The sequence below is a fragment of the Neophocaena asiaeorientalis genome, unplaced genomic scaffold (genome assembly GCF_003031525.2).
Source record: "Neophocaena asiaeorientalis asiaeorientalis breed wild unplaced genomic scaffold, Neophocaena_asiaeorientalis_V1.1 scaffold173, whole genome shotgun sequence".
NCBI lineage: Eukaryota > Metazoa > Chordata > Mammalia > Artiodactyla > Phocoenidae > Neophocaena > Neophocaena asiaeorientalis.
The window spans coordinates 1-65,774 of NW_020174289.1; the positions used below are offsets into that span (position 1 = coordinate 1).

The following is a 65,774-nucleotide window of genomic DNA, read 5'->3' on the forward strand; positions in this document are numbered from 1 at the left end:
AAAGCAATTATACTCCAATAAAGATGTAAAAAAAAAAGATGGAAGATTTAAAATCAATCATAACAAAACTTTATTAAGTGTAAAAGTCTATAAATATTGATTTTTTTATACTGACCACATATCTAATCATCTTTTTTTATACTGACCACATGTATAACCATCAATTAAATTTATACATTAATTCTAATAGTTCAATAGCAGATTCTTATATTTTACACATATATTATAATGTAATATGTAAATTGTGACAAATTTTTACTTTATTTTGAAGCTCTACGCCATTTATTTCTTTTTCTTGCCTTACTGCAAGAAAACTCAGAGCTGCAGTGGAACTGAACAAGTTTTGAAAGTGGGTATCTTTGTTCAACATTCACCATTACGTGAAGTTTGATGTATTCATCCTCATTTTCAAGTTACAAAAGTATTTATTTTTACTGTTTCAAGTAGTTTTAACCAGAATGAAGGCTGGCTATTTTCAGAATTTTTCTGCATGTATTGAGATTGTCATGTAATTATTTTTTATTAATGTTGTAAATTAAATGGATAGATTTTTTTTTTAATGTCAAACCATTGTACTTCTGAAATAAACTAAAATATGCCATGAAAAAAAATACTAAAACGCAACAATAAGATTACAGGACAAAAGACACATTAAATGTCCGAAACTAGAAGATAACAGTATTGCTAAAATCTAAAGTAAAAAGAAAGCAAACCTTGCCGAATCATGCTTTCATTAGCTTAATGCTTATTTGCATGTCTAATAAATACTTAAGAAAACTGAGGATTACTTTAGAAAATAAATATAATGGAGGAAATCTGCCCCAAAAGACAACTACAATATCAAGTAAATTGAGAAGACATTCGACATGCCCGACTTTCCACAAGGAACCTGGTTAACATTAGTTTCAAAGATGGAGAAGAGAGTGAGCATAGTCTGCAAATTGTAATGAGAACAAGCCAGGAAGACACTTATTCCCTAGGCCCCCTTCCAGGCTCGATGGTATAACAGGCTGAAGGAGTCATCACTTAAGAGGTCTGCAGGGGAAGCAGTACCATTGGGAAGAGTCAGGTATCCATTAGAGTAAGAAAATAAAAGGAATATTCAGCAAAGAGGTTGAGGACTGGGGGATTATTTTGCTTATGAACTCCAAATAGGGCACAGTGGAAGGATTTTACGAGTTGGGGATGGGTGGTGGGTAACGGGACAGAAGATACTGACAACTTCAAGGAGATTAGATGTGGGAAATGAAAGGTAATCTAGGAGTCTGGGCCTTTTGATGGCACCCTGTATCAACAGGAACAAATAATGAGAGAAGTCCCAGCAGATTCAAGGCAGATGGTGGTCAGACTGTGAGTGCTGGCAGGGAAGGAAGAATGGGTGCTTGAGGTTTCCTTTTGACCACTTTTGATTAATGGGAGCAAGGACATCTCCAGCAGATCCTTACTTTTTAGTCTTTTTCTTAATTGACATTTCTATGACATTTGAAATTGTTGACCGGCATCATTCTTGAAACCATCCTCCCTTCTCATTTTGTTAAGTTTCTCATACTTCCTCTCTTATCATTCCTTCTCTTCCATTGGCTCTTTTCTTCTACTAACTCTTAATATTCTGTGGTTCAGTCCTGCTTTTCTTTTCACTCTGCACAAAACCTCATGCTCCCTGGTTAGGTTCATCTGTACACATAGTTTTAGCCACTGCCTATATTCAGCTTCCTAACAGACATCCTCCTCTAGACAAGCAGTGGGTACTTCCATGACAAACATCTCCAAGAACTAAACAATATCTCTTTGCCTAAACCACCCATTCCTACTGTATTTCCTCTCTAGTATAAAAGGATAATGGGATGTTTTCTCCGATCTTAAAATTTGGCTCTAGTGAAACCCCCAAAGCTGAGAACTACAAATGATAAACTCCCCTACACTCTAAAAAGAACGAAACATCCATGCCAGAGTTGCTAAAAGACAGCATCTCTATCACCCACCTCCCGCCTATTGAAAATGAAACAAAACAAGATTAGAAACAGAAGTGAATTCATAAACATAGAGAATGCTAGGGCTTTACAACCTTAGTGAGAACAAAAGCAGGGGTTCTCCAAGAAAACCTCTGGGACAGACTGGTGATAACTACAAGAAGGGAATTGACATCTGAATCTGTGGCTGGCAACATACTGAGATAAAGAAACTCTTAAAAGCCCAAAAGAACCCGACATATCCCCAGGAGTTTAGGCCATATGTGAACACAGAAACTGGTCCCAGCCTGGAGAATTCTGAAAGCAAGAAGTTGGATGGAGCTTCAAAACGGCAGAGCAAGGACTCAGAGGACAGCAGTTAGATGAGCTACATTTCTACCACTGGGTTCCATAGGCTTCCCATTAGCTAAATACAACAGATGCTGCAGAAGGGCTAAAGCATCTCGGTAGGCCAAAGACATGTGCCTTCTTGAGGAAGGAGACTCAGCAGTAACAGGCTGTAGGTAGACTACAGGAGGGAAGAGATAGTTAGAGGCCTGCCAACGGTAGCTGGAGTGTGCACCATAAAAGGGACCTGGGCAATGTGGGCATACCACGGGGGCCTCCAAAAACCATCCTAAATGCACAACTGTAAAAGGCCACACTTGGACACCTGTCACACAGAGAACATTGGCAGTTGGATTACAACAGTCCCAGTCACATAAAACTTTGTCCTTTCTCTTCTAATTTTCCTTCCAATCAGAAGCCAAAAGCAGAAAGAGGGAAGAAGTAGAAGAGTGAAGAAACAGATAATACTCCTCTACTGCATGGTCCCTGAGTCATGATTAGGTCTGAGTTACATCCATTCAACTAGATGTAAGGTTTGGAGTAGACTTTTCATACCTTTGAACTTAATCATCAAAATAAGGCTTGTTCTTATAGTAAAAACGACGTCTTGTCAAGAGCCAGAGAAGGTAAAGTCAAGGATAAGAGAAAAATAAAGCTAGTTCTTATTTGTATGCCATCAGATATAGCCCACATACCAGCCCACAGTGCCACCACTACTGTGTTCTTCAGGTTAGGAGTCTAGGAGTCATCCCTTAGGTTCTCCCCTCCCTATACCCTGACATCCAGTCATTATGTCTTACACCTCTTTCAACACATCTCTTCTTCCTAGCCCCTTAGCTACTAGTCTAGCTCAAATGTGAAGTACTAAAAAAATCTAATTTAGTGATTCTCTACCCTGGCTTATACTTTAACATTTTTACATATTAAATCTAATACTTAGGCCCCAGCCTAGAGACTGATTTAAGTCGGATCAGGTGGAGGTCAGCCATGAGTCTTTTTCGAAAGGTCTCCACGTGCTTCCGAAGTGTAGCCAAGGTTGAGAATAACTAACCTAACTGGTCTCTTCTAGAATCCAGGCTTACCTTCCTCCAAACTATCTTTCATTATGCTACAGAGTCATCTTTTTTGAAATGCAAATCTCATATTATCCTAGAGCAGTTGTCTTTAATCTAGGCTACTTTAATCTATTAGAATCACTTAGCCTTAAAAAATCCTGATACCAAGCCAAACTCCAGGCCAATTAAAACAGTCTTCAGGGATAAGAACCAGGCATTGGTATTTATTAGAGCTCCCCAGGTGATTCCAATGTGCAGACAAGGTTGAGAACCACTGTCCTAGAAGCAATGGGAAGTCACAGAAAGTCTTTAAGAACAATAAAATCCAAACTCCCCTGAGGGTAACGAAACCTTCCATCTAACTTTAGCACCCTTGGCTCTCACACTACCAAAGCAAGGTAGCTCCCTACACTACCCTTTTACACGGGGCCACGCTTTTACACTTTTGTGTAAAGTATTATCTCAATTTGGAAACCTCCTATGCTCACCCATAGCTAAGGCGTGAACCACCTTTAAGGTTAAGACCTTTCAGGAATAGCACCCTTTGTATAAACCTTCTCTGACAGACACAACAGGGCTCTTCAATCCACCTGTGACCGCTATGATTCTGTAGGGCAATTCTTAATGTTTAACTCTAACTTCCCTACTGAACTACCTGAAATTTAAAATTTATCTTATTCATGCTTTTATCCCCAGTGCCTACCACTATGCAGAGCACATAGTGAGCACTCAAATGTCTGTTGAATTCATTCCATTTAAGTAGATGATTATCTGTATTATCATGCAGGTAGAATCCCATTTTAACAAACTGTAACAGACATCGTATTTATATACTATAGTCAAGTCTCATTAAAACAGAAACCAACAGTTAGACTTTTAAAAAATGTAAGGCAAACGTTTAATGTTTGTTCTACTCATGAATAGTAGCGAATTAAGGAATAAGGCAGGTACAAAGGGCAGTGTGTTTCCAGAATCGCAAGGGTGGCACCTTACAGAATAATGATGCTTGGCTTTCCACCTGAATATGTCCTTTAAAGCATACTTGCTCCAAAATGTTATGCTGGTATAATGACATCTGTATGTTTTAGGAAAGTGAGCTAAGACTACTTAACTTGACCTAAAATGATAGGTACTTTGCCCCCTTAAAAAGAAAATAAATTAAGACAAGCTTTCAGATGCTCTGAATGAGCTGTGTTAAGCCTAAAAAACCCGAATTAATATGATCACCAGCATTTGATGGCAATTTCTAGTACTCTGGCTACTCTGTTACTCAGCAAAAGCTCAGCTCTCCATAAAATCAAGGACAGCTTAAGCAGAAGGCACCAAATATTTTATTTTTAAAAAAGTTACATTTAACATTTTATATTTATAGAGTCACTATATATGTGACTGACCCAAAGACAATAATTTTGCACAAGTATTAACTGAAGAGGAACCAAACACCTACATAATGCACCTCGTTCAGAAGATTTATGTTGTACCCACATTCACAAGGGCCATTAAAATAATCTTAGCATGCAAAATGATAACTGTGTAACTATGCGTTCAGGGTAAGTTTTTAATCTGTCGTACATCCTTGATTACTAAATTAATCCGATATTCACCAAATACCTATTAACTCTTTGGGAATATATTAAAACTGAAGTATCTGAAGTGACTAGTAAGAAAATAAAGTCATTAACCACAATACTTGGCCTTTGTGGCTAATTGTTTTTTTTACCTTATTTGGCGATTTCAAAGGTGAGATGGCTATTTTATTTGGTGTCTGTGTTGTAGAATTTAAAGTTGATCCAATAACACCACTTTCAGATATTGTTATGGTCTTTGATGGAGTCCCGGGAGTAGACTGTGAAAGAACCCTACCTGCAAATGAGAGGCAGCACATCAGTTTGACTCTTTTCAATAATCGTATAAAAATGTATTTGATGATGATTTATACCCACAAGGACTGTAGTATATATATGTTCAATATTTCATATGCAGCCACTTATGAACTGAAACACTTAAGTAGGTCTAATGAACTATGGTGAACCTAGGCAGAAGGAAACAAAACAATGCTTCTTAGTAACACTTAGTATCTTAATACCACCTTATGAAAGTCCACAAAAACACTTCTGCTCACATTCTCATCAATACTGCTTTGTGTTTTGTCTGTTTTCTTGGCCACACCGCTCGGCTTGTGGGATCTTAGTTTCCCAACCAGGGACTGAACCCGAGCCCCTCGGCAGTGAGAGTGCGGAGTCCTAACCATTGGACTGCCAGAATTCCCTCATCTATACTGTTAGGTTATATCTATAAGAAAATAGGCTCAGGACAACTAAGGAACAAGTCCTGTGTAACACAGCTCCTCAAAGTTAGGACTTGAATCCAAGTCTTAAAACTTCAGTCTCTGTTCTCTACTATACCTCAGCTTCTTCTCTTTGAACTGAAACCATTCAGGATACAATTTAAGTCCACATCTATAAAACAGATAGTCACTGAACTAACTTGAACACTGGTTTAATACTGTCTCATTTTAGTCTGCCAAAAAGGGGAAAAAAAAATTCTTCTAGCTGTCCTGGCCAGATTCCAACAAGAATGCTGTGTTCCCTTCTGGAAATATCCTTCAGGAACAAAACAGAAAAACTATAGTGTGTCTGGATGGCTTACAGAATTGGAAACCATATCACAAGGAGTAGAAATATTAGGAATTTTTGTCCTAGGTGAGAGAGGAATACAAAGACATGACACAGCTCCAAATTCCTGAAAGACTGTGTGATGCTGCCATTCAGCATTCTGGCGCCGACCTCCTCCCCTTCCATTCTGGGCACACGGCAGGACTGCCCTTCCTACCCGTCCCTGCGGCTCCCTGTGGTTAGATTAGGGCCATATGACTAGTTCTGACCAACAAATTATGAGTAGAAGTGATGTGTGTCATTTCTGGGTCAGAACATTTACTGCCTATGCAAGACCTTCCAAAGCTCTCTTTTCCTCACTGCGTCTGGATGGTGGCTCCTCCATCAGCCAGGGTCCTTGAGTGACCATGATGAGAATAGCCCCCTTTCTAACCCACAGTAGACATGTAGATAACCATGAAGTATGAATATAAAATAAAATTTGTGTTTTCTTAAATTTCTGAGATTTAAAGACTGTTTATTATGGCAGAGAACCAAGACTGTCCTGATTGATCCACGCTGTCAAGTTGAAGGATTAGAACCACTCTGTATCCATCAGATGCACACACTAATATAAACAGAAAATTTTCAGTTAAGCAGTAAGAAAGAACTTCTAACAAAAATTTCCAATTGAAACGACTGTTTCTATGAGTGAGTTTCTACTCACTGAAGGTGTTCAAAACAGATGCTGGATAATCAAATCCACTGGCTGAAGAGGAACTCCAAGCACTCAAGAAATAGAGAGGGTAGATAACTAAATTATCTCTAAAATCCCTTTAGATGCTATGATTTAACTTACAGATACAGTCAGAGATGAAAGAGAGAGGGAGAGAGGAAGAGAAAAAGGGAAAAAGAGAAAAAAAAGAAGGGTCTTACCCTTCAAACAAAAATAGAGAACTAGCATGTAAGAGTTTCAGGGCTGTTTTTTTTTCTAATAACAATGTGACAGTATACGTTTTTTTTTTTAAAGATGAATCAAGTTTTGTCTGACACATGAATTTTTAAAATATTTTAAATATATCTTTTCAATTTCTTTTAGTACACGATTACATTTTATATTATTGACATATTCCTTAATGAATTTCAGTTGAGAGTTTTGCTAGGGTTTTTGTAGGCTGAATTACATCATAACTAAATAAGTCAATTCTATATAAACTAAATGAATCTATATCAAATATTTTTAGAAGGGCACCCTCAAATGTGGAGCCTGCCTGAAGTAGCATGTTTGTCTGTTCTGGTTTCCAAAACTAATACCTCTGGGATAAGCCTAAAGCCCCAACAACCATTATTTTAAGAAAAGAAACTACCAATAAAGACACATTTTCATAAAATGCTCATCATTTACAGTTATTACTATAATTTCTTATTTGTTAAGCATTACATACATTTCAGAAAACATACATATAAAAATCCTCTATTCCTGAGTGAGGATAACTGATACCAGAAAAAGGCCAGTTAAAGTGAATTACATTTAAAACAAGGACAAAAATTTCACTGTAAATAACAACAACAAAAACCCCTAAAACTAAAACTTTTTTTGCTTATATTTAACAAAAATTCAGTTTATAATTACAACTATACTATCTCTTAGAATGAACTGTTTGAGGGGGAGAGGATTCTTCTGAAAATTAGTAATGACATTACAATGACAGACTCTGTTTGATGGGTGCAACAGGATGATACAGAAGATTATTTCTGCCAAAATATTTTAGGATTTCATCAGTTTTCCCAAGAACCCTCTATATCCTTTAAAATTCAAATTATTCTTCTTTGAAGGGCCACTTGTTTTTCAACCAGATAGCATTTCTCCTGATTAATCTCCAAATCCCTGTTTATCCTTGACTCTGCAGACAGATTCAAGAAAGTATACAAGTTATACAATTTCACCTTGAAATCAATTTGCAAAGCATTTTACACTCCACTGTCAGGTATTCTCCAAGAATCAAAAGAGACATAACCAAAAAGCTACAGATGGGACAGGCTGGGGGCAGAGAGCTAGCTTATCTGAGCCAGGACTAATTCTATAAGAGATTAATTCATTAGTGAATATTTTCACATTGATGGAGTTTGCTCTGCTATAGCAGCAACCTTGTACCTTGGGAGCTCTGATAATGAGGACCTGATAATGAGGACCTCTGTACCTCATTTAACCATCTCAAAAGTCATGTGAAGTGATTGTTATCAACATTTTACAGAAAGGAGTAAGATGAACAGAAAATATATTTACCCAAGATCACAGAGAAAATAAATAGAAGACCCATAACTAAAACCCAAGTCTCCTAATAGCTCCTCCCATACACCACACTGCCTCCTTGATACACATATTCACTCAACAATACACATTCACCGAACTACATCTATGTGCTAGAAACTGTGCTAGCTATTGGAGAGTCATAAAAAGCCAGTCATAAAAGGACAAATACTGTACAATTCCAGTTATACAAGATACATGGAAAAGTCAAATTGATAGAGACAGTCTCTGCTAGCGGCTGGGGGAAGGAAGGAATTGGGAAGTTATTGTTTAATGCGTACAAAGATTTAGCTTTGCAATGCGAAAAAAGTCCTAGAGACAGACAGTGGTGATGGTTGCACAACAACATGAATGTACTTAATGCCACCAGTGGTTAAAATGGTCAACTTTATGTTATGTGTATTTATCATAATTTTTAAAAAAATAATCTTTAAAAACTAGATGGCAAACAAAATCCAAAATTACTATTAAGAAAAAATTTAAGTGTAATAGGGGAGACAGACAGACAATAGGGGAGACAGACAAGGAAACCAAGTATTACTATATACCATGACTAATGGAAACATTAAAAGCCAGTGTGAAATTTAACAGAAGTCTGATTTAAGTATTTGGTAGGTATAACCAAGTTTTATGGAAATATATAGGAGATGGTGAGAGAAAAGAGAAACTAACTAAACCTAGGATCAAAAACTTCCAAGACAGGTGGAGATAATCCAAAGATAAAATGGATGAGTCAGCCATAAGGAAAGCAAAAAAAGTCATTTCAGGTAAAAGCAACAGTGCCAAGGGCCTAAGTTCTGAGAGAACATGGGCCATTTGGTGATCTCTTGAAATAAGTTACATCAGTAGGTCTGGAGCTAATACAAGGTGAAAATGAAAAAGGTATATGTTATATAATAAATGACTTTAATGCTAAGAAAGCTCTGGCATCTGAACTTATTCCTGAAGGATTAAGGTCAAGAAATGGATATGGCCAAGAAAATTTAAGCAAGGGTGTGACAAAATCATATTTGCATTTTAGAAAAATTGATTTTATACAAACACTAAGTTCATCTTGATCAAAAGACAGAAAAAGATATCCATCTTCCATGAAAAGCCCAAAGGTCATTAAAAAGCAGTCTAAATGTAATTTGAAAGATCCTTAGCTATAATATAAAGATAATGGAACCTCCTTGTGATAAGACAATTCAGCAGGAGAGCTACTTTGGTGGTTTAAAATTTGGCTTACATGAATTTAAAAAGCTACAAACTATTAGTTAACAGTAGAAATTATCCCTCCAAACTGAACTTAATGCCAACAATTCTAGTGAAATTTAACAGAAGTCTATCTCTATGTATTTTGGGAGGGCTAATAAGTCTGTCTGTAATTAAAAGGTAGTCAAAGTCTACCACCCAGAGGTGCTTCCATAAGCTATGATTAGTGTGCAACACACTGTAAATCACCCAAAGACCCAGCAATGACATCCATTACAGTCAAATGTAAGAGAGGTGAAATCTTGACATTACCAAATATTCACTCAGACACTTCTGCAAAACCACAATTCTTTAGCATACAGCTCCCCTTCGCCCCTACATAATTAAAAGTTTTAAGGAATTCTCTCAAACTCAAAAGCAGTAGAGAACATGGCACTGAGACACCCCTCCTCGTAAACCACCTCTACTCACCCACCTCCTAAGGGTCTGGTGGTCCCTTTATCATCAACATATCCAAGCCTTCCTCACTTTCAGCCAACTAAAGCCCACTTCCTGAAGCAGCTCGAAATCCAAACCCTTTCCAGTTTTTCCTCTGGGGCCACACCTATCTCCCATGACAGCCCTCTAGATACGAGCATCCTATACCATCCCAAATCTCTACTGAAGGCCAAAAGAAAAAGAGAACATTCACTCACCCAACACTGCCCTCAAACTACAATCTCCCCATTCTTTCCCTCACTTGCTAAGCAGAGAAGCCTCCCTATATATTATAATTCAAAGCCTAGGAAAATGATCATTTCACTGCCACTGATTTCAGAGTTGCCTACTGCTATACTGTCTGTAAATTTATCAAAGACAGTAGGAGATGGTTTTAATACATATCCCAGGGATGGTTAATTAACATGTGAAGTACCTTCATCAAGAATACACATTCTAGAAATGGGTAATTAGCATTTGAAAGTCTCTAGTCAAAGTCTACCACCCAGAGGTGCTTCCATAAGCTATTAGAACAATGGAAATTTAAAATGAGCTCCTAAATGGTGAAAGGAGTAATGTTAGTATAGCTCTGAATTAAAGACCAGTCACCACAGCTGTGTGATTTTCTCCAGAAGTACTGAGGTGCTTGCCAGGCAAGAAGAAATAAGAGAGGTGGACTTAACCAAGCCATTATAGAAAGAGAGAGTGAAAAGAGAATCAATGGTGTTTTCAGGGAGCAATAGTGATGGGTCATGAACTCCATGCTGAGTAAGGAAGAATCTGAGGACTGGAAAGGGATTATTAATGAGAAAGTGGAAGAGTTAATGGATCAGAGATTTCAAAGTGAAAGAATTACTAGATTGGAAGTACAAAGGCAGATCAACTAGAATAACAAGGAGTGAAATACTCAAAGTCAAGATTTCTGAGGTGTTATTAGTGATGACATATCTTAAAAGTATATAATAAAATAATTGGGCCACGCTGAGGAATTTGCTGGTAAAAGTAATATAACTAAAATTCTGTTCTCACTTAAGTAATTATCATTGTGATAATTTTCTGTTTCATAGAGAACTGCATACAGAGAATATTAAAATACGGAAACCAAAAATTCAAACAGAAACCATGAAATACTATACTCTCACATATATTACTTTAAACCTAACAGACTTATTAACATGTGCTCTAGCATTAGCTGGATTCAAATTCCAACTTGGCCATTTACTAGCTGAGTGCCTCTGTTTCCACACTGGCAAAATGGGGATGTTATTAGTACCTACCGCATAGGATTGCCAGAGGATTATATATGTCACTCTATGTAAAGAGCTAAGAATAGTGTGGAGGCCATAGCAAACACTATGTAAATGTTAGCTAGTATTATCAGAGTCTGAGACTTCACTACTTTCAAGGTATACCAAAAACCAAAGAGGCTAAAGTAATGGACTGATTTTGAGATAAGGCATTTTGCTTGAAGGACACATTTAATAGGTGTAACATTTCTTACTAACCAGTCTGATTTACAGTAATAAGCACTAAAACATTTCAAGGTAGTAGAACAGCCTTTTTTAAACCTAAAAGGAAGGTAAATATTTAGCTAAACAAACTATAAAGAAATATAACCTGCAATGACTGGTGGTGATACTTGAGTTGTCTGTCCTGTAACTGCTTTACTATTAATTGGTTTTGCAAAGATCAGCTTCGTGATTACTGGACCAGAGGTTGGAGTTCGAGGTTTCTTCGCAATCTGAAATATATAAATAACTATAAAGACCATTGTTTCTATAAAACACCTATTCAATCAAAATTAGACAAGATTGATATACAGAAGTACATGTGAAACCAGCTCATTTAACAAAACATATCTAAGTACTGACGTTAAAAACATTTAAAATGCAGCCATTCACCAAAATACTAATATGATCACATCCTTAGGCCATTATACAACAATACCTTTGGATTTTATTGCAAATCCTTATTTTAGTCTCTGGGACATATGCATATAATGAAAAACAAATTAATTTGTAAAAATAATGTTTAATGTTCAATAGTAATGTTTAAAATAACCATTTAATAATAATAATGAAACACAAATATGGCACAGCAATATCCTTTTCCAAATAGCTAATTATTCAATAATAAAAAGATGGAGTAGAGTACGTTAAGAAAGCATAGTGCAAATGATAAATATAATTTCATTGGCCCCTGGACGCAAAATATAAATACACATAAAAGATAGGCTCATGATTATATCTTCAACTTTAGATCTATATATCAGGGGCAGATAAATAAGGAACTGCACAAGTTAACACCCTAGGATACAAAGAGACATGTTTGGCAAAACACAGACTATTCTAAAGGTGAAGCCTCTGAAATATTATTTACTAAAATACACTTTACTAGACTATAAATTGTTTGAAGGGAGGGTCTATGTTTTATTCATCTCTGCTTTTACATTATACACGGTACACTGTTGCCCTAAACTAAAATTCTCCACAAGTCAAGGAAGGTAGAGTTACCAATGTCCTTATACTGAAATTGCAATGTATGCAAGGCACAGCTTTTTCTAAAAGTCAGAAGCAGAAATTTAGCAATGATAAAAAATCATAGCCTTTAGCAATAATAAAAATCATAGACTTTTTTACCAGTTTATGATAAAAATCATGGACTTTCAGAGCAGGAAGGACATTAAATACTAATTTTATCTTTGGCAGATTGAAAATTGAGGCCCTGAAAGTACTATTATTGGAAATAATAACTCAAAATGAACACACATGACCAACTTCAACGACAAAACATACCAGAAGCTGTAACTGATTACAGAACTAAGTAAATACCAGCTTTGTGCTCAAACTATAAATTAAACTTAATAACATTTTCTTACACTTAGAATATATTACTTTCTTACACTCAGAACATATTACTGACAAAACAAAATGTAAAGGAAACACAAATCACCTTTTAAAAAAACGAACCAAAGAGATTCCCTACTATATTAAAAAATATCCAGCTTGTAAAACTCTGATATACCCAAATAAATCCATAATTGTAGTTTTAAAAACTGATGCAATTTGGGAGACACACACAGAAAATATTTCCCAAGTGTATTTACAGGCCTAAAACTCTAAAATAACTTAGAATATGTTGTCTATTGACTTAGTATTAAGAATCTCAAGAGGTAGAGGTATTGATATTCTTGGAAATCTGTGTCTCGAAATAGATAATCTTAGCTATAGAGTTTGGGAACTTAAAGTGTTTCCCCATTTTTAACTAATTTTCACAATCATAAAACTATATGACTACTTACCAACCAGGAAAAAAAATGTAAATACGACCAAGAGCACATTAATTATTCAAAGGAACAATCTCAACTTGTCCTTGTGGTTTTGTTTCTTTAGTGTAGCATTACTGAAAATAAGGATTTCCAATTCTGTCAAGGAACCAGGCTTTTTGCATTATGAATTCTAAACTACCCTAGAAAAAATTTACTTTATTAAATAAAACAGAGCATAAAGGATCTTCTTTTTTTTTTTTGCAGTATGCGGGCCTCTCACTGTTGTGGCCTCTCCCGTTGCGGAGCACAGGCTCCAGACGCGCAGGCTTAGCGGCCATGACTCACGGACCCAGCCGCTCTGTGGCATGTGGGATCTTCCCGGACCGGGCACGAACCCGTGTCCCCTGCATCGGCAGGCGGACCCTCAACCACTGCGCCACCAGGGAAGCCCAAAGGATCATTTTTTAACAAATGTATCTAATTAGCAGATTAAGACAAAAATGAATCAAAGAAGGAAATTTACAAATAAGACTGCCAAATATGTGATCAAATAATACATGCAGGTAATTTTGGGCACTGTGTTATACAGATTCAGGAACTAATAAGGAGTTATGTTGTTCCATACGGCTAATTATCTATTATTCTTATATACTATGCACAAGAAACACAGGAAAGTGTTTATGTATCTGTAACTAAGTGTAACTATACCTCTTTGTTACTGCCTCTGGCCTCAACTGTCACCTTTGGAGATGGGTCTCCTTCCACCCTTTCCTATTGTCCACACCCTAATAAGTTTCAATACTCTGATTAAACTTAAGACAATGCTGAGAACCGTCTGGGAAAAAAATCAGGGGATCATACACACCATGTAAAAGTAAACCAAATATTCTGTTGCCCAAAACGGATACAGATAGATGTGTAGCTTTTTGTTTGTTTTTTCTGTGCTTCAGTGCTTCAGAGCTTTATAGGCTACTCTTGAGTTGAAAAGATTTGAGTTGCCTAAAAATAACTGGACAAGTAGAACAATATTCTAAATGGGGTTTCTTTTGTTTCTGTTTTTATTTTATTTATTTATTTATTTTGCGGTACGCGGGCCTCTCACTGTTGTGGCCTCTCCCTTTGCGGAGCACAGGCTCCGGACATGCAGCCTCAGCGGCCATGGCTCACGGGCCCTGCCGCTCCGCGGCATGTGGGATCCTCCCGGACCGGGGCACGAACCCGTGTCCCCTGGATCGGCAGGTGGACTCTCAACCACTGCGCCACCAGGTAAGCCCTTGTTTTTGTTTTTAAATAGCAGTCTTTTTAAATAAATAGAATCAGATTTTATAAAAGTAAGGACAAGAAGAGAAGTTATAAGAATTAGACCCCAGTCTTTGTTTTTATTGTTGGTACTTAGGGGATTATAGTAGAAAACTAGTGGATACAAGTAAACTGGTCTTACAAATAGTATGTATACATTGCTCTTGTAAATGAAAAAAAAAATGACATTCTGATTTACATTTACAGTATCTTGCGAACATGGTTATGATCCATATCCCCAAAGCCAGATAAACTCTGGTAAACCAATAAAAACAAGTTTTAAAACTGATTAAAAAACAAGCTGAGGACAAGGTGCTTGATGGTGATAGGATATCTCATTCAAGAGATCCTCACCAAAAAAAGTAAAAGGAAGTCAGAATTAAGTGAGAGATGATAATGAACAAGAAAGAGCACTAAATGTTTAACAGTGGCAGAAAGGACATGGACAAATTATAAAGTTTGAGAAACCTTATGAAGTTCTTAAATAAAAAGCCTGTGAAAAATAAGTTTCTAACTATTTTGCCAACATAATAACCAAAACAATATTTCTAATATCAGCTGAGAGTGGACAGTTCCCCAAACCTTCCTCCTTCCTTATACACCTGCTTTATTTCTCTAACTCATGCCTTCTTTCTAAAAGCCAACTCTTTCAAACAGGAAATGCATTTGTGGTCTTAAGTGGATCATTGTATTTCTAAGAGCAGTGGTGACCTAAAAAGGCCTACTGGGCATGAAAAAATACTTAACATATGCTCTTATAACCTTCTATCTTAGGGTTCTATTCATACTAACAATGGGTACCATTTTGAAGGATTCTCAATGTTTTGAGAACCATACCAAAGAGTTATCTTTTCTTACGTGTTTCATCACGATCAAATAGCCATCTTACAGCTAAAATCAAAAACTCAGAGAAAATAAGTAGCCTATCCAAAGTTCCGCAGCTGGGAGGGCAGCAGAGAAGAGACTGAAATCCAGTTGGTCCAATTCTAAACCCTCCATCACATGGCACTGCCTTTCTACATTGCAAACATGAGCGATACAATGGACAGTAAATTCCAAAGAAGAGGCACACACTGGCTGGTATGCACTACTGCTGGCTTGAAGGGTTTCTCAGAGCAGCAAGTTTTCCTAGACTCTGGCCATCTGTTAGCTGAAAATATCATGTCTGAATGATTTTTTGACAGCCTGACATCAACTCTGGCATCTTTATACCAGCAGAACATCCTTGTACTCAAACTACTACTGAGAATAAAATTGTTTTAAAATGAGTAAAAAGCTATAAATACACTAAATTGGAATTTAACCAAAATTAAGTTCTAAGTTCCCTGGCAGAAATTTTCAAAAGCATTAGACATATCAAACTTTACAAAAAAAACCACACAATTACTAAAAGCAACATTCAAAAGAATTCAGTAACAACTATGCATTTAATCACCCTACACACGCAACTATGAATCAATTTAATATTTAACATGCATTTTAACTAGTAAGCGCCCTTTTTTTTTTTTTTTTTTTTTTTTTTTTTCTTTTTTTTTAAAAAACCCTTTTTTTTTTTTTTTTTTTTTTTTTTTTACCTGTACTGTTTTTAACTGTTGGGTCTGTAACACAGAGGGCTGAGTTGTAGTATTAATCAGTTGACTTCCTGGGGTCAATGCTGAGACACCAATGACAGGTTTCACCTCTGGCCTCCCTCCAATGGTAACTACTTTAATTTGCTGCGGTGGTAACTTAGCATCTCCTGACTGGGCCTGAGTTGTAACTTTCTGAGCCTGGGGTTGGCTATGGGGTAGTGCTAAAACAATTGGTGAACCAGACTTGCCCAAAGTTGTTAAAATTAACTTCTGTCCATCTGGTTTAAGGGTCTGATTGCCAAGTTTAAGATCAGATGTCTGTGATACTTTGTTTAAAATAATCTGATTGGCTGATATAGTCACAGGAGTCTGAGCACCAAGTTTTTGAAGGCCACTTGGAAAAGCTGGTTTCACCGTGGTATTACAATCTGCTTTAGTAATTGTGGTATTCACTGCAACTTGGTTAGTGTGGTTACTGTACACTGTTATTGGTTCCGTGGAAATGGGCGTGGCTGTAGAGTCACCAGTAGAATTTATGTTGACAATTTCTTCCAGTTCTGTCTCCATGGGAATTGGGGATGAAACAATAACAGCCTCAATACTATCATCATCCACTAAAGTTATACCAGTGTCCATTATCTCCTCTGGAAGCAAACTATTCACCTCAGCTGGCACCACCTCCATGATCGTTCTCCTGCTAGAAAGTTGATCAGGCACTGCAATAAAATTTGAAAAATGAATAAATTACTAGGTTTCAAAACAGATTTAAGAGAAGAAAAAAAATTATTCAAGAAAAATGCAAATGACAAAACAAAAATTTTTACTGATGTATAACTGAATGAAGGACATTCCTGATGCATATTTGGGTTAAACCATTTTAACAAATCCTCAACCTTCAAGAATCTGAAATATAAGTCATATGGGACACAAAACTAAAAGCAAACATTCTCATTCGCCATGTCTCAACCCAAAAGTATACTGCATTCAGGCAACACTAAGTCACATAATTACAGGAAACTCCTTTCCAGTTCCTGCTCATAAATAAAACCTTTTAATCTTTGACATGTCTGATCATCTTATTTCTTCCCAGTTATGGGTTTTGTTTTTCTTTTTCCTACCGACAAACTTGAAAACTGCTGATTTGCACAAGGAAATAAAGATTTAAATATAAACAGATCTTAGAAAAGATATTCAAATCTCCAGTGAGCGAGGTCCTAAAATGAGGTTACTAAACCATTTATAAAAATCCATTAAGATGGGGAGGCAGAAGGGTGAGCTGTGACAAAGCGAGAGAGAGGCCTGGACATATATACACTACCAAACGTAAGGTAGATAGCTTGTGGGAAGCAGCCACATAGCACAGGGATACTAGCTCCGTGCTTTGTGACTGCCTGGAGGGGTGGGATACGGAGGGGGGGAGGGAGGGAGATGCAAGAGGGAAGAGATATGGGAACATATGTATAACTTATTCACTTTGTTATAAAGCAGAAACTAACACACCATTGTAAAGCAATTATACCCCAATAAAGATGTGAAGAAAAAAAAATCCATTAAGGACTCAAATTAATGTTAAAGGAGTTTCTAGAGTAATCCATCTCAGCAACTGTAGGTCAAATGGCTTATCTGGCCCAAGTTTGATCAATTTGCTTCATACTAAAGAAAGCTTTATTTGGAAAGAAGATTCTCAGATCCTCCTCAGCCATTCAAAATGTCACAAAGGGAACCATTTAAGAGGTATACAGCTAGGCCCCATAAAGAAAAAAAAATGGTCATAATAATAAAGCAGATTACGAACAAATCAGAACTCCAATGCTTTCAGCCAAAGGTCATGCAGAACTTCCAATAAAGGAGTCAGTACCATTATCTTCACATATTAAAGAGTTCATCATATTTATGACTGACTAAATAAGTTATCTGCCCAGAGAACATCTAAGATCTATAGGAACCTAATCAGTAATTCTTTCTTTTCCTTTTTAAAAATATAAACATGCAATACCCATCTAAGATTAAGAGTAACAGACATGAACAGCAAATTATAATTATTAGCATTGACAAATACTATTACTGCCAAAATTAATCTTCATTATTGAGCACTTACTATCTACCAGTGATGGCATAATTTAATTTAATCTATCCTGACATAACTTAATCTATCCTGACAACTCTAATATGGTATAATTATCACCCCCATTTTACATACGAGGAAACTTAGAAAGGTTAAACTATTTGCCCAAGGTCACACAGCTACCCAGTAAATGATAGAGCCAGAACTCAAACTCGGGATACGTTTTATGACACAAAGTTCATAATTTTAATCACAAAATTTACTGCCTTAAATTTTTACCACTGGTATTTTTAAATTGAGGAAAAAAAAAGTCTACTCCTTTACAGTCAACCTCCTACCCCAAAATCCTACTCTACACAACCACGGGTCTGTTCTATCACCTCACTAGATTAGTGTTGCCTTTTTGCCCATTCTAGAACTTCATATAAATGGAATCATATATTATGTACTCATGACATAAAGGAATATACAGTATAAGCCTTTTCCTTCAGTATGTTTTTTAAGATTTATCTTTATTCTTACCCTTATTAGCAGCTCAGTTCCTTTTCATTGCTGAGTAACATTCCATTGGATGAATCTACCACAAGTTGTTTATCCATTCATCTGTGGATGGACATTTGGACTGTTTCCATTTTGGGACTATTATGAATAATACTGCTATGAACATTCAAGTTTTTTATGGATAGATATTTTCATTTCTTTTGAATAAATACCTAGAAGTGGACTTGCTAGGTCATAAGGTAAGTTTATTTTTAACTTTGCATGAAACTGTCAAACTACTTCCCAGCTCAGCTGTACCATTTTGTACACCCACCAACGATGCATGAGGCTCCCAGCTGCCCCACATCCTCGCCAGCAACTGGTTTTGTTGGTCTTTTTAACTTTAGCCATTCTAGTGGGTGTGAAGTGGTATCTCATTGTGGGTTTTTTTTTAGCGGTACGTGGGCCTCTCACTGTTGTGGCCTCTCCTGTTGCGGAGCACAGGCTCCGGACGCGCAGGCTCAGCGGCCATGGCTCACGGGCCCAGCCACTCCGTGGCATGTGGGATCCTCCCGGACCAGGGCACGAACTCGTGTCCCCTGCGTTGGCAGGCGGACTCTCAACCACTGCGCCACCAGGGAAGCCCTCATTGTGGTTTTAATTTGCAATTCCCAGATGATTAAAGACATTGAGCATCTTTTCATATGAATGTTATCTATTTGTGTATCTTCTTTTAAAAAGTGCCTGTGTTAAAGCCTTTTGCCAAATTTTTAAAATATTGGGTTTTTTATCTTCTTGTTGACTTGGATGAGTTCTTTACATATATTGCAAAACCATCAGTCACAGTAACTTGTAGCTCAGAGGAATCACTAAGGTTTCCAAAGTATGAGCACTTCTCTAGATGCGGCTCTTCCTAATCAGGAGAATCCCCTCTGGCACTTACAGAACAGGGCATTTACAGACAGGCTCTTTAAAACATCAACACCAATTATACCTTCTGCAGTGGAAGCCAGATAACAGTACACAACAATAAACGGCCTCACCCACAGTGCCACATTAGCTTCCCTTCCCTACCGTGGACCTTGCCCAAGGCCTGTCAGTTGTCTCTGAACATTCCATCCCCCATAGAACAAGGAAGGATGATGACTTGGGTGTCAGCATCCAACACAACCATAGAAGTTTGACTCCCTCTTCTCCCTGAAGTTCCCCCAGCACGTTTAGACAGATGGGTGTGGCCTCTGGTCTCCCTTAAGGATATGGAGACCTCAGCCCAACACTTATTCATCTTTCTCCTTAAAACACCTGAAGTCAAGGTGTAAGAGGAGGAGAGGTCACCCCACGGAAGGAGACAGTGGTCAGACGGTGCATTTACTTTCAGTTTCAAGCCCCCACACTTGCAGCTCAACCAAACAAACTTCTAATGTTTTCGATCCACCCAGATCCTCATTTCTAACATCATTTTCTCAGCTTTGGGGACTCCTTGACTCAGCAGCTACAGCCCCGCCGCCCTTCTGCTAGGGCCATGGAGTTGAGTGTACAACAACCAAGGTAACCATTCAGGCTATCTCTCAGCTCAGCCCCTAAATATTCATTAAGAGGTAGAACACCGAAGGGCTCCTACTTCCCTTGCCTCTGCCACCCTTGCCCACCACTTGGGTGAGAGCATTCGCTGCCAGATGCCAGAGAGTCTTTCAATATCCCCCTAGCCCAGCCCTCAAGGTCCTCATCCCTCTTTCAAAAAGCCATGTCTCTGTCAGCACTCCATTCTTATGGCTAAAACTGTCAAGTACTGGGAGGGGGCTGAGATTTTAGCCTCTCCTTGCAAGCTAACAAAGTAGCCTGTCACTGTTTCGTGGATACTGGCGGACAACACAGTAGGCCTAGGTCAGAGACACAGGACTTACTACTCCAAGCACAGCAAGGAACATAAGTATCATGCATGTATCAGTTCCCCTGTTGCCCCCAAGTCCTACAGGGCAGATGTGGAGAGGAGCCCAGGTAGACACTGTGTAGGCAGGTTTGCATCACAACTGACGGACCCTGAGCTTAAGGAACCTTAATCATTTATAACCTGAAGCACACCTGCCCTTTGTCCAAAGGGAGATATTATCTTTACTATACTGGACAATAAGCAAATCTGCCCTCTGCAACAGCAGGAGTCGCTATCATCCAAGGCTTTATGCTATACAAACATCCTGGAAAAAATTGTTTAAAAGGGCTGTCACACTACTGAGCCTGCGCTCTAGAGCCTGCAAGCCACAACTACTGAAGCCCACGTGCCACAACTACTGAAGCCCTCGTGCCTATAGCCTGTGCTCTGCAACAACAGCTCAGTTTGAAGTGAGAAGCCCGCACACCACAGCGAGAAGCCTGCGCACCAAAGCTAAGAGTAGCCCTCGCTCGCTGCAACTAGAGAAAGCCCGTGCGCAGCAACAAAGACCCAATGCAGACAAAAATAAAGTTTTTTAAATAAAAAAAAAGTAGATAAAAGGGCTGTCACCGCCTCACTTGTAAGAAGTACAGAAATGCAAAGACCCAGGGAGAACTGTTTCCCAAAAGTATCTCTCTCTACTTATTTATTTTAGCAATGTTTTTTGTACTTCTAGTGTATAGGTCTTCTTTCTATATATATTTTGGTAAATTTATCCCTAAGTGTTTCACGCTTTTTTGATGCATTGCAAATGGTCTTTTTTTTTTTTTCCATTTTCCAACTGTTTGTTGCTAGTATACAGAGATTCAACTGATTATTTTATATTGTCCATGTACCTAACAATTAGCTAAACTCACTAAATCTCGATGTAGAGCCCTTAGGATTTTTTAGAAAGATAATCCATGGTGTCTGAGAATAAGATCAGTATTTCTTCCTTTCCAATCTGCATGTCTTTTGTTTCTTTTCCTTACCTTACCGCCCGCACTGGCTAGGACCTACAGTAAAATGTTGAATAAAAGTGGTAAGAACAGACATCTTTACCTTGTTCCCAGACTTACCCTTAGCTGTAGGTTTTTCATAAATTCCCTCTATTAGGTTGAGAAAGCTAACTTATAGTACCAGTTTGTAGTTGTTTCTTTTTTCAATCATAATCATAAATGGATATCTAATCATATGTTTTTTTCTACAACTAGTAAGATAATCATATGGCTTTCCTCTTTTAGTCTGGGACTTATATTGATTTTTTATTAAGCCAATTCTGCATTCCTGAAATAAACTCCACTCAAAATTATATAAAATTGTATAAAATCATATTTTCTACATACTGCCAAATTCTACTGGCTAATATTTTGTTAATCAATTTTGTCTATACTCATGAGGACTACTGGTCTGTAGTTTTTTTGTAGTGGCTCTCTGGGGATAATGCTAGTCTAATAAAATGAGTTGGGAGGTCTTCACTCCTCTTCAATTTTCAGGAAGAGTCTTCATGGAATTGTTACAATTTCTTCCTAAAATGTTTGTTAGAATTCACCAGTAAAGCCATCTAGACATAAAGCTTTCTTGTGAGGTTTTTAACTATAAATTCAATTTCTTGAATATGTGTAGGGTTACTCGGGTTATCTTTCTTTCTGAGTGACTTGATATTTGATAGTTTGTATCTTTTAAGGAATGTGTCTATTCCTCTAAGTTGCCAAATTTATTAGCATAAAGTTATACAAAATATTCTTTTATTTTAATGTCTGTAGAGATAGCAACTCTTCCATCCTCATTTTGGTAGTTTCTGTCTTTTCTCCTTTTTTTTCTCTGATCAGTCTAGTTGGAGATTTTTCAATTTTACTGATCTTTTCAAGAACGATTTTGGCTTCATTGATTTTTCCCAACAGTTTGTCCATTTTTTACTTAACTATTACCTTTATCTCCTTCCTTCTGCTTACTTTAGATTTGTTTTTTTCTAGAAACTTCAGATGGAAGCACAGATCAGGATTCGACAAACCATAGCCTACAGACCAAATTAAGCCCACGGTCTGTTTATGTATTTCTCTGCAGCTAAGAATGATTTTTACATTTGTAAATAGTTGGGCGAGAGTGAGTATATGTGTGTGTGTGTATATATATATATATATATATGTATATATATATATACAGACGTATATATACACATACATATATATATATACACTGTGTATATATATATATACACACACACACATACACACTACCCTACAAAGCCTAAAATATTTGCCATCTGGCCCTTTATAGAAAAAATCTGTCAACACTTGGTTTAGATCACTGATTTTAAACCTTTGATATTTGATAGTTTGTATCTTTTAAGATATTTGTCTATTCCTCTCAGTTGCCAAATTTATTACCATAAAGATTTTAAACCTTCTTTTCTGAAATAAACATTTAATGTTAAAAATTCCCCCAATGCTGCTTTAACTGCATTCTACTAATCTCAATATGTTTTTATTATCATTCGCTTCAAATGTTTTCTAATAGTCCTTGTGATTTCATCTTTGATACACGGAAAATAAAGAAGTGTGCTATTTAATTCGCAAATATTTGGGGATTTTCTACCTTTTATTATTGATTTCTAATTTGCTCCTATTATTGTCAGAGACTGTAATTACCATTTCCATCATGTGTAGATGGAATTTAGAGACTAGTTTAAGGCTCAGTGTATGGTCCATCTTGGTGAACACTGCACGTGCACCTGAAGAGAACATGTATTCTATGGTTGCTGAGGGTAGCACCCTATAAAAGTCAATTAGGTCAAGTTGGTTGATAGTGTTGTTCATATCTTCCATAGTCTTTCTTTTTCCTTTTCTATCAATTACTGAGAAAGGCTGTTAAAATTCCCAAATACGATTGTGGCTTTGTCATCTTCTCTTCTATGCATTTTTGCTTCTTCATATATTTTAAAGCTCTGTTATTAGGCAGAACATGTCTTCCTATTTGTCCTATTAAAAGGGACCAGGAGCTATAGACCTAGGAGTCTCCCTTGGAAGTAGGAGTAAAGTTCAAACTTGTAACAAGAAAAGGTCTGATTCGTTTGGCCAGTCTCTAAGCAGTATGGGCTGTGCAGAGTTCAGGAGCCAGCACACCTCACAGGCCACTGAGCAGACTGTGATAACTGCTTTATGATTAAACATCCATATCTGTTTCAGTCAGGGTCACATGCAGGGCATGGTGGCCTATGCTAAAAGAAACTCTCAAAAGGAGCTTGTGGGCATGGCAGGAAAGGGTTTGGCCATGTAGTTACATGAATCATCACTCTAATTTTATCCCTTAGGAATGGAAGATATGTACTAGCACATGCAACCTCATCATCTCTGTGTTGAGGACCACTCCAAGAAAAGAGAGGATCTTCACAAGCCAATGGGACTGAGGAGCTTTAGTTTACCACATCTGTATGAAAGGTTACCTTTCAAGGTATGGAGAGAAAAGAATATTGAACATACAATGCATTCTCCATGCCTCCAACATTTCTGCTCATAAAATCAACTTCTAAAAGCCTTAGTTTTAAACTTATTTATGTTTTTTATCAGCATTTAATATGTATTGCTTCCCAACTTTGTGGAGGGAAATTAACCAAAGGCCTTACCCAGACAGACCTCAGAAATCAACAGAAGAGTGGCATGATCACAGCTGTACTTTGGGAGGATTAACTTCATCTCAGTATTTTATTGGACTGGAGGCAGGGAAACCAGTTAGAAGGCTATTACAGTAATTAGTTCAAGACAGAGATAAATGGAGGGACGGATTTAGGGCAGTAAAAGAAATGAGCTAAATATAATATAAAAAATAATGTAAGATAGAAATGATAAATGCTCTATGCTTTCACATTTTTAAATGGTTTCTTAGAGAATATTACCAGTGCTGAAACACTCTTCTTTCCCTTAGTTACAGATGGAGGACAACCTGGTAAACAACTGTTTTCATTCTTGCACATACTAATATAAAATGGTGACGACCTATCATCATATTATAGGTGAGTAATTGGTCAGATGTTGGGACAGAAACATTTGAATGTTTAAGAATTACACTTTTGTACCTAGAGCTTACCACCAGCACTATCTGGTTAACTATACTACTTGGATTTTAGCTTTCATTTCTAAGATCAAACATCAACAACTCAAAAACTAGGTACAGAACTACATTTCTCAAACTAAGCTGGGAGCAGTGAACTGTAAAACATGAGTCTTGAAGAAATTTTGAGAAGTTCATATTTTCATTTCAATAATATATATTTTTTAAAAGTATATTCTGGATCACCTTGATAACCACCTCATATCTACCATCAATGGTACCAGAATTAGAGTGGGCATATAAGGGTCTTACAAGGTAAATGATATATTTATGCCAAGTGAAAGCCAAACCACCTAACCAGTGATTTAAGGAGGAAAGCTCTGCAGCATTCAAACATAGAAAAGTAGTGTAGGAGTTGAGTTATCATAGGATATACAGCATATAGAAAACTGCACACCTAGCCAAGGCCCACAATAGTATATTCACTATGCAAAGAAAGATTTCATTTCAGCAAAACAACATTATCCATCACCCTAAATTTAATTGGTTTTACTGGCTTTATAGTTTTGTTTATATTTCATTTATAAATTTACTTTTCTTTTATACTTCCATATAAGCAATAAGCATAAGGAATTTATATACATCTAAAAATTAAATATTTTAATAAAATAAAACTATTTAGGCCAATACTGAGGATCCACAATATTTTTTTCCCTTTAAAGGGAGATTGTATATTATTCATGCTCAAGATTAACCTGGTGGAAAAAACATGGGGATTCACATCAGAAAGATCTGCTTCCAAATCTTGACTCTCCTAGTTGCTTATCATGTAACCCTAAGCAATAATCTCTCTAGCCCTAGTTTTTTGGGGTTTTTTTTTGCGGTACACGGGCCTCTCACTGTTGTGGCCTCTCCCGTTGCGGAGCACAGGCTCCGGACGCACAGGCTCAGCGGCCATGGCTCACAGGCCCAGCCGCTCCGCAGCATGTGGGATCCGCCCAGACCGGGGCACGAACCTGTGTCCTCTGCATCGGCAGGCGGACTCTCAACCACTGCGCCACCAGGGAAGCCCTAAGCCCTAGTTTACTTGCAGGGTTACTGTGAAGACAGTTATGTGGTACAGTAAAGCTCAAATGAAAATTCTTCTCTTCTTTTTCTATCTAAATTAGCTTCTCCTGATTTCTCCCTTTTTTAAAAATTTTATTTACTTACTTACTTACTTTATTTATTTATTTATTGGCAGCTCCACGTGGCATCTCAGTTCCCTGACCAGGGATTGAACCTGGGCACTGGACAGTGACAGCATGGAGTCCCTACCACTGGACCACCAGGGAATTCCCTCTCCATAGAACTTTTAATCTGTCATATATCATGCAGATTACACCTTCACAATGTCTCCTTCCCACTGTAACCAAGAGTTTCCAAATCTCCAAAGCTCAGAGCCAACTACGTATTTTTACCTTTATCTCCTCTCATCTGCAGTACCTCCTACAGAAAAAGCTACAGGACTTATCTCCCTCAAGTGCATCTCTGAGGCTGTCACTCTCCTACTCAAAAATTTTCTGTAAGTCTCAAGGCCTTCTGTATTAAGGTTCTACCCAACCTAGCAACTTTATCTCCAATTCCTAAAGTGAAAGTTTCCTGAGGCAAAGATACTGAGGTATCGCCCATCTCTAGCATAGTATGCGACACATAATAAACACCCAATAGTAATATTTGAAAAAAGTAACAGGAATCTGTAATGCTCCTCTCCACCAAAACAGACGACCGACTACCTCCACTGGCATAACTCTTCATTTCTTTCTAACACACTTCCAATTATTAATTGTTTTAACCACAATAATCTAACAGCTGGTCTTGAAAGACAATCACAAGGAATCACAAAAAGGCAATAGCACTCGGTGATTTAAAAAAAAAAAAAGAAAGCCAGTGAAAAAGCATTAAATCTCCCTCTTTTTTTTAATTATTTTAAAAATACTTAGTTTTACTATTAACTTAGCAGCTGGGTTGGCATGGCCCAAATAACTGCAACATAAAAGTTATAAGAAAAAACAACAACAACAAAGACAACCAAATTCCTACTGGATAAAACGAGAATATCAGGAAAAAAATGATTTAGAAAATTCATTAACTAAAACCTCTGAGTACCTCTCATTTATTTCCCCTAAAAATTTTTTTTGGTCTCTTATTCTTCTAGTGAATGAATTCGGCCACTCAAATGTCCAAGCTATACACACAAATATTTCCTCTCTGAATAAAATACTCAATGAATAATATTGTATGACATACTATGACATCATCTCTTTGTAGGAAACTTGGATAAGGAAAATCACTGCTATCATAAACATTACCAGGGGCCATTTCTTAAACATTCACCTCTCTGTTCACTCATATATTCAACCTTCCAGTGACCCAACCTTCCACTACAAAAGCTGGAAAAAAACAGAGGGCCCTAAATTAATGTATAAAAATTTGATTCACATGTAACTTTTCAGTAACACTACTGTTGGGGATCTGCAGCACAATCTAAAACATACATGAATCTTTAGGTAACCTAACGAAATTAGACAATGGCTGTCACAGAGTCAATCAAGCCAATTCTCCAGCTCTTTAAACAAAGGGCTAACAAGTCAAGTATGTAAAATAAAACAGAGGTCTCAATTTATCTTTAACCAACTTAAAATTTGACTCGTATCAAGTGCGAGCATCAAGCCATCACAACTTCCTTAACAATGAAGGTAAAACTTGTGAACAAAAATAGAGCGCCCAGAGCTGCACTTCACTTGGATCATAAAATCTACTGTGAAATTTTCCATAACTTTACTCTCTGAATTCATGAAATGGATGAGAGGCAGGGAAAAACATGGATATCAAATATGACTGACAGTATCTCAATTGTTATTTGCCAAATGGCAGGGCCCAAGGGGTCCTCTATAGATGACAGAGCCATAAAATAAAACGGCAACAGTTTTAATGATTACAAAACTGGTCCATATGCTCAAAAAATGTGAACATCCACACCCCAACAAGTAACAGACTATGATCTAAGACACAGAGCTTAAATGCAGAATAAAATGTCAATGCTCTGCCTCCCTAAAGAAACATACAACCCCATAAACTGCTGAACATCATCAAACCAACACCCGCCAGAGTGGATATTTTAAATATTAAATCAGGTAATCATGATAACTGCTAGCGGTTCATCTAGGCCTCAGCAGCAGCCTTAGGTGTAAGAGCAAACTCAAGCCCTCTTAACACTCAAAGAATAATGTTGATGTCATTATGAGGCTACTGATTCTTTGCCCTCTGAACTAGTCATTCCCTGACCCACGACGCAATTCTTCTCCCACCCACCCCCTCCCCCAAATAAAGAGAGCTCAAAACAGAGCAGCCCTCGGGTATCCCCTTCTCCTCTACCTCCGGCGGCTGCCAATGTCTCCTCCCTCCGGCTCCGAGGTGGGGACTCCAGAAGGTCCCGGGCAATTCCGAGCCCGGGCGGTGCTTGTTTTGCCTGTGCACGGTAGCTCCGGCCAGCCGCTTCCTTCCCCAGTCTGCACGAACTGGAGCGCTACAGGGATCCCGGGGGCCAAGGAGGGAGCCCGGGTGGCGACGCCGCCGCGGCCGCCGCCTCTGGTATGTCAGGGGCCGGGATTGTATTTCGAAAGATCCGCCATTTTCACCTCGTCATCACCATCACAGCTCAGCAGCTTCCCCGACAGCCGGAGCCCGGGCCGCCGCCGCCGCCGCCGCCGCCGCCAGTAACCTCCCCCTTCCTCCTCCTCCCCTCCCCGGCCCTCCCCTCCGGAGAGGCGCACACCCACATATCCGGGGAAACCTCCCGCCGGCCCCGCCAACCTTCAAACGCTCAGGGAGATACTAATGCACACACAGCCCACGCTGAGACCTTTCACCCTGCCACGAAGGATGGTGCTCCGGCGGGCCCGGTAGCAACGCGAAAGCAAGTCGTGCAACCTGCGGGGCCCCAAGTCCGGCACATTTTTGTTTTGAAGAGCAAAAAACATGCGGAAGGGGGCAGAAGGGCAATAAAGAGCCCAAACTCTCTCATTTTCAGGAAAGCAACTTGAGAGAGATGACGGAATGCCTTTTATTCACTGTGTCCCTCTCAGACACTAAAAACAGGATCAAGACCTTTAATGTCATTCACCAGCTCTGACATTTTCCTCCACCGTCAGCACTACTTTTGACAGAATGGGCTACTTCCAACTGCACGTCCGACCTCTCTGATACATTTGTAAATTACAGGCATTGATTCTCACGCAGATACTGTAGTCAAAAGGTCTAGTTTTCAAATAAATTTCTTAACTATTTTCCACTTAATTTCGTCTGATCATTTCTGTCCATAAACACTGTGACTTCCAGTTCGTTTGTCATTGGTTTAAGACGTCAAAGTGCCACTAGGTTTAAAATGTACTGAACCTATTCATAAGTGAACAATTTCTAAAATACAGAAAATATACCTCTAAGTTAAAATTCTTTGCCAAATGCTTTTAGAATCTAAGTCACCAAATTAAAAAAAAAATCTGCCGCTGATATGTTTATTTGATAGTGTGAAAATAAGCAGCTTGCTTCAGAGCAAGACCCTAGAGTTACCCACCCAGCTCCACCAGCTCCTCTCATCATGCAGCTTAATAAATAACTAAAAGAGAATATACGCAAATTTTAATCATCAAAGAAATATCAGGAAAACATAAGATGCAAGGCTTCTGATGGGAGCAGAATTAAAAAAAAAAAAAAACTAAGTTGACTACCTTTGTTAATTTCAGATTTGATAACCACCCATTGAAAAGCTGAATTCTATACCTACCATTCAACTACAGCATAAGCTCTAAAAGACCTGTCTGAAATGAGCAAACTGAATTTCAAGGTTTCGAACAGAGCCACTCTACCGCCTTTTTTAAAAGTTAGTTTAAAAAGAGAAAGGCAGAAGTTGAAAAAAGGCATTTAATTTCCTTACCTTGCTTGAATGACAACTCCATATAAAAGTCGGTAGCTTCAGGCTTAAACAAGTACTATCCCCCAGCTCAGTCGCCGTTTCTATATGCAGCCTGCTAGACTCTGAGAGTATCAGGTCTTCCCAATTTCTTATCTTTAAACTTTATTTCCCCACGGCCAGCCCTGTTCACCCCCACTCTGCTTGGTGTTTACCGTTGGCTGGCCAAGCTAAGTCTTGGCCCGCTCCCTTCCCCCGTGCACCTCGGGAACACTGTGACATTTGACTGGTGGGCTTCGCGAGGAAAACGGACATACACGAAGAAGATACCATACAAAGGGGCATAGGAAGAACGGGGCGGCGGGCAGTAGGGAAAGGAGGAGCTGGTACAAAATGACACAGCAGCAAAACCAGTTCCCAGAAACCCGGGGCCGACACGGGGGCTCCTCGGGCCGCGCAGTGTGCGTGTCAACAGCCGCGGGAGCCCTTCCTCCAGACCGCCGGGAAGGGCGGGCTGCCGGCAGAGCGCCGGCCCCGCTGGGTGACAGCCGCCCTCCCGAGTGCCGGCGGGAAGGGGCCGAGCCCGGAGGATCCTCCCTCCCCCTGCGGCCCAGGGATGCGGCGCGGCGTCCCCCAGACTGCAGGTTCCCGCTCTCCGCCACTACTCACTAGCCCGGGCTCCCGGAGGGGGCGGTCCGGCGCCCTCCGCCCGCGCCACCACCCGCAGCGCCCCCTTTCCCGCCCGCCTGCCCAGAGGCCCCCACCCCGGGGGCTGACACTCACCAAAGCCGGCGGCGCCGCCGCCTCCTTCTCACGCCGCGATCTCTGGGCTCCCCGCAGCCGCGGCGGCGGCGGCGCCTCCAAGACACAGACCCGGGTTTGTTCAAAATCACGCGCCCAGCGCCATTCCACCGCCGCATCCCATAATACGCTGGGCCCTCCCCTCCCGCGCGCCCCTCTCCGCCCGCCCCTCCACTCTGCCCGCCCCGCCTCCACGGCTTCCTTCTCCCCGCCCTTTCCGCGGCGCCTTGCCCCGCCCCTTGGCAACCTAGCTAGCGTCATCCCGCAAGGCGGCCGCGAGTACGCTCCTGCTCCACGTGACTCCGAGTGTGCGCTCTGTCAAAGCTTTCGCACGGAATGTTCCATCCAGCTGAAGCTGGGAGGGGGAAGGCGGGGTCGCGCCCGAGCTTGGGAGGGAGTGTGTTATCTTCTAGCTTTCCTTGTTAGGAAGTCTGTGCTGTAGGTACGATTTCCAGCATCTTGCCGTTGTTTGATGTTCTTGGGTGGGGAAGTGATCAGTAATCACAAATGCCAAATCTCTTTGTTTTTTAGACACTGATTTTGCGGGGGTCGCTAAAAAAGCCCCTGGAAGACCACGCAGAGTTAAACTTATTTTGAAAGGGACTTTTTTTTGCGGTATACAGTCAAGACTAACACAATCAAAATTCTTTGTATTTGGTAATCTTTTACGTTTATTTTTCCCGGTATTCTTTTTATAAGGTAAGAAAAGATGCCCAAATTTGGAGTCGGATAAGCAAGCAGAGATTCAGTGAGTAACTGCCCTGTATGAGAAGACTACAGAGGAAACAATAGAAAATACAAAAGAGTATATACGTAGTATAAAATGGTGTGGTACAGTTTGTAATTGCTAGTGAAGCACGGAGGACGTGCAGGTCAACGTGAGAGACTGTAACCTGGGAACACAAAGGAGGAGGTGAGACATGCTGTAGTGGAAGCAACAATCATTTTGGAGTTAAGCAGTCCTAGTTTTAAATTCTGGCACCTCCACTAAAGTGTATAACATTTATCAAGTTTCCTTTCCCATCTACAAAAGAAAAATAACATAGCTTTCCAAGATCCTGAGGATCATATAAAGTGAGAGGTGTCAAGCAGCTACACACAGTCTCTGCCTCAAATGTTAGTTCTATTTTACCATAATCAACAGCACCCCATACCTTCCACCTCAAACTCTATGGTTGGGATTTAGATAGACAAGTGGCATGAAATTAGCAAAGGCTTGGTAGCGGGAAGGTCTGGAGCCTGTGCAAGGACCGTGAGAAACCTGCATGATACACAGGCTTTATTGAAGATCATTAGGTGAGTCCAGTTTATGAGGAGCTTTGAGAGCTGGTGTAAGAAAACATCCTGGTGGTGGGAATTCCCTGGTGGTCCAGTGGTTAGGCCTCTATGCTTGCACCCCAGGGGGCCTGGGTTCCATCCCTACTCGGGGAACTAGGATCCCACAAGCCACCCGGCCAAAAATTAAAGGAAGAAAGAAAGAAAAGAAAAGGGCCTAGGCAGTTAAAAAAAAAAAAGTGGTTAAATGATGGGTGGTACTTGTGGGGCACCTCTGGAAGGAAGAAGAGAGTGAGATGGGGTACCCAAATCCAGCTGGAATCTAGGGAAACAAAGAATCACCTTCAGAAGGAGAAAATTTCTCAATTTATTCCACAAGGCTAGCATAAAACGGTTACCAAAACCCAAGGCAAAGAGCACCAAAAAAAAAAAAAAAAGGAAAATTCTTCTATTCTCACTATGACTTTGTTAAAAAGACAAAATTGAGTATTAAGACATAAAATCCAGTAACGTGGTAGTAAAAAGAATTCACACCATAACAAAGAATGGTGGTTTAACATTAAGAAATCTACTCATGACATTTATTAAAGTAAAGGAGAAAAGCCAAATGATATTCTCTAGAGATGTACCATATAACATTCAACAGCCATTTCTGAATTTTAAAAATTTCTTAGTAAACTAGAAATAAAAGAACAGTTCCTTAATTGGGTCAAGATAATTATTTTAAAAAATGACAGTAATATCATACATTAGAGTAAAATGGCAGAAGTACTCTCATTAAAATCACAGATCCAGGGACTAACCTGGTGGTTCTGCGGTAAAGACTCTGCCCTCCCAATGCAGGGGGCCCGGGTTCGATCACTGGTCAGGGAACTAGATCCCGCATGCCCCCGAGTGCTGCATAAGACCCGGTGCAGCCAAATAAATGAATATTCTTTTTAAAAAAATCAGGGACCCACAAGGATGCAGGGCTATAGTAGCTATTTAACATTTTTCAGGGCATCCTAGCTAAATGCAATTAAATAAGAACGTTAAAAATAAAGCTTGAAATAGTGGAAAGAAGAGACAAAATTGTCCTTATTAAAAATAATCACAAAGAGCTCAGTGTTGTGGTTAACTGTTTGGCCTCTGGAGCCAGACTGCCTGGATCCAAATTCTGGCCCTGCCACTTAATAGCTGTGTGAACCTAAGCAAGTTACTTTCCTCTTGAACCTCTGTTTCCTCATGTGTAAATTGGGAATAAAGTATCATCATAAGGTTGTTGTGAAGATTAATGAGGTACTATGTGTAAAGCACTTTGAATAGTGCCTGGTATATGGTAAGAGCTCATGACTGAAAACTAATAATAATCTAAGCTACAATACAGTCTAAAATATAATGTAATTTTTTACTTTTTCAAGGAGAGCATTTTTAGCCCCTAAGAACCGCTGCTGTTCAAACAAAACAGAATCTGTTTATATTTGCAAGACAGCTTTCCTAGATGAACTAAAAGCATTTATTCAGCAAGTATTTGTTGATCATCTACCAAATCCTAAGCACTGACAAGACACTGGTAATAAAGTGGTAAACAAGACAGAGCAGCTCTATCCAATGGAATGTTCCGCCATGGTAGAACTGTTCTATATCTACACTGTCTGATATAGTAGCCGCTAGTCACTTGTGCCTGTCAAGCAACTGAAATGTGGCTAGTGTGAATAAGGATCATTTCATTTCATCGTCATTAATTTAAATTTAAATAGCCACATGTCGGGGCTTCCCTGGTGGTGCAGCACAGTGGTTAAGAATCTGCCTGCCAACGCAGGGGACACGTGTTGGAGCCCTGGTCCGGGAAGATCCCACATGCCGCAGAGCAACAAAGCCCATGCGCCACAACTACTGAAGCCTGTGCTCTGGAGCCCGCAAGCTACAACTACTGAGCCCGTGTGTCACAACTACTGAAGCCCGCGCACCTAGAGCCCGTGCTCCGCAACAAGGAAGCCAACGCAGTGAGAAGCCCGCGCACCGCAACGAAGACCCAACGCAGCCAAAAATAAATAAAATAAAATAAAATTAATTAATTAAAAATAAATAAATAGCCACATGTCGCCAATGACTACAGCATTGGACAGCACAGTTCTATAGGAAGTGACAGTCAAAAACTAGTAGAAAAAATTAGAGATTTTAAATAAATAGAGTTTCTGAAGAAGATATCAATACAAAAAATAAAAAAATTGTATAGAGGTATGAGTTGCATAGAAGAAAAAACAAAATGTACTATGGGGCACCTATTATGTGCCAGATATACTGCTAGATACAAAGTACACACTAGTTAATAAAATTTTCTTAAAATATATTAGTTTCCAAAAGATTATTTAGACGTTCCTTTGCTCTTTAGTTCATTTGTCATAAATCCAGGATGTCTCTGTAAAGCAACTATCATGTATAAATCTATACAAGTGTAATTATCACCTTTATTTATTTTTCATCATCACATAACTCTTTTGTAAAAGATCCATAACCCCTTATCAACAATTTTAAAATACAAAATGTTTTGAAAACTGAAAAATTTCTGGAAGCTTATGACAAACTCATTCAATAGGAAAATCAATATGACATAAGGTATTAATAGTCTCTAGAACATTTAGTGTGAATATATGTCAGTGCATAAACATGAGTGTGTTTCACTATGGAGCTTGTTAAAGGCTAAAGGGGTTGGAAGGAGCTTTCCAAGGTGATAGGAATTTTTTCTTTTTACAAGTTAAACATTTTTATTTTGATAAAGGTTACACATCAATATGGCAAAACAAACAAACAAAAAAAGTACCTTACATAGCCAAAGTAATCTCCCACTCAGCCTTGCTCCCCAGCAGGTACCCTTCCCAGAATGTGTATATATTTAATTTAACATTATTTACACACATTCTTTTGATCCTAACTTTCGTGTTGGGAATGTTTTTGACCTTGATTGTGGTATTGGTTACATAAGGGTATATACATTTAAAAAATTAATTAAAAAAAAACTATTCCACCCTGAAAAAATAATAAGGGTATATACAATGGCCTAAACTCATTGGGTACACTTAAAACGGATGTGTTTTATTGTATGTAAATTATACGCCATTAAAGTTTTTGTTTTTGTTTTTTTGGCTGCATTGGGTCTTTGTTGCTGAGCACAGGCTTTCTCTAGTTGCAGCGAGCGGGGGCTACTCTTCGTTGTGGTGCATGGCCTTCTCATTGCGGTGGCTTCTCTTGTTACAGAGCATGGGCTCTAGAGCGCAGGCTCAGTAGTTGTGGCACAGGGGCTTAGTTGCTCTGCAGCATGCAGGATCTTCCCGGATCAGGGATCGAACCTGTGGCCCCTGCATTGGCAGGCAGACTCCTAACCACTGAGCCAACAGGGAGGTCCCTAAAGTTGGTTTTAAAAGAAAAAAAAATGACAATTCTTAAAATTTGTGCATGTGCCATCTAAAATCCAAAATATCCTCAATTCCAAAACACATTGGTACCCAAGGGTTTGGAATAAGGAAATGTAGATCGGTATCACTTTGAACACACTCCAGGTTTTTTCACTTATGGTGCAGGATGTGATTAATAACGTCAAACCACCTAAAAAAATAAAATTAACCACAAAAATCATCTGTTGGTGTCAGGCAGCATTCATTTACTTTTCCTCTGGCTTTATGATTTCTTGGCCTCCTTAATAGTCATTTTTGTCTTTCTAATTAAAAGGATAGAAATACGGGCTCCTCTGTAACGTTCTGATGTACTTGTCCTGCTAGGGGTATAACCATCCCTGTGGTTAAGAGCAGGGTTTTCCCTTGAAAGAAGTAGATATTGCCAGTATCAGTCATCCTAGGAGGCACATCTTGAGACAGCATATGGGAACTTGCAAGAAGGGCTCACACGGAGAGAGGGAGGTACTTCCTTTCTCTCAGCCTTACTTATTTGCACTTGGACACGAAGAGTTTAATGTGTTTGAAGGAATGTGCCCACCTTTCCACCTAGTCGGGGAAAGAAAAGTCTGCCTCCAGAGGGACTAAAAACTAGGTAGAGTTTTTTCGTTGATGTTCTGTTTTTTGTTTTAATTGTAAAACATCTTAAAATTCTTCATGGCTTATAACCACAAGCATTTATTTTTCTCATGATTTGTATGAATTGATCTAGGCTGGGCTCAGGTAGGCCAGGTTGGAACCCAGGCTTTTGGTTGGGTTCCCATCTATTCCATATATCTTAATTCTGGGCCCAAGCTGATAGGGCATGCTCTTCTAGTGGATCACAGGAACACAACAAAAAATTAGTGGAAACATGATATCCTTCTTAAGGCTACCCCTCCCCCTCAACCAACTGGCACACTGTCACTTCTGCGTATGTTTCATTGGCCAAAACAAGTCTTACTGCCAAGCCCAGCACCAATGAGATGGAGGATATGTGTTCCTTGGTACTCTAGTGAGAGGTACTGCAAAGGTACATGGCACAGGGTGTAGATGTAGTACAAGTTCTAGTACAAAGAGGGAATAAAGAATTGGGAGTATTGATCCAAACCAGCACAAGAGGTAAATGTGAAAACACCTTGCACATCGGCCTAAACAGGTGTTTAGGGAGGAGATCAGAATGCTTTAATACTTTACAATCCCCATGAAAACACCCTTTTTAAAAACAAATACAAATGACTCTTCAGTCCTTTGTAAATTGCTACGCCTATACAGCATTAACCTCCTTATTCCAGTTAAACTGCTATTCTTTTTTCTTCCAATGTAAAAATTCTAGAGTTGGCTCTGGCCTGGGACCTGTGAACTCACAAAGCTACCCACAAAGCTATCTGCTACATAGTTGTAACTTACTAGCTACAGTTAACTAGGCTGCTTTCAGCTGCAAGTAAAAGTAGCTTATATATTTCATAACTGTCTGCACAGCTCATAAAATAAATAGTATAGAAATAGGCTTTCCCAGGATAATTCAGCAGAGAAAAGATATTATCAAAGATCCTGGCTCATTCCTCCTTTCCACATCACCAGTCTCAGGATGTTGTCTTAGATCATAGGCTTGCCTTCCAGTGGCTGTCACTTAGTACCATACATAGACATAATACACACCACACACAAATATTAGCCATAGAGGAAGGGTATTTCTTCCCATGCACCATTTTTTATCTGCAAGGTAAGTCCCCCAGAAGACTTCCTATCATGATGCACTGGTCAGACCCGGACCATATATGTCTTCTTAAACCATTCACTTGCAAAAGGAAATGGAATTACCGTAAATGGCCTAGAGTAGGGGTCAGCAAATTAAGACTCACAGGCTGAATGCAGCCCATGGCCTGTTTTTGTTAGGCCTACAAGCTAAGAATGTTTTTGTGTCTTTTACATTTTTAAATGCAAAAAGAAGGAGAAGGAGAAGAAGAAGCAAAGAGACCATATGTGGCCCACGATATCTAAAATACTATTTGGCTCATAACAGAAAATGTTTGCAGACTCCTGCCTAGATCAACCATGATATACCTTGGGGGATGAAGAAAGGCCTACCTTCCCTGAGCACCATACCAGTGTTAGGTCCACCATATCACATATGTGTAATTTCCTTCTGCTCTCCCCAAGCCTTGAGTAAGATCTTATTAACCATTACTGAATAGTTCCATTATTCACCACTCCTGAGGTAAATTAAAGGCAAAGTCAGTGTCCACATGGGTGTCAGAATGTTATGGGGGAGCAGTGGCTTTTCATTTCTCTTTTATGGGAATGATAGTGTTTAGTGAATTATCCCCAAAGGGAAGATACACCTCAAGGGAAAACCATTAAAATGTAAAGTCCAGACTCCTTAACATTACCAACATGTCACTCCATTGTCTTCTGAATCACATAATTTGTGTTTTAATTCCTCTGCATGTAATGTGCCCCCCCCAGAAAACTTTAAGATTTTTCTCTTTATTTTTGGCTTTCAGTAGTTTGAATATTGTGTGTCTAGGAGTGTGTGTGTGTGTGTGTGTGTGTATAAGTGTTTTATCCTTTGGGGAGCTCTCTGAGATTCTCTGGATGTACGGTTTGATATGTTTGATACCTTTCATAGTTTTGGGAAAAGTCTCAGCTGTTATCTCTTCAAATTTTTCTTCTGCCTTATCCTTTCTCTCTTCTGCTTCTTGGATTCCAGTTATACATACTTTGGATCGCTTTGTCCCACAGTCCTTGGATGCTCTACCCACCCCACACTCTTCCACCTACACATTCTTTTTACTCTTTGATTCTTAATTTGGGTTCTTTCTATTGACCTATCTTCAAGTTCCCTGATTCTTTCCTTGGGCTGTGTTAAGTCTACTCATGAGCTCATTAAAGGCATTCTTCATCTTTGTTGACATGTCTTTTTATTTCTAGCATTTCCTTTTTATATTTTCTTTTACTTTCCACCTCTCTGTTCATTCTTCATCTGTTCATTCATGTTACCTACATTTTATATTAGAGACTTTAACATATTGATCATAATTATTTTAAACTCCCTGTCAGATAGTTTCAACATCTCTAGATTGTTTTGTCTCTTGAAAGTGGTGTGTGTTTGTGTGAGTGTGTGTGAGTGTGTGTTTCTCATAATTACTGATTGGATCCTGGACCTTGTGTGCAGACAGGAGAGGTGGAGATAAATATTATTTATGTTTTAAAATGGGCATGCATCTTTTTCTGCTAAGCTGTTAGTGTAAGAGGTTTAGTTATTCTAGTCAGGAGCTGAAGTGGACTTGGGTTTTATTGTTGCTATGGTTACCTTCAGTGCATCATCATTTTCAAATTCCTCTAAAGTTATTTTGTGCTTAGAGTTGGGGCGGGTTTGCTAAAGTTTTTTCTCAGTGCTGATATTCCACTTTCAGCTTTAGGCTTTCTATGCTCTTACCACTCAGAGGGGGTCACACTAAGCTCATGCCTTTCTCCCAGCAGTAACCTGCTTGTTACTTGGTGCTTACTAAAATGGTTGTAGTGATGGGGAAGGAAGACAGTGTCTCTGTGGTCCTGTTCCAACTTCATTCTTAGGCAGGCTCTGTGTCCCTGGGTCTGGGTAATCCAGACCCTCCCAGAGCATTATGACCTCTAAGAGTAGACAGTTTCCAGTCTCTTCCCTGGGATTAGAGGTTTGGGTTTTTTTTTCTTTTCTTTTCATTTTTCCTATTCTTCCAGCTGCAATGGGTCTTTACTGGTCCCTTGGGGAACAACAGGGCTTGCTGCCTTCTCCCATCAATTTAAGTCTTTTGTTCCTTGAGGGAGAAGTGTCTGGGTCTCTTCCTGCCTTTCCTGCAATGGCAGCCACTCCTCTCCTCTAGGCTTGAAGGACCCAGGAGTCTTTTCCTTACCTACCACCCTGCCCCCAGTCTTTGTCCTGGCTTCCCAGTGGTGGACTCTGGAGAAGAGCCTGTGAATGGTTGTGAACTCCTTTTATGACTGTGGCTTCTATGGTGTTCTACAAGCATGCCAGCCCACACTCAGTCTTTGGCAATTTATTTAAAAATTTAGCAGAGGGCTTCCCTGGTGGCGCAGTGGTTGAGAGTCCGCCTGCCGATGCAGGGGACATGGGTTCGTGCCCCGGTCCGGGAAGATCCCACATGCCGCGGCAGCGGCTGGGCCCGCGAGCCATGGCCGCTGAGCCTGCGCGTCCGGAGCCTGTGCTCCACAACGGGAGAGGCCACAGCAGTGAGAGGCCCGAGTATGGCAAAAAAAAAAAAAAAAAAATTTAGCAGAATTCTTCCTTCCTGTTTGTATGGCTGCCCCATCTTCCTTCCCATGCTCTGCCATAGATGACACAGTGCCTGCATCTCATCTGTGTTTAGAAGCACCTGTCTTTCCTTAGATTTCAAGTTAGTGGGTTGCCCTATGACCTCAGATCTTTGATTGGCTTAATAAAAAATTATGATTTTATAGATTACCTAGATTATTGTTGTGTGGAGGGAGTAATGCTTTTTTGCAGCTCTCTCCAGCTAGGCAGAAGCTGGAAGTCCTCCAGGTGTTATTTTATTAAGAGAGTCAGACGGTCTCTATTGTTGGACCACAGTGCTTATCACAGGTTTTACCCAGGATAGTCCTTCTACTTACTCTCTTAACCCACCCCTTCCTATTTGTCTTACTAGCTCTCAGAACTCTTGCTTTATGACTCGAGTTTAATATCTGCTTCTCGTTGTTGCCACAGTTGGTGGCAGATTTGGATCATCTTCTCCACCTTACCCGCATTAGTTCCTACTCAGCCTTTGGATTTATATACTCCTTGATTTTAGTGCCACCTCCAGAGAAGGGAGATTTAGATGGAAACACCAGCACATTCAATGATGCTGGGATTTTCTAGGTCTCCTATTTATCCAACTATGTTCTTTACTCAATTTAACAAGTATTTTTTGAGTGATTACTTAATACAAAGAACATAGTTCTGGGTACTGGGTGGTTTATAGAAGTCAATCAAGCTAGCACATCTCTTTCACTCACTTTCAACTATATGAGCCCACTTGAAATATGAACACAAGGGAACAAGCAGAAAGACATGGTGGGCACTAGATGGCACAAATGAAGCCTCAGGTTACAGGGAATCTAGAGATAGCAAGGTAAGAGGATCAGAACACACTAGATAGTGAAGAGAGTGTAGCCTGTGAAGATGCATGGACCTCCAAGTGGAGGGATAAGACCTACCTGGACACTATTATTAAGAGGATCTGTTGGTCATCTTGATACCAGAGGGAGCTTTGGGGAAGCATAACAGTTGTGTTCGAGCATCTCTTCCTCTGAGGCTGGAAGAGCACTACTAGCCTTTGAAGCTAGTAGAGAAGACAGAAGACACTTTAACTGTAAATAAATACAAAAAATACATAAATAAAAGCATTCAAGAAGACTAAATTCAAAACATACACACAACACAAGACTATGGAACAAAAAGCATGATTTTGTTCCCTTTTTAAATTAAGGTTTTACACTCAGTGAAATGCATAGATCGTAAATGTATACTTTGATAAACTTTGATAAATCCATACACCCCATGTAACCCACACGCCTACCAACATATGGCACATTTCCATCACCTCCACTTCCTGCTACTTCCCAGTAAATTCCTACCTTTCTCCATTTCCTCCTCCTCAAGCACTTTCTGATTTTCTATCATCATAGATTAGTTTTTTCTAATTCATAACGTCATGAGATGAAACCTTATTACATGTATTTTTTTAACGTCTGGTTTCTTTCACTCAACATATTGTTTTTGAGATTCATTCACATTGTTGCATGTATCTGTAGTTTTTCTTTTTGATGCTGAGTAGTGTTCTATTGAATGAATATATCACACTTTGTCTACCCACTTTCCTGACAACTTTTTTTGTTTTCACTTGGGGCTATTATAAATAAAGCAGCTATAACATTTTTACACAAGTACACATATGAAAATCATGATTTTTAAAATACAACATTGCAGATATATTGAAGGAGAACTGAATCTTGCTAAGTGGCCTGAAAAGTGGAAAAGATATCTCAAAACAGAGTGAAAATATAAAGAGAGAAATTATGATGAAAAAGGCAAGTCACTTTGAAGATAAACCCAAGAGACCTGATATACGACTAGTTGGAGTTCCAGAAGGAAACAAAGGAAACGATAAAAGGAAGATAATATTAAACAAATAATACTAGAAAATTTCCCTGACCTGAAGATAGACTTGCATTTGCAGATAAAAGGGGTCACTGAATTTCAGGTAAGATCAATGGAAAAAGACACACCTAGGCACATTTGAGGGAAATTCCTGTAAAGAAAAGATCTTAAAAACTTCCAGGTGGAAAGAACAAGTTTCCTACAAAAAGAATAGGAAAAACAAGAAGAACAATGGGGAGGACACGGAGGTGGGGGAGGGGAAGAAGAGGGAGAGGAGGGGCAGGGGAGAAAAAGGAGGAAGAAAGTTGGAAATAGATAGGAAGACCAACCAGATGACAACAAGTAAAAGCTATTTATTCAGAACTTTCTATAGCAAGGGAATTGGTCACCATCACTTGTGTTTGACAGCGAGTCAGAGGCAGGCAGAGAAAGATTTATAGTGGAAAAAAAGGAATTTAAATGTTCCCTGATTGGAGGCTGTGGACCTGAGGGGGTTGTAATCAGCCTAGCTTGAAGTGGGGTATCCCATGTAAGGCGGCATATTTGTCCTTCTCTGGTTAGTCATAAATTAGAAGTTAATTAGAAATTAAATTAGAAATTAAATTACTAAACTAAATTAAATTAGAAATTAAATTACTCGGGAATCTGGTAGTTATTGATCAGGTAGTGGCTGTTTTGGGCTGATGGCTACAGGAGTTGTTGTTTGGATCCTAGAAGGGTTGCTGCAGATAGTGAGTTGATTTTTTGGACTGGTTGCTACAGATTGTGGGTCAGAGTTTTATTTTCATATATGGTCTTGCCATTGCCTGTTTGCATATTTAGTCTCTCAAAGAGAAGAAAGAAAGAGAGAGAAGGGAAAAACAGGGAGAGAGAGAATGGAGGAGGGAGGGCGGGAAGGAGGGAGGGAGAAAGGAAGGAAAAAAGAGGAAGGGGAAGAGAGAGAGGGAGAGAGAGAAATCACTGGCACTGAACTTATCGAAATCCTGCAAGCTAGAAAACTGTGGAATAACATTTGCAGGTCACTGAGGGAAAAGGACGGCAGCTCAGACAAAATCCCAGGATGACAGAAAGATATTTGTGAATGTACACAGATTCACAAGTTTGTTAGCCATGCACAGCATCTGAGTGACTACTTAAGAGTAAATACGAACAGGAAATTCCCTGGCGGTCCAATGGTTAGGACTCCGTGCTTTCGCTGCCGAGTGGAGTGCGCGGGTTCAATCCCTGGTCAGGGAACTAAGATCCCACAAGCCGCGCAGGTGCAGCAAAAAAAAAAAAAAGAAAAGAAAAGAAAAGAAAAGAAAAAATAGTAAATACTACCAAACAATAAAACAATCAGAACAGACACCTCATATCAAGATAGGGAAGATGAAGAGAAAGGAAATTTGTGGTGAGTAATTCACCTTGAATTTATTATATAGTAATGTAAGTGAATAATGACAATGTGGGAATTATAACACAAGTGGTAAATTAAGGATTCCTAAAATAGAAAAGACATACTGCAAAGGAAAACAAAAAACTTGGTGAAATGGAAAGAAAGTACCAACTTTTCTCAGCGAAACCTAGGAATTAAGTGGAGGTAGAAGGGGCAGAAGTAAATACTATAGGTTCTGAAAGTCTCCACTAGGAGTGAAGGGTATAGAAGAGAAAATATTCTAAAAGTCTCATTTATTGAGGTATAATAAAGAGGTAACAGGGAGCTAAAGTGTCTAGAAGGAAGGAAATGGCTGAAAACTTGTTCTCATATATTATTAAAGAAAAAGTGTTTGATAGTGAATGTCAGAAAAGGGAAGGTAATTACTAAATAAAAAAGAATATGATATAGGACATGACAGGATACCATAATAAAATCAGATATACCCAGAATGAGCGGTGGAATTCAGGAACGAATTAGAAGTAAAAATATTACTTTCAAAATGAAAACTAGACTAGAAGGAAACCAGGAGTAAATAAAAAGGAAAAATAATGCCTTAAGAGAAATAGAGAATGAAAAGGAGGAAATTTTTAAAAATAAAAATGATGTGAAAAAAGGAATGAAAAGATTTTGAGGAAGGGTGACTAATACTAAAGATAGGTAGATCTTCTGTTTTAACATATAGATAATAGTAGTTTCTGAAGAAAGAAACCAAAGGAATAGAGCAGGTACAAGAGATTATAATGAAAGACAATGTTGTTGAAAAAAATTAAAACTACATATTAAAAGAACACACTGTGTACCTGAGAATATTGACCCAGAATGACCAATACCAACACATAGTCTAGTAAAATTACTCGGTGTTAGAGGAAAATAAATTTGGGGCATCTAGGCAAAAAGAGTAGGTCATTTATAAGAAAAGAAAATTAGACTCTCATGAGATATTTTTCAGCAATGCTTTATGCCCCAAGAAAATAGAGTACCACATTCAAGATTCTCAAGAAAAGTGAGCCAAGGTTGATTATATCTAACAAAACTGACTTTCAAACATAAAAGGCAGAAGATGTTACTGAGAATATGCCTTCTATGAGCCCTTCCTGAGAAACCTGTTAAAGAACTACCTTCAGACAACCAAAATGACTAGAGAGATATCAATATAAGAGCTGACAGTGAGCATTAAATATGTATTATTTATAGAACTAAGACTAAATAAGGATTAAAAGGAAGAAAGTACCATTTGTACTGGCTGTATTTGCCAGTATCATATAGTTAGAGTACAATTATGAAAAATGAAAGGAAATGGGAGAGGATTAGCAGAAGATTGAACTCTTCTCAGCAATCGTATTGAGGGTGTTAGTTTTAGTATTGTTTTTCTGAGACTGTTGTGTGTATAAGGTGGGATGAATTAAATGAATAATTATGGAATTTTCTGATTCTGTAATCCTCTATGTACTTGTGAACCAGGACTTTGGATGCGGAATTAAGGAGATACAGATGTAATACAGAAGAGGTTAAGTAAAATCACCTAAATTGGAATTGGACGTATCACTATGAACTCATGAGTTATTTTATCTTTAATTATGTGTGTGTGTATATATATGTAGGATATATATCTATATCTATATCTATATATCCTAGATCCATCCTATGAAAAGGTTCCCAATGACCAACACAGTAGCAGTAAGCATCCCTAGCACACAGATTGTTATCTGTAACTATCATTCCTAAAAGGAACTAAAGGAACAAAAAAAAAAAGGGCTTCTTGGAGAAATGGCTGATTCAGGGACTAGGCTGGTAAACACACAAGATGACTATAGAACAATTTTGATAACAGCACTAACAACATATGGAACAAATTCAGAGAAGCGATTAGTGCTCAGAAAACAGCACTACATACACTCACTTATACTTTTCTTTTCTATTACTTCTATAGCAAGGCATATTTGAGCTGGGCACATGGGATGCAGAGTGGAAGATGTGCTAGGAAAAAGATGTTAGGATGTCTCCCTTTGCATATTTGTAGGGAAATTGTGAGAGGGTAGAGATCATCTAGTTGATTATGTGAAAATGGGAGATCCCTGGCCAGAGAAATGGCCTTATTAAATAAGCATTTAATGGGAAGAGCTCATATACCAGTGGTGACATCTGCTAGAGCATTGTTACTCAAACTTTAATCTGCAAAATTACTAGAGGTATTTTGTTAACATGACAATTTTGACTCAGTATGTTGGGGCTAGGACCCAAGTTTTTACCTAGTAAAAAAGAACTAGCATCAGTGCACTTCCCTTAACTCGGATGTGCTTAGTAACTTTCCTGCTAAGCAACTGGAGAGAGGGAGAGAATAAGCTTCCAGTGCCATCCAGGTTTGTTTTTCTCAATGCTATGAGCAAAACCTAAAAATATGTAGTATTCTCTTAGAACTTGGGCAGGGGTAATAAAGAGTTTGGAAGGGGGAGGCCTTGTCATGTCAAAAAATTTAGTAAAATTGTTGCCTACAATAACTAGAAAGGCAGACAACCTCCCTCCCTAGCTTGTAGCTCTAGTGGAGATATCTGGAAAGAGCCAGTTTGTGTATGTGGCTGCTTCTTTTTGTCTTTTAGCAAGGTATTACAAGTAAAGTTTGAAGTCAGGGTAAAAAGGGAACAGAATGTCCAGAAATTCTGGAGCTTCACTAAGTTGAAAAAGCCAACTGCTTGTGTAAACCTAAATAACAGAAGTGCAGTGGTTAAGAATCCACCTGCCAATGCAGGGGACACAGGTTTGAGCCCTGGTCTGGGAAGATCCCACATGCCACAGATCAACTAAGCCCGTGCACCACAACTACTGAGCCTGCGCACCACAGCTACTGAAGCCCACGTGTCTAGAGCCTGTGCTCCGCAACGAGAAGCCACCGTAATGAGAAGCCCGCGCATCACAATGAAGAGTAGCCCCAGCTCGCTGCAACTAGAGAAAGCCCGCGCGGCAACAAAGACCCAACGCAGCCATAAATAAATAAATAAATAAATAAATAAATTTAAATAACAGAAGAGAAGACTTGGCTTAAAGATCTCTCAGAGCCCATTATGACTTTTTGGCAAATGCAAGTAAATAAAAAAGCATCAGAAAAGAAAGATAAACTGAAGCAAAAATCAAACTAATAGAGTCCTCTTTTCACCTAATCTTATTGTTTCAGGTGATTTCAAGGATGCCATGATTAAGATGTTAAGAATGGGCTGCATGTGGAAGTCAGGAAATAGGGCATATTTAACGACTACTTCTAGAAAAAACTTTGGGTGTGATTATTGGCCCCTGAAACTGTCTATAAGCAAACAGAGTTTACTGACTATTCAGTTAAATTATGTTAAAAATAAAAAACTGATAAATCTGGCCTACAAATGCCCTCAATTGTTCAAGCTCTAAAACATTTCCCGAAAGAGGGACTACTCTCCAACATCCAGTTAACTTGTATTCAGAGGGCAAAGCTCAGGCTCACAGAATACAATGAACAATGCAATGATCCTCTCAAAATGCACTACTAGGGTCTAACCAGGGTAGTGGGTGTTCATAATTCCTGCCCAGGATTCTCCCATTGCTGTGGACAAGTAACTGCTGTGTTTCCCACTCTTACTTTTTCTGGATTGTAACTGTGGTTATGCTGTTCCTCCTGTTCTTGCTCCACTATTGTTTTGTATTATATGTTTGTGCATGAGGCAGATAATTTGTTTTACAATGTATATGTGTCGGTGCCATGAAAAGTTTCATCCCAACCTGATTGAGAGGGTTGTGCATCATCAGACATCCTGGATTTTAAGCTGCTAGAGAAGCTGAATTGGGAAATTGAACACTCTTCTTTAGAGATGAGTGTTCTATTACAAGAAGGATACACACAGATATTATGGTCAGAGGGACAGATGGCAGTAAAGACTGCCTACTGTCCCTACAAAACCATCCTTTCCTTTTTCCTGGGAAAAGGAAACTAAGTTTCCAGTCTCATTGTTGCCAGGCATGGTGATTTGACTAAGTTCTTAACAATGGAGTGAGATCTGAATTGATGTGGGTAATCACCACATTACTTTCTCAAAGGATTTCCCTGTTCTGGTCTTCTTTTCTTTCCCCTTCCCAAAAGAGGGAACATGCTTCTTTTCACATATAAAGTGGCAAAAATTCAAAAGTTTAACAACTTTGTAGGCAAGGCTATAGAAATTTGCACTCCTATGTATTGCTGCTTGTAATGGTCTCATTCCTATAAAGTGCAATTTGGTAATATCTTTCAAGACTGTAAGTACATCTAAGCTTTGACTGTCTTCTTGAATGTATTCTACCTGTACACATATAAAATGATGTACATACAAGGTTATTCATTGCAGCATTGGTTGATAGATTAAAAACAACTTAAATGTCTAGCTATCCGGATTAAATGAACCATGGCATCCCTTCATTATATGGAATACTCTCCAGCTGTAGAAAATGAGGAAGCTGTCTGGACTTACATGGTAAAATCTTCAAGAAGAGAAAAAAATCAAGAGCAGAATGTGCTATCTTTTGCAAAAGCTAGAAAGGACAAAAAAATTGCAGACAAATTCTACAAGGATACATAAGTAATGAATATAATTACATATCAAGGTAAGGTGATCATATAATTTGTCATCCAAATGGAACAGCTGGTAGAGTGAAAGGGCATGTTATTAATAATTACTCCAGAACAACAGATGGAAAATGGCACTGTCCTGGACAAACTGGGAGGTATGATCAACCTATATAAAGGGGGCAGAGTGGGAAGGGGAATGGGACCTTTTTCATTGTACTTTACAAAAAGTACCGGTCTGTGGTGAATTGTAACCAAAAACAACTCGTTCTTTACCACGGGTAGTTAAGGGCTGCCTTAAAGAACAAGGAACGGTAAACCACAGACGTGAGACACGGAACTTGATGAAAATCCGGTAGTTTTGCGTATCGGGCATTTGTTGGGGTTGCACAAGCGACACAGCCTCTTGGAGTTCATCCGCCAATCCGAAGTGGGAGCGTGCGAGCCTGAGCCTGTGAGAGAAGCCCGGGCCGGCCTCGGACTTGAGGAGTGGAGCTTCGCGTCACTCAACCCTGGGGGCGGGCCTAACGCAGGCTCCCACTCTCGGCGGTCTGGCCCACACAGGCGCTACTCTGTGGCATCTCGGGTTCTCTCTAGCCGCACTCTGGAGGCCTACACTCGTTTTCTTTTGGCCGTGAGAGGCCTCGCAGCCTTCGCTGAGCTGGGAGAAAGATGGCGGCAGCCGTGCGACAGGATTTGGCCCAGCTCATGAATTCGAGCGGCTCTCATAAAGATCTGGCGGGCAAGTGAGTATTTCCCAGGGGCCTGGGAGGTGGAGAGTAAAGCCAGAGACTTGTTCTCCTTGGATTGACAGCGGCTTTCGGATGTGAGGCTAGGAGCGGGCCTGATGACCAAGGGGGCGGGCCTGAGGTCGGTTGTGTAGGCAAATGTTGGGAGCAGCAGAAAACTGGAAGGGACCTTGTGTAAGGAGCCCTCAGGACCGTAGATCTGGGGTGACTGTCAACGTTTGCAGTCCCTGATGGCATCCTTTTCAGTATCTTAAGATTCTAGAAGCGCGGTTTGTGGGAGGACTGCTTCCATGGCCTTCTAAGCCTTCCCTGGTGCCCCTTCCCATCGCCTGCCGGCCTCTCACACTGAATCCTGGCCTCTCTTTGCCCCTGCTCCCCCCTTTTTTCGTTTTGGTTGAAGGGAAATTTATATTCTGGGACCTTGGTGTAGAGTTTTCTGGGGAGATGGCTTCTTGAGGCTGAGGGGGCTGAGGAGGTATGGCCGCTATCATGTCGTTCAGAGCCACTTGAACCATCTTCTGTGGGCTGTGTTTTGGGTACTCTCTCTCCGCCACCAACTCTGAAGAAGGGCACGTAGGCGGCATGTCACCATAACATGGGTCGGGATGTCTAGAGTAGTGATGTTTGCAGGGATCTGGATTGTTTAGGAATTTGGTCGGAATTTATGTGGAAGGCTTAGGTGCACTCCAACTTAAAATTTGTGATACGTGCCTGCCCTGCAAGCAGTGTTAGTTACAGACAGACAGAAAGATGTCAGTTTTCTCTTTGTAGATTTCACAGCACTGTTTTTTGTTTTTTTGGGTTTTTTGTAATGAACATGCATTCTGTTTAAAGTGTGCTTCTCAAGTTGATCCAGTTTACATCCCGACGGCTGAGATCACTTTGATCCATTCAATAGGATACGACTGCTCTAACCTGGCCGCTGAAACCTTGACTTTGTTTTATGTTTTTGTCTGGTGGTAAATGTAATCTGCTTTATCAGTGGGAAATTTAGCTGTGTATCTTGGGCTTAACTACTTTGTGGGGCAATTTCCCTCTCGGGAAAATGGGATGATCATATATATCCTGTCTGAGGACAAAATGAGTATGTGTGTGTATATGCACTTATATCACACTTACATCACTTAGAACAGTACCTGACACTTAGAAACAGCCATAGGATTGTCGTTGTTACTATTATTATTAAGCAGTTAGTAAATACGTATGGACGTAATAATCCCTGGGTTGGAAATAAGTTGAATATGTCTCATAGCTCAATCCGTTTTGCATGTAATTTTAATAGATTTGGATGAAAGTAAAACTAGCTTATATTTTTTTTCCATGCCTGCTCTCCTTTTTGTTTTGGTGAAAAAAGTAAGTGCATTAGGTCTTCCCTAGTGGCGCAGTGGTTGAGAGTCCGCCTGCCGATGCAGGGGAAAGAGATAAAGTTTTCATGTATTTGCAGGATTCTGAAACTTAAGCTAAGCATTTACTTCCTCCGCTCTGAATTGCAGATAAACAATAGTATCCACCTTATTGAGTGCTTTAGTTATTTACTGCTCTGTAAACAAATCAGAAACTTAGTGGTGTAAAACAACTATAATTTCTCAATATGCTTTGGGTCTACTGAGCTATTTTGCTGGTCTTGTCCGGGCCCACTCATACAAGTGCAGTCAACTGGCAGCTCAGCTGGGGTTGGTGGGGCTAAAATGGACTCACATACACATCTAGCTGTTGGCTGGGTCTCTCTCCACACTGCCTCTCATTCAGTAGTTTAGCTGAGGATTCCTTACAGGGCCTTGGGAGTGTTCCAAGAGGGTGAGAGTGGAAGCTGCGAGGTCTCTTAAAGCTACCCTTGGAAGTCTCACAACATCAGTTCTCAAATACTGGTCAAAGTAAGTCACATGACCAGGCCAGATTCAAGGGGAGGGGAAATGGAGTCTACCTCTTTATGGGAAGAGTGGCCAAGTTACACTAGATACCATTACTGTAACAATCTAGTACACAGGATTATTATGAAGATTAAATAAAATAATGTGCTTGATAACTGATAGCCAGTGCTTCCTGAGGAAAGTCTTGGCCTTGCCTGTGGGTACATATCTGGTCCTATCTGGGCAAGAACGTGTCATATTTATTTTCATAAGAAAACAGTTCTGCCAGCTACATGCTTTATGAGAGAAATACTCTTGGAATATATCAGTGGTTTTAGGCTTTATGTTAGGAGCTGAGTAACAAAGGATTCCATATTAAGAAGTAATGGAGTAAATTCCTTTTTAAAATACTGATACTGTGTGTTACCAGGAATTTGCAGAATATTTATAACAGTAGTTATTCAATAAATATTGTTTGACTCAATGAATAGCTGGAAAGGTGCAGAGCATATATTTGAAGCCAGGTTTGTCTACTCTAAAAAGCTCATTTTTAACCCATCAGACTACACTGCTTTTCTTGTCAAAACTTCAATTAGAAATGCTTTCCCATAACTATGAAATAACACAACAGTCTGAAATTGATGTAAGAAATTATCACATGAGAAGCATTTTTGCAAATTATATAGACTGCTTTTGTACATATTATGCATTGTGTTCGTTATCTCATATAAAGTTTTAGAAGAAGCGAAAAGCCTTGAGAGAGGGAGCATTTGTTGTGATAGCTTATCTTATTCACTTGGCTAAAACCTGTATGATTCTTCAAAATTCAGTTCAGATGTTATTTCTTCCAAAAAACCTTCTCTGAACAACCATCAACACATGGAGGACCTGGTTAGTTGCTCTTCCCATGCCCAGTGGCATCCTATGTTTACCTCTATGATAGCAGTTACTTGTTTTGTCTTTTTACTTCTTGCTTTTCCAACTAGAATGTTATCTCTTTGAGGGCAGGTTTGAGGTCATGGATTATAGGTCTTTGTTGAGTCAATCCTATATAAATATGACCTTTTTTTTTTTTTCCTTCCCAGTTCTGTGGTGTGGAGGGTATTCAGAGGAAAATATCAGGCCTTTGAAATCTAAATGCTTCATTTTACAAAAAGCTGTCAATCTGGAGAAAGGAGAGAAAGGGAGACCTTTTAGCTGCCCTTGACTATTAAAAAAGCTGTTTTGCAGAAAAGAAAATAGACTTTTCTACCTCACAGAGGTAGACTTTGGATCACAGCTTTCTAGTAATACAGTGGAATAGAATTGTCAAAAAATGGAGGATACACACACACACACACACACACACACACACACACACACACACACGAAACAGAGGTCAGACCTCAAAGTCCCCTTCTAACGCAGATTCTCTGGTTTTCTGTTATTCCCACACACAAGTTTCAGCGGTTCCCATCTGAAGAGTGGAGTTCCCTAAAATCTAGTGTTTACCATATGCCAAGCACAACTTTACTTACATTTTAAAATCTTAAACAGTAGGTGATAGTATTTACATTACATGTGAGAAAACAGAGGTGAAACCCTTTGCTCTGGGGTCACATAGCTAGTGACAAAGCCAGAATACAGTCTGTCTGCTTGGCTCAGAGCCCTTAACTCGAAACACCTACCTACCTTTTGGTTTTATATTACTTTCAGCAAACTGGACTGCATTTCAGACAAATTTTTTTTGCCTAGAATTTCTGTCTTCTCCTACTCTTTCCCATTTAACACTAACTAAGTCCAAATATTTAGACTGCTTAAAGATCAACCTCATTGGTGGATGAACGTGGAGTCTGTCATACAGAATGAGGCAAGTCAGAAAGAGAAAAACAAATACCATATGCTAACGCATATATATGGAATCTTAAAAAAAAAAAATGGTTCTCATGAACCTAGTGGCAGGACAGAAATAAAGACACAGGCATAGAGAATGGACTTGAGGACAGGGGGAGGGGGAAGGGTAAGCTGGGATGAAGTGAGAGAGTAACATTGACATATATACTCTACCAAATGTGAAATAGATAGCTAGTGGGAAGCAGCTGCATAGCACAGGGAGATCAGCTCGGTGCTTTGTGACCACCTAGAGGGGTGGGATAGGGAGTGTGGAAGTGAGATGTAAGAGGGAGGGATATGGAGATATATGTATGCATATAGCTGATTCACTTTGTTATACAGCAGAAACTAACACAACATTGTAAAGCAATTATACTCCAATAAAGATGTTAAAAAAAAAAGATCAACCTCATTAGGAAATTATTTCTGTCTTCTAAAAAATTATATTAGCACTTAGCTGTAAGATTTTGTCTTTAATATTCTGCAACTTCATTATGATGTGTCTGTGGATTTGATTTTACTTATGTCAATTAGCTTCTGCTGTGAAATAAACCACCCCAGAACTTCACGGCTTAAAACAACAATCATTTATTTAGCTCATAGTTCTGTTGTTTGGTACTTTGGGCTGGGCTCAGCTGGTTGATTCTTCCCTATTCCACGTGGTCTTGGTTCCACAGGGGCTCCAGGTGCACCTGTAGTCAGCTACATGTAGCCAGTCAGGTCAGGTAGGCAGCTCTGCTTCTCTGTTGGCTGGGGCGGTGGCAGGTGACTGGGCTACATACCTCATCATCCAATAGGTCAGCCTGGACCCATTCATGTGGCAAAGCCGCGTTCCAGCAGGTAAAGACAAATTCTCTCAAAGTCCAGGCTTGGAACGGGCACTTTACTTCTATTTCTGTTGCCTTCTATTGGTCAAAACAAGCCCAGATGAAAGGGTAGGGAGATAAACTCTACCTCTTGATGTGAAGAGTTACGAAGTCACATTGCAAAGGGGCATAGATACAGAGAGTAAAAGAAATGTGGGCAATTTTTGTGAGTGCTTTACCGCATGGGTCCCCAGCTCCCCGGGCGTTGGACCGCTAATGGTCCGAGGCCTGTTAGGAACCGGATCGCAGAAGAGAGCAGGAGGTGAGCTGCGGGCGAAGCTTCATCTGCCGCCCCCCATCGCGCCCTGTTGCTCGCGTTACCGCCTAAACCACCGCCACACCCCAGCACACCCCTTCCATGGAAAAATTGTCTTCCACGAAACCCATCCCTGGTGCCAAAAAGGTTGGGAACCACTGCTCTACTGCATTATCCTGGTTAAACTTGTGTTTCTTGAATCAATGGATTGGATCATTCATTGTTCTGAGAGGTTTTTCAGCTCTCTGTCTCTTTATTTTATTTTATTATTATCATTATTTTTTGCGGTACGCGGGCCTCTCACTGTTGTGGCCTCTCCCGTTGCGGAGCACAGGCTCCGGACGCGCAGGCTCAGCGGCCATGGCTCACGGGCCCAGCCGCTCCGCGGCATGTGGGGTTTTCCCGGACCGGAGCACGAACCCGTGTCCCCCTGCATTGGCAGGCGGACTCTCAACCACTGCGCCACCAGGGAAGCCCGTTCTCTCTTTAAATGTTGCCTCTGTCCCGTTCTATTTTCTCCTCTAGGCCCCGGGTGAAACCCTTGTTAGGCCTTGTTACTGTGACCTCTGTGCCCCTTACTCTGTCTTCTGTACTTTCCATTTCAAGGCTTTATTCTGGATAAGTTCTCCTACTTTCTAGTTTGTCAGTTCGTCAAATGTGTCTAGTCTGCTGTTAAGAACTACACCGAATTTCAAGTTTTGGTAATATTATTTTTTAGTTCTATAGCTTTTGGTGATTCTTTTTTCAAATGACACTATTTATGGTTCCTACTTTATTCTGAAACTTTTTAAAAGCCTGTCTTTGTCTCTATAAACTTGATAAACATAAGTGTATTTCAGTCTTTCTGGTAACTCCAGTATCTGGAGTCCCTGTTTGTTGCTATTGACTGTTGTTTTTGTTGATTCCAGCTAATATTGTCATATGCATTGTAATGTTTGTTGTTGGGCAAATTATTTTTAAATGTATTTTTAGAAACAACTGGAGGTCTATGATGTTACCTTTCAGGGAGGATTTTCATTTCCTTCTGCTGGACACCTGACAGGGTTAGGAGTCTAGGACCAAGGCTTCCAAATTTATTGGTCTTCTTACTAGATGATCCTTGGAATAGAATTTGTAACCGTACTTCCAAAGTGCTAGTGTTTCCTCCTTTGGCAGGTAAAACACCTTAGATTCCTGTTCTAGTTTTATCAGTCAGCTGGAAATTGCAACTTGCCTTTCAGCGTTTCCAGCAGATGGCAGAACACCCCAGAGCCGAGCCCACTTCTCCCCAGCAGAAGTGCCTCTCTGCCTCTCAGCTCTCTTTCCACAGTCAGCAAATGCTTTCAGGCAGAAGCTATGGTTCACGTCTTTGCGCTCTTAGTCTCTTCTCTTTACTCTTTCTTGTTAGGATTTTATGCTATTAAATTTTTCTTTCATTTCTTTCAACTTTTTATGTTGTTTTGGAGGCAGGATTGGTCCAATGTCTATTTCACCATTACTGTAAATGAAAGATCTGTGAATACATACCTGTTACACTCATTTTGAGCATGGATAGTGACTGTGGTACAGTTTCATGTGTATATGTTTTATTTACCTCCAGATTCCTTTCAAGTGCCAAGAAATCAGAAATTGACATACTGAACTTTAGTTCACATACATAATAGATGCTCGATAAACATTTGTTGATGATGAATGGATAGGACAGATGCAAAGTGCCTTAATTAATTTTCTTTTCCTCCATAATATTTTTTAATGAAAAAATATTTGGTACTTGTCATGTTCTCCACATCAGTCACTTTTCCATCTTTTCCATTGATTTAGATTGGGTTTTTTTTGGTGTTCTCAATACAGGTTAGTTGATTGATAAGTTATGAAACTATATATTAAAACTTAAATTATTAGCAAATTTTTATAAGTGAGACATTGTCATCTTTGAATACAATATTGTTAGTATAAAATAACTGGGATTTAAGAGTAAGAGGGTTTAGCCATAGTCTTCATTTAATTGATTATGAAAAACAAGCCAATCTAAAAAAGAAATAATAAACCATTGAATGCATTAATTAGAACCATGCCCAGGGCAATAAAGTAAATGTATAAATACAGATATGGAAAATACATGTGTATATGTGTGTGTATATATGTATATATGTAGAGAGAGAGAATGAGTTTTGTTTGTTTGTTTTTTTGGCTGTGCTGCACAGTTTGTGGGATCTCAGTTCTCTAACCAGGGATTGAACCCAGGCCACGGCAGCAAAAGCGCCGAATCCTAACCACTAGGCCACTGGGAAACTCCCGAGAATGAGATATTCAATGTAAATAAATTTTTAGATAACTGTATTTCATCCCTCAAATGTAGCAATTTTTAAAATGACAATTTTTTATTTTAAAGCTTGATAATATTTCCTTGCTTTCTTGGAATTGTTTGTCTCTTCTTTTGGAGTTAGCTATCTTTTCTGTCAGTATACCTGCTTTCTTACAAAGCCAGTTTGATTCACTACTGTTTTGAGAAATCGTATCACCAAGGCTGTGAGAATATTGTATGAGTTGAGAATCAGTAAGTGCTGAATTGTAGCTTGAGGGTGTGCCCTACAAATACAAGTCATAAATTTGAATGAGTTTGGGCCCTATTTGTATATTTTTATTTCTTGACTATATTCTGGATAATGCTCTGAATAATTGCAGTTGGGTTTGTAAAATGCATTAACTAATGCTTTTAATAAATATGATTGAGACAAACAAAAGGGATAAAGAATAGTATAATACCAATGTACCAACCACTCAATTTAAGAAATAAAATGTTACTAATACTGCTGTATCTTTGAGTCCTTATGATGTGACAAGTACCCTTCTAGGCATTGTATATATAGCAGTAAACAAAACAAAAATCCCTGTCCTCATGGAGTTTACAGTTTAGGAAGGAACTTACCATTGCCTAATAATTGTTAGTGTTCTTGTTTTCAACATTTCCCCATCATTTGTAGAATGCTAATTTGAATTTTGTGTGATCATGAATACTAGGCAGAATAGTTATTGGAACTGAATGCAAATAAAGAACTAATAGGCACTGAAGGATGTTCTGTCAGGACATTTGGCTTAGTGGAATGTATTTTGTACACACTAAGACATTTAATCTCTAATATTTGGCTTCATTGCATAGTCAACATTATCCTATTGTTGGTAACCCTAGATTCATTAGGTCCATAAGGAAAAGGTTCTGGGCCACCTCAAGTAATGTTCTTGTGTGTACTTTAGTGAAGGAAATATAGCTTATCTTTTGAGGCACTTGAAAGAAAATTGACGTTTCAAATTCAAAACTAAAACTTGAAAGAAAAAGTAGCACCTTAGATCCATTAACTTAGACTTACTCTTTTTGTGATAGACATGAAAACTTAAAAAATGGTGATATACTGTAAAGAAAACTAGAAGAAGCAGCACTTTGAATTACAGATTTAGTGTTTCTTGTGATGAACTAGAAACTTAAAAAAAAAAATCTGTAATGTACTATGAAGAAAACCGCAAACTAGAGCACTATGAAAGAAACCAGGGTAAATAGAAATGAACAAACATCAAAGTTAGCATTAGACTATATAATGCCTTCTAAACACTTTTTCTTTTTGGTATTGTTTTAGGTATCGTCAGATACTGGAAAAAGCCATTCAGTTATCTGGGGCAGAACAGCTAGAAGCTTTGAAAGCTTTTGTGGAAGCAAGTAAGTGGAATGAAAATTCTGTGTTTGCCTTGTATTACTGAGTTAGGACTTAAAAGCTTGCTCAAGCCTTGTTTTATATCAGATTGTCAGTATAATTTACATTGAGATTAAATTAAATATGCATTGAGCTTGATTGATTTTAGAATTTAAACTACTTACAACTTGATATTTGATTGTTTTTCAATGTGAAGCCATTGTTACATTTACAATTAAGGTTTTGTATAGTTATTGATAAAGCAACTGATGGAGAGACAATATAGCAAATGATAAAAAAGAATAGTCTGGATTCAAATCCTTGTCTGCTATTTTATTAGCTATGTGATCTTGGGTAGGTTATATAACCTCTTTGTGCCTCCTTTTCCTTGTCTATAAAATGGGGATATGATACCTACCCTGTAGAATTGTTGGGAGATTAAATGAGTTAATATCCATAATGGAGTGCTTAGAATAGTACCTGGCACATGATAAGTACTAGATAAGTGTTAGCTGTTGTTAATGTTAAGAACATTTCTTTTGAATGGGAACTAGAAATTTCCATTCTTTAAGACACTCTTCCCCATTCCCTGACTTCTAACATATCCAGTTATCTGGAAAATTACTCAAAATTCAGGCTGGAATTTATCCTGAGTTCACAATATTAATGATATTTGATAGTGCTTTACAGTTTACAGTGTGCTTTCATACACATTATCCATCACGCAGGTTCCTTTTCATAACCTTGTGACTAACAATGCAGGTATAGATAGCCCTATATAATATATTATAAAATGAGTCTCAGGATTAAGTGACTTTTTCCCCCAAGGACATTCAGTTAGTCAGTGACAGAGCCCAGACTAGAAACTAAGTTTTCTTACTTATAGTTCTTATGTACTTATATTTCCCTGAGAAGTCCTAGTTTGTATAGTAATTTCTAACAGTTATAGGTACCTAATGGCACTTGTAATGAAACTGTTCTCAGTCACATCCAGTATCATCCAATTCCAATTAATATACTATAAACTGATTAGTTACAAGGCCTGTCAGTTACTGCCTCAAAAAATTGGGGCCTGCAATGTGAGACAAACTGGCAATGGTTTCAGAAAAACTCTTTTAGTGGCTTTTTTTTAAGACCGTTGCAGTTAGTAGCAAAAGAGTAGTGCTTTTTATAAATTTTGATCTTTATATAAACTTTGAATCCAATGAACCACCAAAAAAAAAAAAAGCAGTCGGGCTTCCCTGGTGGCGCAGTGGTTGAGAGTCCGCCTGCCGATGCAGGGGACACAGGTTCGTGCCCCGGTCTGGGAAGATCCCACATGCCATAGAGCAGCTGGGCCCGTGAGCCATGGCCGCTGAGCCTGCGCGTCCGGAGCCTGTGCTCCGCAACGGGAGAGGCCACAACAGTGAGAGGCCCGCGTACCGCATAAAAAAAAAAAAAAAAAAGCAGTCTACTGTTAAAATCATTTGCATCAACTGAATAGCTTTGAACTGTCATTTATTTCCCCAGTAACTACTGATTTAAACTTAATTTATCTAAGGAGTGGTTCACAAGCATGATGCATCTTTTTAAAATGTAATAATAGTGATAATAATAACTAACATTTGCTGAGTGCTATGTGCCAGGTATTGTTTAAAGCACTTTATGTATATTGCATTTAAGCTTCACAGCAACCTTATCCACATTTTACAGAAGAGGAAAGAGAAGCACAGAGAAGTTAAGTCTCTTGCCTGAGGGCATGTAATCAGGAGGATTTGGAAGCAGTGTGGCTCCAGAGTTTTCATCCTTAATCATATATAATAATACCTCATAAATGTTTATAAACAGTGTCATAAAATATGTCTATGCATCTAGTGCTGACCTAAGTTCTTATTTGTTGTGTTTATCAGGAAAGTACAAGTGGCAGTAACTGTCACTACTCGCTTTATTTAAACTTCATGAAAATTATTTCACTATTTCTTCTTTAACTCTTTTTTTGTAGCTAGGTAGAATATAAGAACATAAATAAAAATATTAAGTGTTTCTGTGCCTTCACTTCGTAGAAAAATAAAGAAGAGAAAAGAATGACTTAAAATTCTCAACTGTTAAAACTTTTTCCCAGCCATTTCTGTTTCTTAGAGAAGTTGTGGTATTTTTACTGTTTTGTTGTAGTTGTTATGTGATCAGATAATTCAGCATAAGGAAAACTGGTTCTATAATATAAGGTCACAAGGGTGTGGAGATCCCTAAATAATGCTTTGAAGAGTACACTGGTATATATTATTTTTAGTATTAATTTTAGGTGAAAATTGATTGCTTAATGAAAACATAAATTACTCATGTTGTCTTATCCCTTACTTTTTTTAACAAGTGGTAAATGAGAATGTCAGCCTCGTGATCTCTCGCCAGTTGCTGACTGATTTCTGCACACATCTCCCTAACCTACCTGATAGCACAGCCAAAGAAATCTATCATTTCACCTTGGAAAAGATCCAGCCTAGAGTCATTTCATTTGAGGAGCAGGTAAAAACCTAGAGCAGTGGTTTTTGTTTTGTTTTTAGGACTCTGTTTATTATGTGTTTCTTTTTTTTTTAAATTGAGATATAATTGATGTACAATATTATTATAAGTTGCAAGTGTACAACATAGTGATTCACGATTTTTAAAGGTTATATTCCATTTATAGTTATTATAAAATATTGGCTATTAGAGTGGCGATTTTTAAACTTGAGATAGCAGCAATTATTTTGAAAGATACTATTAAATTTTTAAAAGAGGTAATCATTCAACTTCATTTTTACAAAACAGTGTGCCAAACAGCGTGCCAAACAGCATTTTACAATGTAAGATCAAATAAATATCATGATGTTTTAAGTCCAGCTGACATTTGCTCATATACTATAATTTGGTTTTATGAACCAAATATTACTCTTTAGATAATTTTATTTTATTTTATGTATTTATTTATTTATTTTATTTTTGGCTGCGTTGGGTCTTCGTTGCTGCGCACGGGCTTTCTCTAGTTGCGGCAAGTGGGACCTACTCTTCACTGCGATGCGCGGGCTTCTCATTGTGGTGGCTTCTTTTGTTGTGGAGCACGGGCTCTAGGCGCACGGGCTTCAGTAGTTGTGGCGTGCGGGCTCTAGAGCGCAGGCTCAGTAGTTGTGGCGCACAGGCTTAGTTGCTCTGCAGCATGTGGGATCTTCCTGGACCAGGGCTCAAACCTATGTCCCCTGCATTGGCAGGCGGATTCTTAACCACTGTGCCACCAGGGAAGTCCCTAGATAATTTTTAAAAATCAGTAAAATTGTTGATTAGGCTAAGAACATAGGAGAACTCCAGCATTATATATGCAGTGACACAAAAGCAAAACTTAATATTTCAACTAAATTATTGCCATAATCCACATTGCAGAATGTGTTAGTTCACTCTTTTGATATTCTGTAAATGCAAAATTCATTAAAAATTTGGGTAGTCTAGGTAAACTTTTACTATTTACTTGCCTGCATAATATGTTGAATGAGAGCATTGTCACAATAGATTATCATCTGTTTATTTTAACTAGTTTACTAATATCAGTGGAAGTAATTTAACATGTATACCTCCTATTCCAGGTTGCTTCCATAAGACAGCATCTTGCATCCATATATGAAAAAGAAGAAGATTGGAGAAATGCAGCCCAAGTGTTGGTGGGAATTCCTTTGGAAACAGGACAAAAGTATAGTAAATAGTGGATATAAAACATGTATAATTGTTCACTTCTTTTTTTTTTACATTCTGGTACAGGAAACAGATAATGAACAATTTAATAAATAAGTAAAATTTGTACTATTTTAGAAGGTGATAAGTGCTATGGGGAAAAGGGGCAAAGTGGGGACAAGATGTATTATTAAATAGGGTGATTAGAGTGGTAGGGTAGTCCTGATATCACCTTTTCAAACACTTGAAGGAGGTAACAGAGTAGCTATGAGCTGTCTGAGGGAAGAGTTATCAGTAGATCCTTTTAGAGAGGATGGCTAGTGCAAAGGCCCTAAGACTGGAACATGCTTGGAGTGTTGTTGTTGTTGTTGTTTTTTTTTTTGCTTGGAGTGTTTTAAGAAGAGCAGGGAGACCACCATGGGTGGAGTGAGCAAAGGGGAGTGTGATAGAGGGTGAGGTCAGAGAGTATTGGGTACCAGATTACATGGGGTCTTGTAAGCCATTGTAAGGCCTTTGGCTTTTTTTCTAAGTAAAACAATGGGGAGCCATTGGAGGATTTTGTACAGAGGACTGACATGATCTGATCATGTTAGATCATTCTAACTACTGAGTTGAGAGTAAACTGTAGACATGCGATGATAGAAGTAGGGACATTAGTTAAGAGGCTTATGAGCTACTGCAGGTGAGATGGAGATTGTGAGAAATGTTGGACCCTTGATGTGTTTTTAAGGTAAAGCTAAGGGTTCCTCGACAACTTGGACATGGAGTACAAGAAAAAGAGCCAAGATAAGTCCTGAGTTTCAGTCTGAATAGCTGGAAAAATAAAGTTGCCATCTACTGAGTGGTAAAGAATAGGTTTTGAGGGAAGATCAAGAGTTCTGTTTTGGACATGTGATAACCAAGTGGAAATATCTAGCAGGGAGTTGAATATATTAGTCTGGAGTTTAGGAGAGAGGTCTGGACTAGAGATGTACATTTGGGAGTCATTGATATATAAATGGAACTTAAGCCTTTAGATTGGACGAGATCTCCAAGGAAGGGCATATAGGTAGAGAAGAGCACTGAGTACTGAGCACTCTGACATTAAGAGGTCAGGGGCAGGAGGAAGATACAGCAAGTGAGGATTGTCCATTGAGGTAAGAGGAAAACCAGAAGAATGTGGAGTGTGATATCTCAGAAGCCAAATGAGGAAAATGTATCAAGAAGGAGCAAGGGATCAACATGGTGTTGATGGTCAAGTAAGATGAGGAGTTGAAGGTGAACCGTAAAAGGTAGTAACGTGGAGGTCATTGGTGACCTTGGCAAAAGCTGTTTTGCTGAAATGGTGAGAGTAAAAGCCTGATTGGAGCTGTTTAAAAGAGAATGGGAAGAGAAGAATTGGAGATGGTGAGCATGGGCAGCTCTTTGGGGAAGTTTTCATAAAACGGAGCAGAGAAGTAGGGTAGAAGATGACAGCGGAGGTTAGGCTGAGATTATTTTTTCTCTTATGTTTCAGTGGAAAGCAAAAATTTGACATAGAGGAGTAGTGGAAAGGATTCTTGCAGGAGTAGACTAGAGGGGAAGGAATCCAGTGGAGGGATAGGCTTCAGATAAGAGCATGGACAGTTCATTTGTGGCAGAGTTTCTCAGCCTGAGCACTCTTGGCATTTTAGATCAGATAATTCTTTGTCCTGGAGGCTGTCCTGTGTATTGCAGATGTTTAGCAGCATCAGTGGCCTCTACTCACTAGATGCCAGTGACACCACTATGCCTAGTTGTGACAATCAAAAATGTCTGTAGGGCTTCCCTGGTGGCACAGTGATTGAGAGTCCGCCTGCCGATGCTGGGGACACGGGTTCGTGCCCCGGTCCAGGAAGATCCCACATGCCGTGGAGTGGCTGGGCCCGTGAGCCATGGCCGCTGAACCTGTGAATCTGGAGCCTGTGCTCCACAACGGGAGAGGCCACAACAGTGAGAGGCCTGCATACCGAAAAAAAAAAAAAAAAATGTCGGTAAACATTGCAGATTGTTCCCTGGTGGGCAGAATAGTCCCAGTGATCTGTGGTAACAGCCAGGAACACAGAGTATATGGGTGCAGATATTAGTAATGTGGTGATGGAGTTTGTGCAAGTACTCTTTTCTTTGATTGTTTCAATACTCTTAGTGAAGTTGGAATCAGAGTCATCAGCTGAAGTGTGGATGGGGGTGAGAGTTGTGAGGTTGAGGAGATATAAGAATATCAAAAAAAATTCTCTGGGAGAGTGAGACGGTGTACAGCATTAAGGCTCATTTAAAGGTTGTAGTCACTAAAATGAGATCAGTCAGATTGGTTGGGTGTTTTTCTTCATCAGAGTTCGGCTACATGGTTGCAGGAAAGGAGTAGATGAACTATTAGGTTTAACCAGCATTATGATTTCGCCCAACCAGTATGACAGCATGAGAGGGGCAAGGGAGACGAGCGCACGTGCAATTCAGTGATGGAAATGATTGACCATAGGAATTAAGCCAGGTAAGGAGGAAGTGAGGCCTTTAAGGGGAAAAATACAATAACTGTAGTAGGATCAGTGGTTTGGAGTCACAATGGGTTCAATGGATTGTTAGGTTTGAGATACTAGAGAAAATGAGATGGAAAAACAATTAGAAAAGATTAAGATGACTCTTATCCAGTCAGTCTTACCTTTGATATGTATTTTAAAAAATATTTATAGTTCTTTATGAAACATTCCTCCAAAGTATATTGTATAGAAGGATGAAAGGTGTGAAACTCTTGGTTGTATTATTAAACACACTTCCTCTTTCAGTTGGCAAGTATAAAAATACCAACTGAATGACAAAAAATATTTTCAGTTACTTCTCTACTCTTTTACCAGGTGAATAAGGGATTCTTTTTTTGTCTTCATTAATATTTGTGATCATAAGTCAAACACTACTTCAGGCATCTTGCCTTTTGTGCAGTTGTGAAATTGTTAGACAGTGATGCCCGTTGAAAAAGCAATCAGTATATTAAAAAGCCTTCATTTATACGCAGATGTTGAATTTTGTTTTCTAAGGCCTCTTGTTAATTTGGGGTTTTTCTTGGATAGTTTGAAAAGGCTGGAGGCTTTCTTAATTGCTTTGGTCTTATTCTGTCTGGAACAGTTTCTCCCTAGCACAGAGCAAATGATTTATTTTCATTGGTAGTTGATGTAAATATTAAATAGATATTGTTCTTTGCAGTGGTGGTAATTATCATTTTGAGAGTACTATAACATTATCTGTGAGGATACCAAGAACTGAAAATTCAGTGGTTTTTCTAAACAAGTTAAAGTGATTTGGGTAAATTATTGACAGCCTGTCTCTTTAAAAAATGATTCACTCTGATTATGAAAGTAATGGACATAATAGATATCTTGGCATAAAATATGAAAATGCAAAAAATATGGTGCTATTTATAGCAGTTTATGTAAATATGAGTTGTGAATGGAAATAATATAAAAATAATATATGACTTATGGAAAATTTTGAATTGATATAAAATTTTTTTTTTTTTCTGTACGCGGGCCTCTCACTGCCATGGCCTCTCCTGCTGCGGAGCACAGGCTCCGGATGTGCAGGCCCAGTGGCCATGGCCCACGAGCCCAGCCGCTCCGCGGCATGCGGGATCCTCCAGGACCGGGGCATGAACCCGTGTCCCCTTTATCGGCAGGTGGACTCTCAACCACTGTGCCACCAGGGAAGCTCGATATAAAAATTTTGCAGAATTAATTTCAAAGCTGGGCCAAGACAGTTGTAAACTCTGTTCTTGCCAAATGGTGGCTCCACTTTTGCTGGTAAATAGAATTAATTTTTCTGTGAGGATTAATCTTGAATTATGTGAGTTTTGAATTATGTTAGGTCTTCAGTTATACATTTTTTGCATAAAATGTGACTATTGGGATAAAGAAGAAAAATGAAAACCACCTGTATTCTCAGAGATAATTGCTATTACTATCTTGATATGCATGTATAGAAATACATTTGGATGGTGTTTTATGTACTGTTTTATCCAATTTTTTCACTTAGCAAAAACTTATGACTATTATCAGAAGTAATTATTATAATAACTGTATAGCATCTACCATCTTTATGTACCACAACTTAATTGATTACCACAAATACGATTATGGGTGATTTCCATTTTTTTTTATTATGGATATTTATGAATAACTTTACAAATGAATATTCTGTACATATATATGTATGTACAACCATGATTTTTTTTTAAGGATTTATTTTTTAGAGGTAAAATACAGTAGGTAAAGAGGATATGCATTTTTAAAGCATTCAAAGGATGTTTGGAGAGCATACTGCCAAATTGTTTTCCAGGATGGTTGTACATGTTCATAGTTCCCCTGGTAGTATATGATATGTCCCTGAACTGAGCTTTTTTTTTTTTTAAGATCTTTGATTTGTGAGATTATCTGAGGATTAGAAGAAGCTAAAATAAAACATGAACAATGATAAAAATAATAAAAATTCAATAAATCTTATTCTGGAAATATGTTTTAGCTTGTCTACGTAATATACTGCAATAAAAGTATGATTCCCTTATATTAACAGAATATATATAAGGAAAAAATAATGCATTTCCTACCACTCCCAAAATTTTCTTGATAAATATTTAGTCATTCTCTGTCTTTCTGTTATACCCTAGACAGTACAATGTAGATTATAAACTGGAGACATACCTGAAGATTGCTAGGCTATATCTGGAGGATGATGATCCAGTCCAGGCAGAGGCTTACATAAATCGGGCATCATTGCTTCAGAATGAATCAACCAATGAACAGTTACAGATACATTATAAGGTAACAGATGAGCTAATTTGGAAAATTAATTTTGTATTGGAGAATCCTTCAGTAATAAGGTGCTCCAGAATATCTGATAAATGCTGTTATATAATAGAAATTTTCTTTTGCTTTTTATTTTTAATTTTTCTCCCTAATTGAAACATTTTCCCTCTTATAGGTCTGCTATGCACGTGTTCTTGATTACAGAAGAAAATTCATTGAAGCTGCACAAAGGTACAACGAGCTCTCCTACAAGACAATAGTGCACGAAAGTGAAAGACTAGAGGCCTTAAAACATGCTCTGCACTGTACCATCTTAGCATCAGCAGGTAAATATGTCATTTACACTTTAATGAACAGTAAGTTATCTTTGCTTAATAATTTCAGGTTCATTACTATTTGAGGATTTAGCAAGGAGCTATTCTTTAAGAGGATGTCTTATTAATAAAATTATGATAAATTTAAACAGTTAAAAACAGCGCATTGCTAACTTAAGACATTTTAAAATATGCATTTATCAGCCTATCAGGTATTAGGAGTAGTTAAGAAGTAATCTGAAGTTTAGTTCTCCTAAAATATCACTGAAAAAATGGATATTAAATTGAGAATTAGACAAAGGGAAATGAAAATTAAAATCTAGAAATGAGTGCTGTGATAATGTACTGCTTTGGGTTTTTTTTTTTTATATTCAAGCCTCAGTTTTAGACCTGGTGCTTATCTTTTTCTTCCATAAATATAAATAATAAACTATTCTGTATCCTTTTTTACTAAACTGTAACATGTAAATCATTCAACTTATAAAGCAGGAAAGGGCATCGAGAGGAAATGCTGATAATTCTAAGCCACGGCTTGCTTTTCTAAATCATTTTAGAATGTCTATTTTTTTTTTTTTTTTTTTTTTTTTTC

At 38.9% G+C, this 65,774-nt stretch overlaps 2 protein-coding genes across 3 annotated transcripts in view; one reads left to right on the forward strand and one right to left on the reverse strand.

Annotated features, from left to right (window-relative positions):
- Positions 1 to 5,072: 5,072 nt before the first annotated feature.
- Positions 5,073 to 30,438, reverse strand: LOC112406878 (protein lin-54 homolog; the record flags this gene model as incomplete). Its single annotated transcript, XM_024755900.1, has 4 exons — positions 30,305 to 30,438; positions 16,070 to 16,782; positions 11,546 to 11,669; positions 5,073 to 5,215 (listed from the first exon to the last, which is right to left on the reverse strand). Coding segments are annotated over exons 2-4 (948 nt in total), but the record flags the coding sequence as incomplete, so codon positions are not given.
- A 17,270-nt stretch (positions 30,439 to 47,708) lies between these two features.
- Positions 47,709 to 65,774, forward strand: part of COPS4 (COP9 signalosome subunit 4) — a 36,959-nt gene continuing 18,893 nt past the window's right edge. Inside the window, exons 1-6 of one of the 2 annotated variants that reach the window (XM_024755897.1) lie at positions 47,709 to 47,891; positions 56,350 to 56,429; positions 58,754 to 58,905; positions 59,997 to 60,100; positions 64,733 to 64,886; positions 65,047 to 65,197. In XM_024755897.1, coding sequence (XP_024611665.1) covers positions 47,818 to 47,891; positions 56,350 to 56,429; positions 58,754 to 58,905; positions 59,997 to 60,100; positions 64,733 to 64,886; positions 65,047 to 65,197 — 715 coding nt within the window. In that variant the 5' untranslated portion in view covers positions 47,709 to 47,817. The remainder of the gene's footprint in view (positions 47,892 to 56,349; positions 56,430 to 58,753; positions 58,906 to 59,996; positions 60,101 to 64,732; positions 64,887 to 65,046; positions 65,198 to 65,774) is intronic. The other variant, XM_024755896.1, reaches the window with a different exon arrangement.